The 70,050-nt window shown below is 51.2% G+C and overlaps 2 protein-coding genes across 4 annotated transcripts; one reads left to right on the forward strand and one right to left on the reverse strand.

The window, feature by feature from the left end:
- Nucleotides 1-12,579: 12,579 nt before the first annotated feature.
- RILPL1 (Rab interacting lysosomal protein like 1) lies at nucleotides 12,580-55,736 on the forward strand. Of its 3 annotated transcripts, none has more exons than XM_039239117.1 (7): nucleotides 12,580-12,994; nucleotides 20,007-20,157; nucleotides 35,843-35,961; nucleotides 36,579-36,800; nucleotides 45,067-45,239; nucleotides 46,926-47,018; nucleotides 55,277-55,736. In XM_039239117.1, exons 1-7 carry the CDS (start codon nucleotides 12,686-12,688, stop codon nucleotides 55,419-55,421), a joined length of 1,212 nt encoding a protein of 403 aa, XP_039095048.1. In that variant the 5' UTR covers nucleotides 12,580-12,685; the 3' UTR covers nucleotides 55,422-55,736. The 3 variants fall into 3 exon arrangements, with proteins under 3 accessions (XP_039095048.1, XP_039095112.1, XP_039095185.1); XM_039239181.1 differs by having other exon boundaries at nucleotides 45,157-45,239; XM_039239254.1 differs by lacking the exon at nucleotides 55,277-55,736 and adding an exon at nucleotides 53,059-53,999 and having other exon boundaries at nucleotides 12,581-12,994.
- Nucleotides 55,737-58,819: 3,083 nt separating this feature from the next.
- SNRNP35 (small nuclear ribonucleoprotein U11/U12 subunit 35) lies at nucleotides 58,820-64,984 on the reverse strand. Its single transcript, XM_039239362.1, has 2 exons — nucleotides 64,208-64,984; nucleotides 58,820-59,570 (listed from the first exon to the last, which is right to left on the reverse strand). The coding sequence occupies exon 2, from the start codon at nucleotides 59,565-59,567 to the stop codon at nucleotides 58,830-58,832; it is 738 nt and encodes a 245-aa protein (XP_039095293.1). The 5' UTR covers nucleotides 59,568-59,570; nucleotides 64,208-64,984; the 3' UTR covers nucleotides 58,820-58,829.
- Between the last annotated feature and the right edge of the window lie 5,066 nt (nucleotides 64,985-70,050).

Raw genomic sequence — 70,050 nt, forward strand, 5'->3', positions numbered from 1 at the left:
GATACAGGTTGCTCTGAAGTGATTCAGGTTTCAGAGGAAAGTAATGTTTTCACCACCGCACAACAAGAAGGAGGAAATAACTCGAAAGTTCCTCGATTAATGAATGGATAAGCAAAAGGTGGTCTGTCCATACAATGGAATATGGTCCAGTCACAAAAAGGAAGAAGCAGTGATCCACACACCATAATGCACTTGGACCTGGAAGACATTTTGCTTCGTGAAGGAAGTCGGTCACAGGAGACCAGATATGATGTGATTCCAGTTACGTAATGCTCGCAGTAGGTAAATCCTTAGAGACAGAGAGGAGATCAGAGGTTTCCTCGGGCTGTGATGCCGAGTAGGGAGGAAACGGGGAGTCACTGCTAATAGGCTTTCTGTTAGAACAGTGAAAACGTTCTGGAACTAGACAGGATGATGGTAGCATGTATCTGTGAATATACTGAAAATCACTGAATTGTACCTTTAAATGTGTGGATTTTATGATATGTGAACTATATTTCAATAAAGTTATTTAAAACAGGGGCACCTGGGTGGCTCAGTCAATTGAGCGTCCGATTTTGACTCAGGTCATGATCTCATGGTTCGTGGGTTCGAGCCCCACGTCGGGCTCTGTGCTGACAGCTCGGAGCCTGGAGCCTGTTTAAGATTCTGTGTCTCCCTCTCTCTCTCTGCCTCCCCACCCCCACCCCCCGCTCATGCTCTGTCTCTGTTTCTCAAAAATAAATAAACATTTTTAAAAATTTTTAAAAATTAAATAAATAAAAGAAAACAGGGGCACCTGGGTGGCTCATTTGGTGAACCATCTGGCTCTTGACTTTGGCTCAGGTCATGATCTCACCATTCTTGGGATCAAGCCCCACATCGGGCTCTGCACTGACATCTCAGAGCCTGCCTGGGATTCTCTCTCTTCCTCTCTCTTTGCCCCTACTGGCTTGTGCTGTCTCTCTCACACACACTCTCTCTCAAAATAAACAAATAAACTTAAAAAAAAATAAAACAAGCACGCAGGGGAAGTTTTCAGCCCTCCGAGATATGGTCGAGAAACAGCTGGGCCAGCACAGCTGAATGAGATGGCGAAAAGGGCAGCCAGAAGCTGTGTCTTCATGATAGGATCATGTCCCAAAGCTAGTTTTTCCCTAGACCGGATTTCCACCATGAGTGTCAAACACCTGTCGAGGCTTTGAGGGAGAGGAGAGCAGCGCCTAATGTCCAGGAGCTGGCCCGGTACTGGCAGCTGGGCCCTGTGTTCTCCCGCTGAAAATAACAATTTCACAGAACATCAACATCAGACAAGTCCACCTTAGAACCACAATAAAACAAGACAGGCCACGGACACGATCCAGGCCACGAAATACCAAACATCTCCCCTTCTTAGTTAACAGAAGCAATGGCTGCTTCTTTACCAATTACAGCCTCAGCCTGGCTCTAGCCCGTCCTCTGTCTGGGTAAGATTTGAGAGCCCCAGGGCGCATGCGTGGCTCAGGGGGTTGAGTGTCCAGCTCTTGGTTTGGGCTCAGGTCATGATCCCAGGGTCGTGGAGTCGAATTGATTGTCTCTCTCCCTCTACCCCTCTCACCTGCTTGTGCGCACTCTCTCTCTCTCTTATAAATAAATAAATAAGATTTAAGAGCCCAGTCCTAGAATTATCCCTGCTTCCTACCAGCACCACTCCAGAGCAAAACTCCGACATTCTTAAACTCTACCCAGAATCACCCAACCCAAGCCCGAGTCCTATAATCAGTTCCTTCTAACAGCCTGACTTCCTTTACTGAGATGCCCCCACAGCTCTGCACGGTGGACGGTCTCCTGCGCTGCAATGAGTAATAAATCCAACTGGCTCAACTACTAGTGTGTCCCGGTGGTCGTTGGCAGACAGCTTCCACTTCCAAACATCTGCTGTTTATGTATTTACTTGATACCAAAGACAGCTCAAAGGAACACAGAGGTCAATAACACGTGCTCTGGCTGTGGACAGACCAGGCTTGAATCTCAGCTCAGCCACTTCCTGTGTGACCCGATGGCAAGTTCATTCACCTTTCTGAGCTTCAGTTTCCTAAGCTACAAAATCATGTCATGCTTCTGCTCAAAAACCCGACAGTGGCTCCCAGCATCATCCAGAATTGAGTCCACACAGCGTATGCTTCCCTGGGGACCCCACCCTCCGCTCTGGCCATCTGTTATGGTATTTCCTCTTGCAGAGCCAGTCAAGTGCACAGACCCACTTGCGCTGGATTGGACCCCAATCCATCGTTCTTTAAGCCAGTGGTTCTGAACTTGGGTGAGCTGCAGAATCCCCCAGGGACATTCGTAACAGAGGCTCAGCCTGTTCTGTTTCATCACTGCCCAGTGGGAACGTAAAACGGCACGACCATTTGGGAAAAGGGTGATGAGTTCTCTTTTTTTTAATGTTTATTTACTTTTGAGACGGAGAGAAACAGAGCAAGAGTAGGGGAGGGGCAGAGAGAGAGGGAGACAGAGAATCTGAAGCAGCTCCAGGCTCCGAGCTGTCAGCACAGAGCCTGATGTGAGATCATGATCTGAGCCGAAGTTAGATGCTTAACCAACTCAGCCACCCACGCGCCCCAAGCACGTTTCTTGAAAAGTTAAACGTACACTTATCGCAGCCCAGATAGCACACTTCTAGATGTTTACCCCAAAGAAAGGAACACACAGGTCCAGAAAGACTTGCACATGAACAGACATAGTATTTGAATGAGGCAAAAACTGGAAATGACTGAAAGGCCCACCAACAGGTGAATGGATAAACAAATGTAGTGTGGCCGTACGGTGGGCTACTGGCCAGTAATAAAAAGGAGCTACTGGGGCGCCTGCGTGGCTCAGTCGGTTGGGCGTCCGACTTCAGCTCAGGTCATGATCTCACAGTCCGTGGGTTCAATCCCAACCTTGGGCTTTGTGGGGATTCTTGGAGCCTTCTTTGGATTCTATGTCTCCCTCTCTCTCTGCCCCTCCCCCACTCATGCTCTGTTTCTCTCTGTCTCAATAAGAAAAAACATAAAAATTAAAAAAAAAAAATAAAGTAAATGCACGTTGGGAAGAAAAACTAATAAAAGTAAATGTGTGTTTAGAAAAATATAATGTGCGTCTTCTCGGGGAGAAAAAATCCGGAAGAGCATGGAGCAAGGCGTCAACTGTAGTTACCTGGAATAGAATGGAATGGGGGGAAGTTTACTAGGTACATAATTTTGTCAGTGGCGGAACCACGGGGGTGGCAGACCCAGAAGCTGTTCGTCCCACCCGGGATATTCGCCTGTTTCCCAGCACCAACAGCATCAGCCCCTGCTCACGCTGTGCCCGTGGTTGCAAAGCCATCCACAGTGCCCACAGTGCCCACAGTGCCACAGTCCCTGAGCTCCCAGCATTCAGATGGCCTCAGATGCCCACAGCGGCAGAGGCTGCGGTCGCCTCAGCACCCAGGACCCACCTGATTATAGGGGGTCAGCTTGGCAATAGGGGCAGGTTAATGCCCCAAGGGAAGAACTCAAGAGAGACGGGCAGGTGAATGGCTCACTTCCCCCATGTACCCCCAACCCCACTCGCCTAGTCCCACGCTCTGTGATGGACGGAAGCTGAGATTCAGCCTCTGCCCAGGGACATCCCAGAAGACAGAGCAAGCAGTCAAGTGTTCTTGTGATGCTGGGCCAACCTCGGTATTATTCGACCTTGAATCTGCTCTCTCTCCTTTTCTGCCTTTCTTCTCTTCCCTCACTCTTGAATTCCTGGTACCGCACCCTCCAATAAAGCATTAGCTCATAAACTTTGCCTCAAGCCCCATTTCTAAGGAACCCATACAAAGGCAAGGAGGTGCTTTTCTGCTTTGCTAATATTTTTTCATTCAACATTTTCTTTAATTAAGAGCCCAGGCACTTGGGGCGCCTGGGTGGCTTAGTCGGTTAAGCGTCCGACTTTCGCTTAGGTCATGATCTTGCGGTTCGTGGGTTCGAGCCCCGCGTCGGGCTCTGTGCTGACTGCCAGCTCAGAGCCTAGAGCCTGNGTCGGGCTCTGTGCTGACTGCCAGCTCAGAGCCTAGAGCCTGTTTCAGTCTGTGACTCCCTCTCTCTCTGACCCTCCCCTGCTCACGCTGTCTCGCTCTCCTAGAAATAAATAAAACATTTAAAAAAAAAAGAGCCCAAGCACTGAAGTGGATGGGACTCTCAAACCAGACAAGCTTTTACCAGATCATTGCAACATGAGAGAAAATCGACACAGACTAGCATTTCCGGGCAACCTCCCTTCAGGTGGAAACAGGCATTGACATTCAGAGAGCGTGTGCTCAATGCACTGTAAAGAATCTCGTTGCTAGGGTTTGATCATCCTGTTTTCCGAGATGGATTTGGGGAGCCTGAGTGGAATCTCCTGCACAGTGTCCTTGAAGGGAGGTCGACTACCAAGCAGAATCAATGCAGAACAGGCCATGAGTCTCACGTGACGTTGTCAGTGCTTAGATGCGATGGCGACATCAGAATTGTCCATGATCATCTCAAGTCTGTCAAAGGAGGAGGAGGAGGAGGAGAGGGGCGGCTGAGAAACCAGAACAGCAACCGTAGGAAGTCGGGGGGTGGGGAGGTGGAAAGGGGCTGTGAGGCTATTTCGGGTTGTCAGTCCTTTGGGATGGAGCTCAAGGCACAGGGCAAAGGCAGAGCTGTGTGGGAGACCCCTTGGACTCCCGAAAAATAAGAATGCTCAGAAAATAGTAGCCTGTCTTAGTCAGCTTGGGTTGTTATGACAAAAATACCACAGACTGGGTTCTTTACAAACAACAGAAATGTATTTCTCACAGTTCTGAAGTCTGGAAGTCCAAGATTAAGACACTGCATACGTGGTGTGAGGCAAGAACCAGGTTCCCTGGCACATAGATGCCACCTTCTTGCTGAGTCCTCACAAGGCAAGAGAGCGCGGAGGCCCTTTTATTTTATTTTATTTTTAATTTTTTAATGTTTTATTTATTTCTGAGAGAGAGAGAGAGAAGGAGACAGCATGAGCAGGGTTGTGTCAGAGAGAAAGGGAGACACAGAATCTGAAACAGGCCCCAGGCTCTGAGCTGTCAGCACAGAGCCTGATGTGGGGCTCGAACCCACAAACCGTGAGATCATGACCTGAGCCAAAGTCAGACGCTTAACCAACTGAGCCACCCAGGCGCCCCTGGAGGGCTCTTTTATAAGGGCACTAATAATATCTCCTGATACCATCACCTTGGGGTGTAGGATTTCTTCTTTTTTTTTTTTTAAGTTTATTTATTTATTTTTGAGAGACAGAGAGAGAGCGTGCCAGCAAGGGAGGTTGCAGAGAAGGGGGAAGAGAGAAAATCCCAGGCAGGCTCTGAGCTGTCAGTGCAGAGCCTGCCCGGGGGGCTCAGACTCACAAACCGTGAGATCATGAGCTGAGCTGAAATCAAGTCAGACGCTCAATGGACTGAGCCACCCAGGCGCCCAACATTCTATCACTTTATTCACAGATTGTACAACAAGCCCATCATTTTTACTACATTCCGAGTTATTGAGAGGGGAGTTGGGTCCTGAACAGGTGGTCAGAGGAAAGGGCCCTAGAGTGACCTGAAACCGTTCCCCCACCCCCACCCCGTTTCCCAGCCATTCAGCTCGGGCAGGGCCGTCCATCTCCGTGTGACTCCAGGTGAAAGCGGAATTCTGTTCCTCCTACGGTAGCTGAAAAAGCTAAATTCTTGCTCTCTCCCTGATCGCAGGCACGAGCTGTCACACCAGGTCCTTCGTGTGGATGCTCTCACCAGGGATTTGAGTTTGGAGGGGCACCGCGGCACACGGAAGACCCAAAAAATAGCAGGTGGCTGGTGCTTAGGTGTGAGACGAAGCCAGAGAAGGAGACACAGACCAGACTATGCAAGTCTGTGTCGGCCACAGTAAGGGCTCTGCGTTTTATTGTAACCTGGCATCGACCCGGGAGAGATAAAACGCATGTGCTTATCAAAACCACTGGCTGTGCAAAATTTCTGCTGCACAGAAAACAGATTAGTAGGAAGAAGAGATGAAGGACAAATCAGTGAGAAGCCCACGGTGGGCTTCTTCCAGAAGGGGAAGGGACAGTATGCGGGGCCAGGGTGGTAGCAGGGAGGTGGGGCAGAGTGGACCAGTTTGGGAGAGATTTTGGAGGTAGAATTGAGGGGCTGCCCTAATCCCTAATTCTTCTAATAGCCCCTCATGTCACAGTCAGAAGTCAGCGTTCGTTTCATGATGTCATCGCTCCAAACGGGATGCTTCCATGGCAACAACAACAGCACATGTAATAGTAACCCCACTCACACGACAAGAACAGCAACAGCTAACATTCATGTAGCTCCTACTGTGTGCCACCCTCTGTTCTAAACATTTTACACATTTTAACGCATTTAATCTCCACTGAGATTATTCCCATTTTACAGATGAAAAACGTAAGACAAAGATTCAGTGACTTGTCAGATGCCACATACCATCCTCCCTCCTACGTCATATACGAACTTGACCCCACAGTCAATCTCTGCCCCCGTCTTCAACTTCACTTCACACGGTTCCCCATCTCGCCCCAAGCAGTGCCCTGTCAGTGTGCTGACTCACACACAAACGCAGCGCTTCCTTCCCCTGGGCCTCACACACACGGCTCGCGGCTCTCTCCTCTTCCCTCGCAGAGCGTGTAATTCCGCTCATCTGAAATGTACAGAATAAGTAAGTCCGTGGACAGAAAGCAGGCTGGGGCTCACGGGGACTGCCTGCCTCACCTGCACAAGTAAGTACCAACGGCTGTGAGCTTCTGGCTGGATAAAGCCCCCTCCCCTTTTCCTTCCTCTTCTGGAGCCTCTTCTGGAGCCTGGAAACAAGGAGTTCTGTGAGGAGGAAACATGTCTACCAAGCGATCTGAGCTTCCAGAAGGAAATTAGTGCCTCAGCCCTGGAAAAACTGCAGGGAAGCTAGAAACAATCCAAAAGTCTGTGGATGGATGGATAAACAGAATGTAGTCCATCCATACAATGGGAGATTATTAGGCAATGAAGAGGAATTACGTGGTGCCACCGCATGGATAAACCTTAAAAACATTATGCTGAGTGGAAGAAGCCCGGCACAAAAGGCCACCCGGTATATGAAATGCTCAGATAGACACATCCAGGGACCCAGAAAGCAGAAGAGTGTTTGCCAGGGGCTGGGGGCAGGAGAGGATGGAGAGAGACTGCTAATGGGTACAAGGTTTTGGGGAGAGGTTGTTGAAAATGTTCTGGGGGCACCTGGGTAGCTCAGTCAGTAGGGCTCAGGTCATGATCTCGCAGTAGGTGGGTTCGAGCCCCACGTCGGGCTCTGTGCTGACCGCTCGGAGCCTGGAGCCTGCTTCCAATTCCGTGTCTCCTCTCTCTGTCCCTCCCCTGCTTGCTCTCTGTCTCTGTCTCTCAAAATAAAATAAAGACATGAAAAAAAATTTTGTCTTAAAGAAAAAAAGAAAATGTTCTGAAATTAGAGGGTGGGGATGGGTGATGGCTACAAGCCTCGTAAATATACTAAGAACCACTGAATCAAAAAGGTGAACATTACCGCATGTGATTTATATCTTAAAAAACATGTAAAAATGAATCTTGCCCCTTCCACGAAAAAGCAAAAAGAAATGCGCAACACACCACTAGTGAATAAATTGAACCCAAATCAGATCAAACCTGTTGATCCAACTACCAGTCTAAAGAATCAGGAACACGGGGCGCCTGGGTGGCTTAGTCGGTTAAGCGTCCGACTTTCGCTTCGGTCATGATCTCACGGTTTGTGGGTTCGAGCCCCGCGTCGGGCTCTGTGCTGACTGCCAGCTCAGAGCCTGGAGCCTGTTTCAGTCTGTGACTCCCTCTCTCTCTGACCCTCCCCTGCTCACGTTGTCTCTCTCTCTCTCCTAGAAATAAATAAAACATTAAAAAAAAAAATTTTAAAGAATCAGGAACACACATGTTAAAGGATTTTATGGTGGTGAAAGTAGCAAAATCCACACAGCATGTCTATTTGGATGACAGACAATCCTGTTTCATCAAGAAATAAATTTCAGGGGCGCCTGGGTGGCTTAGTCGGTTAAGCGTCCGACTTTCGCTCAGGTCATGATCTCGCGGTTTGTGGGTTCGAGCCCCGCGTCGGGCTCTGTGCTGACTGCCAGCTCAGAGCCTGGAGCCTGTTTCACAGTCTGTGTCTCCCTCTCTCTCTGACCCTCCCCTGCTCACGCTGTCTCTCTCTCTCCTAGAAATAAATAAAAATATTAAAAAATAAAATAAAATATTCATAGTTGAGGGGCGCCTGCATGGCTCAACTGTTTAAGTGTCCAACTCTTGGTTTCACCTCAGGTCATGATCCCACGGTTGGTGAGATCGAGCCCCACACTGGGCTCTGCATTGATGGCTCAGAGAAGCTTGGGAGTCTCTCTACCCCTCGTATGCCCCTCCCCCACTCTCTCTTTCTCTCTCAAAAATAAATAAATAGGCATTAAAGAAAAGCTATTATGGGGCGCCTGGGTGGCTCAGTTGGTTAAGTGTCTGACTTCAGCTCTCGTCATGATCTCGCAGTTCATGAGTTCGAGCCCTGCAACAGGCTCTGTGCTGACATCTCGGAGTATCGAGCCTGCTCTGGATTCTGTGTGTGTGTGTCTCTCTCTGCCCCTCCTCCGCTCACACACTGGCTCTCCCTCTCTCAAAAAATAAACACTAAAATTTTAAAAAGAGAGTTGTTATAAAATATTCATAGCTGAAAAATACAGTGTGTGGGGCTCTTTTTCGAATCAAATTGTGCTAACACACCTAGTTTCTGGGACACACTGATTTCTTGATTCTCCTCCCCTTTTTCAACCGTCTCTTGCTCCATCTGAAATTAGTTTATTTTTGGTTTCACATGTTTCCTATCTGTTTCCTACAAGAGCAGCAATCCTGTCTCTCTCATATCATCACATCTCACAGAGTTAGCATAGTCCCTGGCATACATTAAGAGCTAAATACCTATTGAATAAATGAATGTCAATATAGCTCTTATCACCGCTCTGGTCCTGAGTTTCAGGTCTCCATTTCCAGCTGTCAGCTAGACATCTCTATCTACACTCAGACTAGACATCTCCTCCAGATACCTTTAATGATGATGGTGATGATGCTAGAAGCTTAGAGGCACTGGGGGAGGCCAGCACATATGTTGATTTGTTTAACGATCATAATTACCCTCCGTAATCCCATTTCACAGAGTGGGAAGCTGAGGCCCCAGAAGCCAGACACCTGGTCAGCACCTACACCAGGATTAAAATGCAGAGAGGCTCTGGAAGCTTAACCACCAGGCTTGACTGCCTCTCCTTGCTTAAAACTGTAGCCATTCTACTAAGCACTCAGGCTCATCATTTGGGGTCATCTCTGACTTCTGCTTCCCCTCCTCCCTCCCCACTCCTTTCCTGCTTCGATCTTAAGTTCAGGCTGCAGGCTGGCCCTCCCGTTCTTCTTCTTTTTTTATTTTTTTTAACGTTTATTTATTTTTGAGAGAGACAGACTGCAAGTGGGGGAGGGGCAGAGAGAGAGGGAGACACAGAATCCCAAGCAGGCTCCAGGCTCCGAGCTGTCAGCACAGGGCCCGGCCCGAGGCTTGAGCCCACGAACCACAAGATCATGACCTGAGCCGAAGTCAGTCACTTAACCGACCGAGCCCCCCCAGGCTTTCCCCCCAGTTCTTCGATCCTGGTTCCCTCCCAGTTGACTCTCAGTACATCTTTGCTTCCTTGAGGGGAAAACTGCCGCAATCTGGGCATTCATTATTTATTCCTTCCTTCAACATGGGCACCCACTGGGTTTGGCTCCATCCCTCCCAGCTGTGGGACCTTAAGGAAGTGGGTTGAATGCTGCCATCCTGCCCCAGAAGACACTTCCATGTCCCGATCCTGAAAGTGGAGACCTTATTTTGAATAAAGAATCTTGAGATTAGCTCATCCTGGACTGTGCCGCTGGGCTCTAAATCCAATGACAGGTATTCTTTTAAGAAACACAGAAGAGAAGAGAGACACGCATGGACCCACCACGTGAAGACAGAGGCAGAGTCCGGAGGGACGTGGCTACAAACTAAGGATCCCAGAGGCTGGAGAGACAAGAGAGGGTCCTCCGGAGAGCCTTCAGAGTGAGCATGATGCTGCCAACACCTTGACTTCAGACATCTGGCCTCCAGAACTATCAGAGAATAAGTTTCTATTGTTTTAAGCTACCAAGTTTGTGGCAATTTGTTACATCAGCTACAAGAAGCTAATGCCACTCCCTGTTTCTCACTGTCCTTGATTTCGGATGGGGATAATCACATGTCCACCTCACTGGCTTGCTGCGCACAGATCTGACCTCTGGTTTGAGCACCTACCAGCTGCTGGGCCTTGGGCAAATTATTGGACTTCTCTGTGCCCCCGTTTCCTCATTTGTAAAAATAAGGATAATGAATACTTCCTAGGATGCTGTGAGGAAGCAGTTCTCAAACTTTCTGGTCTCAGAGACCCTTTTCCAAGGGCACTCTTAAAAACTACTGAAGACCCTAAAGAGATTTCATTACATGGGTTATATCTGTGCACAGCTACTGTAATTGGAAATTTAAACTGATGTTTTTACAAATATTGATGAATTCAAAAGCAGATGCATTATATTTTAACATGCATACATTCTTTTCAACGTCTATTTATTTTTGAAAGAGACAGAGAGAGTGCAAACGGGGGAGGGGCAGAGAGAGAAGGAGACACAGAATCCAAAGCAGGCTCCTGGCTCTGAGCTGTCAGCACAGAGCCCGACGCGGGGCCTGAACCTACAAACCGTGAGATCACGTCCTGAGTCCAGGTGGGACACTTAACCCACTGAGCCACCCGGGATCCCCTTAACATATATATTTTTAATAAAAAAGAACTATGCTCCAAAACAAAAAAATACTGAGAGCAGTGACACTGCTTTGTATTTTTGTAAATCTCCTTAATATCTAGCTGATTATAAGAGAGCCAGATCCTCACATCTGCTTCTGCATGTTCAATCAATTGTGATGCGCTGTTTTGTGTTAAATATACCAAGAAACATCGTGCCTCACAGTGATAGAAAACTGGCAAAAGGGACAACCTCCCGGAGACCCGCTGGCTACTGGAGAGCCCCGGTGGTCATCAGGCCGCACTCTGAGAACCCCATGGAGTATGGATTAAATGGGGTGATAGAATATTTATTCCTAAAGCCCTTAAAATTTAAAGCTGGTGTCCAGTGCACTTTCAACTTAAAAAAGATTTTTAATAAATAATGTGCCAGTTTGGTGGTTTGGTGTGGGTTTTAGACTTTAAGGGCTATAAGGGTGTTAAAATGGTTTGCTTTTTTTTTTTTTTTTTTTAATGTAAATGCCTCCTAGGAGCTCACAGTCTCCTGAGGGAGGCGTATGTGTAACCACACGGTTAAAACTCAGCATGTGCGGAGCAATCGTACAGAAGGCAGCGGGCTGTGGGCATGCAGAGGAGGGTCCCTAAGCCACGCGGGGCGGACGGGAAGAATGCGAGGGCCGGGGGCGGGGTGTCCGAGGGACCAGGGGATTTAGCCAGGTCAAAAAGGACAGGGGGCTTGGACAAGAAAACCCCGCGGTGCTGAGATCCAAACCCCGGCGTCACCTCCTCTGTGAAGCGGTGTTGAGGTCACGAGGAACGGCTAATGGACCTGGCTCTGCGGGCGGGGCAGCCGGGCGGCTTCGGGGGCAGGGGACCCCTCCACCCTTCCTTCGCCCCCCCCCCCTCGGGCGCCTGTGCGGGAGCGCAGGGCCCGGCGCCGCCAGGTCCGCCTGTAACCGGGTCTGCGGGGGTGGGGATGGTCCCCGCTCCCTCCCCACGATGCGCCCCATCCCGGAATCCGCCTCGCGACCCCTCCGTTCCCCGCCCGGCGCGGCGACTCGTCCCCAGACAGGCGTCCCCGCCGCCCCCGCCCCCTCTCCTCCGGGCGAGCCTCGACCCCTCCCCGGCGGCACTGGGAGAGGAGGAGCCAGGCCCGGGCCGGAGGAGGGGGCGGCGCGCCCGGACGCTCGGGGGGCGCGGGGGAGGAAGGTCCCGCGGGGGCGGGGGCGCTGCCTAGTCGGGGGGTCGCGGAACCGGGCCCGCGGACACCCGGGCGCCCTCGGGCGGCGGAAGCCGGGCGCGCCCCTCGCCAGGCCGGGATCGGGGCGGGGCGCGCGGCATCCCCGCGGGGGGGGGGGGCGGGGAGCCGGTCACCGGGTCTCGCCGCCACCAAAGTTTCCCGGAGGAGCCGCCGCCGCCCTCCCTTCCCCGGCCCCGGGCGTGGGGGCGACCCTCGGGCGGGAACTGTTTCCGAGGGCGACCGGGCCCCCGCTCCAGCTAGACCCCGCGCCTCCATTGCGCCCAACTCGGATTCCCAACTTGGGAGGCGCCGCGGGCCTGCGCACGCGCGCCTTCCCCGCCGCCGCCGCCGCCTCCCGCCGGGGCGCAGGCTCCGGGCCGAGCCGCGCGCCGAGACTCGCCCCCCGCGCGCCGCCCTCGGGCTCGCGGTCCGCCGCCCCCGCCCGCGCGAGCGCCCGCCGGCCGCCCGGTGCGCCCTCGCCCGAGGGCCCGCTGAGCGCGCACCGCCCGCGGCGGCGCGAGGGGGGCCCGGCCCGGCGCTGCCCTCGACAGCGGCAAGTTTGGGAGTTGCACTAGTTTGCGGGGTGGGGGCGAGGCCGGGCGGGGGGCCATGGAGGAGGAGCGGGGGTCGGCGCTGGCGGCCGAGTCGGCGCTGGAGAAGAACGTGGCGGAGCTGACCGTCATGGACGTGTACGACATCGCGTCGCTCGTGGGCCACGAGTTCGAGCGGGTCATCGACCAGCACGGCTGCGAGGCCATCGCGCGCCTCATGCCCAAGGTCGTGCGTGTCCTGGAGATCCTGGAGGTGCTGGTCAGCCGGCACCACGTCGCGCCGGAGCTGGACGAGCTGCGCCTGGAGCTGGACCGTCTGCGCCTGGAGAGGATGGACCGCATCGAGAAGGAGCGCAAGCACCAGAAGGTGGGCAGCGGCCCCAGTCTGCCCATCCGGGGAATGGGGCCGCTGGGACAGCATCCCGCAGCTGTAGGCGCGCACGTTTGTGTATTCAGGGACCAGACTAGGAGAGACTCTCCCTGGATGAGAGAGGGAGGGAGGGAGGGAGGCCCCTGGCTCTTTTTTGTCCAGCCAGCGCCACCTGGCCTATACCAGCCTCAGAGATTAAGAGCAGCCCTTTGGAGCCAGCCCTGAGTTCCAGTCCCACCTTTACCATTTAATAGCTGTGTGACCTTGGGAAAGTTACTTAACCTCTCTGTGCTTTAGTTCCTCGCATGTCAAATGGGGATAGTAATAAGACCCAGCTTATAAGAATTAAGTGTGATATATCTAAAGTGCTTAGATAATATTATTTTCCAGAAATGAAATAAGCCCTCTGCCCTCAGTGTGACTCAAGAAGATATGTGGCCAGCCCCCTTCTTCTCACCCCAGAACCCCTCCAGAGCAAAGGGGATGTGACCTCCAGCCACTCAGCTCACCAACCCCCCAGACTATGGGTTTCTATTTGCAAATTGTTCCCAGGATTCCGTCTAATTTATTAAACGGAAGTGCTTTCCCCTCCTTGACTTTACCCTTAATCTTCACAGAACTCTCTGAGGCAGGGATTATCATCATTTTACAAATGAAGAAAATTGAGGCGGGGGGAGGAGTGGGGGAACTTGTCCCAAATTAGTGCTGAGACAGTCCCAGCCCCAGTGGAGGTAACTCTGCTGCCTCTTCCCCACCCTGTTTGATTTGGGGAAAGGACATGATTTAGGGCAGCTTTAAGCTAAGCCCTGTGACCAAGGATCCCTCCGTGCGGAGGGCGAGAATCAGGGCCTGCCTGCTGGGCTGGAAGTCTAGACAAGGTGCCTGGGGAAAAGGAAGTGGGAGATGTGTGGTTTCCTGCCCCAACCTCAACCCAGGGAAGCTTCTGTCAGACGCTCTGGATAGAGAATAGGAGGAAACGCCTTTCCTAGGAGCCATCTGGGTGCCTGAGGGGGCTCTGGCTTGCTGTGTGGCCTCAGGAAATGTACTTGGCGTCTCTGAACCTCCCTGGCAGGCCTTAACCTATTGTGTTTCAAGGAAAATAGCCCCGGCTGCGTCTGTAGTCTTAACCTGGGGGCAGAGCTGCCAGTGGCTCTGAGCACTGGTGTTTGGGAGGTTTGACAGTGTTTGTCCTAATAGCTCCCTATGCCCTGAGGTCAGGAAGGAAACTCAAGCTCTCAAGGGTTAGGCAACGTTTCCAAGATCACGCTGGGAGCTGGGAAATGCCCCAGTCCTGTAATTAACGTCAAGTTCCCAGGGACTTTGGAGCCAGTCAGCCTGGTTTCAAACCCTGCCACTGTGGGATCTTAGGCCAGTCACCTCGCCTCTCTGTGCCTCAGTTTCCTCAGCTGTACAATGGGGATAATAGCACTCGTCTCATAGGGTTGTGGTGAGAATTGAAGGGGTTGGTTAACTTACATAAAGTGTTTGGGACCGAGCCTGGCCCGCTGTGAGGGCCTTACAAGTGTTAACTGTTGTCTTGAGGCCTGGATAGGCTGTCAGTGAGGTGTTCGTGGGCTGATACTGGGGACCCCACCCCCCATCTCTTTTAGAGAGTCGGGTAGGATTTTGGAATCCTCTCATGTGGCTGCCTCTTATTAACAGGGGCCAGGGGCTTAGCCCGGGTCACACAGAAGTCCCGGGCCCTGCGTTCCCACCCTTGACGTTTGAATTCTGCAGCGGCTGGGCTGGGGGACACCCTTGGGAGCCATTGGCGGCCACTAGGCCTGGAGTCCGGTGGAATTCCCAGCCAGCTGCACTTGTTACTTCTGGAACGCAGTCAGCCAGGAAGTAAACCCCAGCGCGCTCAGAGCTGAGGCTTGTTTGTAAATACAGAGGATGATCGCTCCTAAATCAGAGGACACAATTCTTTCCCCATCTCCGCCCCTTGTCCCCTTTGCTTTGTATTCTTGGCATCAAGAGAGACTTCTCTGGCTTTTTGTTTTGTCTTCTTGAGTCTCAAAGGCTCTTCAAGGTGTTATTTCCACAAAAATCTCAGCATGTTCTTGGTCTTATCAGTATGTTCATTCCTCCCTCCCTTCTCTGCCTCCCCCTACTTCTCTCCCTCTCTCTCTCTCTCTCTCTCACAGGCTCCATAAAGCATGCACCTCATCTTCCACCAACTCTTCCCCTGAGCACCTGCCCCCCACCCCCGAATCCGTCAGTTCTGCTCATCACGCAGACTCAGGCCACAGTCTTAACGTGTCCTTTCTATCTGGTTACTCAGTCTGCAACCCCGTTGATGGACCACAGCGTGCAAAGTGCCCTCCTAGGTGACGTAAGCAGTGCAGAGACAAGGCAGGCTGGATCCTCATCTCAGGCGGCGGGTGGGTAACTGGGAAGACAGGAAAGATACAAACAGGCTTAGAAAGTGGTGGCTGTGCAGATACGGTTGTCTGTAATGTTAACAGCATATGTCATTCATTTACTCTTTCAACAAATACATTTATTGAATATAAACTGAGCCTGGGTGGCTCAGTTGGTTACGCGACTGATTCTTGATTTCGGCTCAGGTCATGATTTCATAGTTCTTGAGTTTGAGCCCCATATTGGACTCTGTGCTGACAGCAAGGAGCCTGCTTAGATTCTCTCTTCTTCTCTTTCTGACCCTCTCCTGTTCATTCTCTCTCTCTCTCTCAAAATAAATAAACACTTAAAAAAAAAAAAGGAAATATTATGTGGTGGGGCGCCTAAGTGGCTCAGTGCATTAAGTGACTAATTATTGCTTTCAGCTTAGGTCATGATCTCATGGTTCATGAAATCAAGCTCCACGTTGGCCTCTGTGCTGACAGTGTGGAGCCTGCTTGGGATTCTCTGTCTCCCTCTCTCTCTGCCCCTCCCCAACTCATGTGCACACACTCACTCTCTGTCTCAAAATAAATAAACTTAAAAAAAAAAAGGAATATTATATGACTTGTCACATTAATAAAAGACAGGGACGCCTGGGTGGCTCAGTCAGTTAAGCGTCCAACTTCAGCTCGGATCCTGATCTCATGGTTTGTGAGTTTGAGCTCCGTGTCAGGCTCTGTGCTGACAGCTCAGAGCCTGGAGCTGCTTCAGGTTCTGTGTCTCCCTCCCTCCTTCTCCCTGCTCACGCTCTGTCTCTTTCTGTCTCTCAAAAATGAATAAACGTTAAAAACATTTTTTTAAAAAGACACAAATGAAGTTAAAAATTTTAATAATATCTTGTCAAACCCAGTCTATGCAAAATATTATTTCCAAATGTAATCAACATAAAAATTATTTTTTTATTGGGATCTAGTTGACATATAACATGGTATTAGTATCAGGTTACAGCATAATTTTTTTAAATGTTTATTTTGAGAGAGAAAAGAGAGCAGGGACAGGGCCTAGAGAGAAGGAGAGAGAGAGAGAATCCAGAGCAGGCTCCTGAGTGCAGATGCAGAGCCTGATGCAGGGCTCGATCCCGCCAAATGCCAGATCACGACCTGAGCCGAAATCAAGAGTTGGACGCCCAACCAACGGAGCCCCCCAGGCACTCCCAGGTGTACAGCATCACGATTTGATATTTACGAATATTGTGAAATTTACCTTCCATCACCTCACATCATCCATCCTTTTGGGTAACCTCCAGTTACCCAAAAAAATTACTAAATGGATATTTTGCATTTTTCCCCCTATGTCTTTGAAGTGTGGCGTATGTTGAAGCCTACTGCATGTGCTAGTTCAGACCAGCCACAGATCAAGTGCTCCGCAGCTTCATGTGGCTTGTGGCTACGCTATTGGATGGTGCAATTCTAGAGTAAGGAGATAGATATTTTTTAAAGTTTAAAAAATTTCAGCTTATGATAAGTGCCATGAAGAAAATAAAACAGAGAGATATGAAAGAGACTGGCTAGGATGGGGCCGTCAGGAAGGCTTCCCTGAGGAGGTGGCCTCTGAGCTGAGATCTGAATAAAGTGTGGGTACCCTCCACAGAGAGAGCTGGGGGAGGGGCATTCTAGGCAGACACCACAAGTGCAAAGGCACTGTGGTAGGAATGGGCTTGGTGTGCTTACGGAACACAAAGAAGGCCAGTATGGTTAGAACAGAGTGAGTAAGGAATACGGGTGGGAGATGAGGTCAGGGATTATGCTGGGCTTCATAGGCCCACATAAGGAGTCTGAAGACTGTTAGTGCTGAGAAGGCAAAGAGGGTAATTAATCAGGGGTAACTCCCTGGAAGAGCCTTTTAGCTGGTATGGAGGCAAGATTAAATTTGCTGCGATCAGCTCAGCGGCAAGAACCACGTCCCACCCTACCCCCCCTTTGAGGGAAGGGAAAAAAAATCCCTGAAGCTTAAAGTCTGTATTCATCTCCTATTGCTGCTATAACAAATTACCACAAACTTACTGGCTCGAGGCACCACAGATCTGCTCCGGTCATATCAATGTGGATAATACTGGATAAAACTCTGGAGGTCAGAAATCAGACATGGGTTTCGCGGCGTTAACGTCACGGTGTCAGGAAATTCATTCCTTCTGGCAACTCTGAGGGAGAATCCACTTCTAGCTGGAGGCCACCCGTATTTCTTCGTTTTTGGCTCCTTCCTTCATCTTCACAGCCAACAGAGTACTATTTTCAAATCTCTAGCTCTGACTTCTGTCGCCACATCATCTCTGACTCTGACCCTCCCCTGTCTCCCTCTTTCGCTCATGAGGATGCTCTGATCGCATTGGGCCCACCGCGGTAACCCAGGAGAGTCCCCGTCACAGAGTCCTTAACTGAATAACACCTGCCCAAGTCCTTTGCTACCTGAGGACATCGTCTTAGGTTCCAGGGACTGGGATGCGCACGTCTTTGGGGACCACTGTTCTGCCCACCGCAGTCACTTACACTTGACCGTTGCCAACCGGGACCCTCTGTGCTCGCCGGGGCCAGATGGGAGCAGAGAAGAAACAGCCAGAAGCAGCTGCCTCTGTTTCCAGCCCACACCTGCGCGTGGGAAGGCCATGAGCGCTCCATCATCCCACCACTGCCTCCCCCCTCTGGCCCTGCCCTTCACCCCCCTGGCGACCTTGAACCAGCTGTGCGAATACTTAGTTATTACCTCTCGTTTCCCCAGTGCAGCGGGCTTCCTGACAAAGGAGACGGGGATTTAGGAATGTATTTAAAAGATGAACGGAGGCCGTGTTTATCCGGCCACCTGGGCCGGCTTGTGACAGGCTGTAGGAGGGACAGACACTGGCAAACACATCTTTAGCATTTTCTGGGACCTGGGCACCGTTCCAACCATTGACATCATCCTCAGGACAGCCCTCGGAGGTAGATACGACACTAGTTTCCGCATTTCCAAGGCACCCGAAGATGCAGTAACTTCTCGAGCATCCTGAGTCGGATGCTCAACTGACTGAGGCACCCAGGCGCCCCTAGTTCACCTATTTAAAGTGTATAATTCTGTGGTCTTGGGTCTATTCACAGAACTATGTGACTGGCACTGAGTCAATTTTAGAACATTTTCATTACTTTGAAAAGAAAACCCCAGGGCGCCTGGGTGGCTCAGTCGGTTAAGAGTCCGACTTCTGCTCAGGTCATGATCTCACGGTTCGTGGGTTCGAGGCCCGCGTCGGGCTCTGTGCTGACAGCTCAGAGCCTGGAGCCTGATTTGGATTCTGTGACTCCCTCTCTCTCTGACCCTCCCCTGCTCACGCTCTCTCTCTCTCTCTCTCTCTCAGAAATAAATAAAACATTTAAAATTTTTTAAAAAAAGAAGAAAACCCATACCCACGTGTGGTCAGTCACTCCTCGTTTCTGCACAGGCCCTGCAGCCAAGTGCCAGTCTGCTTTCCGTCTCTGTGGATTTACCTCTTCTGGGTGCTTCCCATCAGTGGAATTGTACCCTGTGGGACCTGACCCCCTTCACTTAGCGGCGTGTTTTCAAGGTCCTGCATGTTTTCTTCAACTGATGGACTTTTCGGTTGTTTCCGCCCATTGGCCCTTGTGGAGGATGCTGCTGTGAATATTCACATGCAGCTCTTTGTGTGGACACAGGTGTTCATTTCTCTCTCTCTTTTTAAATATTTGTTTATTTTCAAGAGAGAGAGAGAGACGGAGGGCAAGCAGGGGAGGAGCAGAGAGATGGAGACACAGGATCTGAAGCAGCTCCAGGCTCTGAGCTGTCAGCACAGAGCCCGACGTGGGGTTTGAACCCACGAACCACGAGATCATGACCTGAGCTGAAGTTTGATGTTCAACCGACTGAGCCCCTCAGGCGCCTCCTGGTTTTCATTTCTCTTGGGCAGATCCTTGGATTGGAGTTGCTGGTCACATGGTACCTGTGTCACTTCCTCGGGGCGGTTGGACGGTTTCCGACAGTGACCGCACCGTCTCCATGCTCACCAGCAAGGCCGAGGCCTCCAGCTTTCTCACATCCTTGTCAACGCTGATCATCTGTTTCTTTGATTACAGCCCCCCCCCAAAATAACGTTAATAGACTGATCGTAGTTATCCTCAAGTCAACCCTGCAAGTCTTTATATGGCTCCCCCAGTAAGGGAAACTGAGGCTCAGACCAAGTTTGGTGCCCAAGACAGCTTGAAGAGACGCCTGTATCAGATATACAAGGAGCGCTGGGGCCAGGGGGCGTCCCCAGGGGTCTTCGCAGCCTCTTTCTCCCTTGGAGAGAGGGGAGTCCTCACACAGGGTCCGCCCACAGGTCAGGGCCGTGCGCTCCCCAGGGAGGTTGAGGGTGATAGGCCCCCATGGCCCCGGGGCTGCTCATGTGCTCCCCGTCTGTCTAGATAGTTACGAAGTATAGTTGTGGCCGGCTGGGTCCTAACAGCACAAATGCGGGCCTTGCTGGGGGGAGGGCACCTTCTGTCTGTTGCGAAGTCGCCACGTGGACTAGTGGCCGCCTTCGTTCGTGGTGCGCCAGCCCTCACGGGGCCGGGGACGTGGGGTGAGGCCGCCGCCCCGGGCAGGCTGTGATCCAGCGCCGGGCCCGTCGCCTTTGCAGGAGCTGGAGCTGGTGGAGGACGTGTGGCGGGGGGAGGCGCAGGACCTGCTGTCTCAGATCGCCCAGCTGCAGGAGGAAAACAAGCAGCTGCTGACCAACCTCTCGCACAAAGACGCCGGCTTCTCAGAGGAGGAGTTCCAGAAGCACGAAGGTAGGAGGGGGCCCGGCGGGGGGGGGGGGGGGTCGGGAAGGCTGCTCCCACCGTGATCGCCGTCCTCCTCCTGAACACTCGCGGTGACCGTCCCTGAGCGAGGGCGGGCACGTGCTAGGTCCCGGGGCCTTTCGTCTCGTGTGGTTCCTGTCACTGCCTGGGAGAGGGCGCGTAGGCCTACTTTACAGAAGGTGAAACTGAGGCTCGTTCAGCGGAATGTCATGGGTTCCTCCCTCTGGGGGCTCCGTTCTCGGCATGGGGGACGCGCAGTGGACAAGACAAAGCCCTTGCCTTGTGAAGCTTGTGTTCTAGGGCAGAGACGCTGGATGATTTCTGTGGTTCCAGGTGGTGACCAGTCCTCTGGAAGAACCCAGGGGGTGTGATAGAGGTACCCTCGGTGGGGGGCTTCTTTATATGCAGTGGCCAAGGAAGGCCTCTGGCAAGGTGACACTGGAGCCGTAACGAAGGGATAGAGTGAGCAATGCAAATATCTTGGGAGAGAAGCAAGTTCAAAGGTCCTGGGGTATGAGTTCTATAAAACCCGGAGGGCCATTGTCAAGGGAGAAGATGATGGAGAACAAAGGTGGTTAAAGACGAGGTCAGAGGGGTCAGCAGGGGTCAGATCGCATAGCCCCTTAGAGACCAAGGTTTGGTGCCGGAGGCCGCGCCGGCTCCGACAGGTCCAGGGGTCCCTGAAGGATGGACGGTGTCGGCGAAAGAGAATGAGAGAGCCCCGAGATCCTTTCTGATCACCAGGCAGGCATCTCTGTCCTGTCGGTTTTGGTGTCTTTATTTACAGGTTAAATGATAACATGACATCAGAAAAAGGAATTTTTACAATGGATAAATCTTTGTGATAAGATGCTTTGGAAAGTGTACAGAAGCAGGTTTTACAGAAATATTCTTGCAGAACTATTGCAATTATAGTGAGGTTAAGTAAATCTTATAACTAGAGAATTAGGGTATTCTTAGTAAAAGACAGGATACATATTTGTTCTAAGTTAATAACGCTAAGGTTAGGTCATAGGTTAAGTGTATAGATGGGCTAAGAGTCATTCTGTCTGATTCTCAAATGTATGTTTTTGAGTTGGTTAATAAGTTGTTTGTGGAAACCTATTTGATGCTGAATGTGTGAACACCATGCAGGCCCTAAAAGTGTCAGCCTTTTGTTTGTGGGTAATGCTTTAGCTACTCTTATCCATCCTCATCCCAGCTACCTGTAAGGGAGGGTGTTTGCAGAAAGCAGGCCTTGGGGAAGGGACTGCCATCCATCACCAATTAGAAGGTGTATTAACTTAAGTTCTGCCCTTATCTGTACCTTAACTCTAAATTAGGCTCTTCGTCTCGGGGCCAGGCTCAGTTGTAACTCTTGTGTTCTTAACCCCCTAAGTCTTGGATCTGCAAGGCCCTTAGGAAGAGCCTTTTGACAATCATCCACAGAGCTTTCATCTAAAATCTCTCTTGTAAAGGCAGGAATATGCTTTTCCTTATGAGGTATCTGTGTTCAGAATATAGATCTGATATGGAATATTGTGAGGCCTGGTCAATACCAGCACAACAAGAGCCAGTAGTAGCAGGAGATACCAGTTTTCATTTCTCATGGCAGTAGCTGTGCAAACACTGCCATTTCCTTGCTGTGACTGCCATCCATAGAGGCCAGTGCGGCTCCCAGCAGTTTGGGTTTTAGAAAATTGTGCGGGGAAGAGATTGGACTCTTAACCACGGGCACACATTGAACAATGAGCAACTGAGGATGGTGAACCAGATCTGAATGGCACTGGAGCCCCTGAACTGTGTCACTCATCCTGCAAGCAGTGATCTAGAACCTTCACTCCAGGCCCCTGCTGCTTTCGGGGCCACAAAGACAGACATGGGATTTGGTCTGGGCCCCCGTGGGCTGCATGAGCTCGATTCTCCCCAGCATCCTCCTTCCTGATCAGAGGCTGTCTGTTGTCCCCAGAATCGCAGACTCTCTCTTCTGCTTGAAGAAAACTCCCTGGGGACCCACACAAGCCCCCTGCCTGCCCCTGCTGGTGGGGTGAGAGATGGGCTTGCATGGGGGCTGCAAGTTCAGAACCGTAGTCACACCTCTGTGAGATTACAGCCACAGCACCCTGATAAGGACCGCAGGGGGTGAGAAAAGAGGACGTTTTGGTCCACGTGCTGAAATTCTGTTTTCTTTGGGTTTCCCGTGTTGACATGCGTTTTGTGCAATGAAAGCAAAAGTCTTCATGGTTCTAAGGATTGGCTCCAGAGCCAGACTGTCCAGGTGTGAATCCTAACCCAATACTTACCTCCTGAGTGACTTTGATCAAGTCACTTCACCTTCGTGTGCCTAAGCTGCTCTCCATGTGAACTACTGTCTGTCACTCGTCAGGTTGTTGTGAGGATTCAATGAATTAATATCTGTAGTTTGTTTAGAATAGTATCTGGTACATAAACACGGCAAGTGTTAGCGGTTACTACTGAATCTGTCTTATCTAGTCCAACATCCTTAGTGAACAAATGAGAAAAATTGAGGCTGAGAGAGGGGCCGTGCAGCAGGTTAGTGGCAGAGTCAGGACTGGAGCCTGAGTCTGCTGAAATCAGTCCCCCCGGAAAGAAGGCTCGTACCTCCCTAGGACCCCTTGATCTCAGGCCACCAAATAGGGATCCTGCCCAGCCCCAGAGATTGGGCCACTGTGATATTCTAGTGCCGAGGCACTAACAGTTCCAGACAGAACACTGCTCATTCACTGACCCTTTGTAAACTCATGTATTCTACATACAACACTCTGACCCAGGTGTGTGGGGTGTTTTTCCCCACAGCCACCAATTTTCCAGGCACCAGTTGTGTGTCCTGTGATCTAATTTAGTTGTGGCACTAGGTACCCCGGAGTTAGCATCAGACTCCACAGAGTGGAGACAGAGACACACTATTACTGGTTTGTAAAGGATACAAAGGATATTATAAAGAACACAGATGAATAGCCAGATGAAGAAGGGTACCTAGGGTGAGGTGTGGAAGGGTTCCAGGCTCAGAGTTCTGTCCCAGTGGAGTTGGGGTGCATCACCGTTCGTGCACGTGGATATATTCATCAACCGGAAGCTTTCTCAGCACCAGCGACTGACGGAGGTGCCGTTAGGTAGGGATGCGTGATTAAATCATCGGCCATTGGTGATTCGCTTTGTGATTAGGTCTGTCACCAGCTCTTCTCCTTCCTAATCACTAATTACATAGTTGGTTCCTCTGGCAACCAGATTCCATCCTGAAACCATCTAGGGGGGGTCACCAAGAGTCACCTCTTGTCATAAACTCAGATATGGTGGAAAGGGCTTATGACAAGGAAAGACACTCCTCTCCCCTCTTTCAGGAATTCACAAGTTTTAGGAACTCTGTGCCAAGAACTAGGGTCAAAGACCAAATATATATATATCATGTATACATATATCATATATATGTGGCATATGTACATCATATGTATATATGTAGAGTGCTTAGCACTTATATTCATAAGTTATATAGAATATATAATGTTATAATTACATTACATATATTATATTATAATTACATTGTATGTGTAAATATATTTTTTCTTATCATATTACAATATCACAGTGGCACAATAGTACACACTCATTCCTTTGAATGAAAAACAAACTGAGCAAGTGTAACGCACAAAGCAGAAAAGGAGTAGATTATAGGATAGGAGATTTAAACCAGTTATACTGGAGGTTACATTAAATGTAAATGGACTAAAAGTTCTAGATAAAGACTCTCAAAAAGGATTTGAAAAGTTCAACTGTATGTTGTTTCTAAGAGACCTCTCTGGGAAAAGTCGAAAGTAAAAGGCTGAGAAACGATGTACTGTGCAAACACTAACCAAAGGAAAGCTGGTGTAGTTATACGAATGTAAGATAAAATAGACTTCAAGGCAGAGATCACTCCGTGATGATAAAAAGTTCAGTTCACCAAGAAAATGTGATTTTCAATTTGTGCATACCTAGTAACTTAGCCTCAAAGTATATAAAGCAAAAGGGAGGGGCGCCTGGGTAGCTCAGTGGGCTAAGTGCCTGACTTCAGTTCAGGTCATGATCTCATTGGGTTTGAGCCCCACCTTGGGCTCTGCACTGGTGGCGAGGAGCCTTCCTGGGATTCTCCATCTCCCTCTCTCTCTCTGCCCCTTCCACACTTGTGCACTCTCTCTCTCTCTCTCTCTCTGAAAATAAATACATAAATTAAAAAGAAACAAAACAAAAATGAACAGAAATATGTCCAGAAGAGGCAAATCTATAAGCACAATGTAGATTAGTGGTTGCCAGGGGCTGCAGGGAGGTCAGGAAAGGGTGAGTGGGGGGTGACTGCTAAGGCGAATGAGGTTTCTTTAGAGGAGGGATAAAAGCAGAGTGGTAATGATTGCACCACTTTGTGAACATATTAAAAACCACTAAATTGTACACTTTAAATATATAATAATTTGAAAGGTGAACAAATTTATTTAAAACATTTTAATGTTTATTTTTGAGCGAGAGAGAGAGAGACACAGAGTGTGAGTGGGGGAGGGGCAGAGAGAGGGAGACACAGAATCTGAAGCAGCTCCAGGCTCCAAGCTGTTAGCACAGAGCCCTACGGGGGGCTCGAACCCAGGAACTGTGAGATCATGACCTGAGTTGAAGTCGGATGCTTTACTGACTGAGCCACCCAGGTGCCCCAAAAGTGGACAGAAATTTTAAAAAATACATCCACAACCATAGTAGGAGATTTTAACATGCCTCTTTTAAGTGACAAAGTAAGCAGAAAAACAACCAAAACAGTAGGGACACCTGGGTGGCTCAATCAGTTGAGTGTCTGACTCTTGATTTCAGTTCGGGTCATGATCCCAGGGTCACAGGACTGGACCCCTGTGGGGGCAAAACTTCACTTTCTTCCCTCAAAAAATTGCATGCAGTCCAAGAGCTGAACAGCGGGAAATTTGCTTGGGCCTCTCGGTTCACATTTTCCATCAAAGGAGACCTGAGCCTGAGCGGTTCTACCGCTGAAGCCCTGTGTCCAACTCAAGACTTTGAGGACATTGGTGGAGTTTTTTCCAATGTTTTACTTTCACGGAAAAAAAGTACTGAAAAATGATTTATCCAAGTAAAAATAAAATGCATGCATGTTATTTTTTTTTTAAATCAAACAATGCAAAACTGTTTATGGTGAAAACTTGATCTCCCTTCCACTCCCAATTCCTGTTCCCAAGCAGTCTGCCTAGAGGAAGCCCTGGAAGCTCCTTACACTCTTTCTGCAGATTTTCTGTGCACGTTCAAATGTACACATTTACACAAATGCAGAAGGAAGATCTCCCCTTCCACCCCTCACGAATGGCAACATACTCTAGAATGTTCGGCACCTTGGTTGTTGGGTTTTTTGTTTTTATTTTACTTTTTAATTTTGGAATAATTTTAGATTTACAGAAAAGTTGGGCAAAGATGGTACAGAGAGTTCCCATGATACTGCTTACAGTACCCCCTGATAGTGACGTCCTGTGTTGCCACGGTCATTGGTGACAACTAAGAAACCCACGCTGGTGCGTTACTATTAAGTATCCCACAGACTTTATCTGGATTTCACCAGGTTTTAGATTAATGTCCTGTTGTGGCTCCAGCACCCAGTCCAGGATACCGCACTGGATATAGTCCTCCTTGATTTTTTCCCTTACTGTATCTTGCAGAATTTCCGTATCTGCACAGATCGCCTCCTTTCCTTTTTTTAAATTTTTAAATATATTTTTTAAGTGTTTCATTTAAGGGAGAGAGAGAGAGTGTGATCAGAGGAGGGTCAGAGAGAGAGGGAGATACAGGATCTGAAGCAGGCTCCAGGCTCTGAGCTAGCTGTCAGCAGAGACCCCGACGCGGGGCTCGAACTCACAAACCGTAAGACCATGACCTGAGCCGGAGTCAGATGCTTCACCGACTGAGCCACCCAGGCGCCCCTCCTCCTTTCTTTTTTAAGAACGGCAAAGCAGTAGAGCATAGGAGTTAAGACCATGAACTCAGAAGCCAAACTGCCTGAGTCTAAATCTGAGCTCCACCAGATTTTACCTGTGGCCAGATTATTTACCTTTACACAAATCAACTTCCTCATTTGTAAAGTGTGAATATTACTATAAGGATTAAATGAGTTGATGCACGTAAATTGCTTGGCACATAGTAAGCACCAGATCAACATTTGCTGTTGTTTGTTTTCTAACCGCATTCTTGAGATACCAATTCACCCATTTAGGATGTACAGGCCAGCGGCCCTGAGTATATTCAAAGTTGTGCAGCCATCACTACAATTTAGAACATTTTCATCACCTTAGAAACACCAGCCCCCTTATCTGCCATTACCCAATCCTTCCCACTGCCAGCCCACTCGCAGCCACAAGCAACCACTGGTCTGCCTTCTGCCTGTAGATTTGCCTTTTCTGAGCAGTTCGTATAAATGGAATTGATTAATGGCTGGTCTCTTGGGTCCGGCTTCTTTCACCCCACGAGGTTCATCCGCGGAGTAGCGGTGTCCGAGCCTCGCTCCTTTTTAGAGCTGAGTGATACCCCGGGGCCACGCTTTCTGCTTATCCATTCATCTGTCGATGGACACTTGGGCTGTTTCCAACTTGGGGCTGCTGTGAACATTCCAGACGTGTGTTTTGGGGGCTTTGGGGTGCACACCCTGGGCTGGGATAACCGCGTTGACGTTATTGAGGAACCCACGGCCACCTTTCTGTCTGAGACCCCTGCGGGGGTTGGGGGGGAGCTGGGAGCTCCCGGGCTTGTCCCTGTGATGCTACGGAGGCGCCTGGGGCCGCAGGCCATGGCCGTGAACACTGCGGCCGCCGCTCCTTCGCACATCTGGGCGCGTGCAGCTGCTCCGTGCTGGGGGCGGGGCTTTGCCCACGGGCACCGTCTGCCACACACACACTACACTGGCATCTAGTGTGGGCCCGGGCCCCGGAGGGTTAGCCCGGGGAGGTGTGCGCTTTCCGCTCAGACCAGCCCCCACCCAGTGGAGCGACCAGGTGGATGCCAGGCCTGCCTTTCACGGTTATTTTTATTGTGCATGGGAAACCATGGGAACACACGCGGACAGAAGCGTTTCTGCCACCTGTGAGAGGAGCAGACCTCAGGCGGGGGGCCGGGGGGGTCCCTGTGGGAGGTGGAGCCCGCCGAGTGACACTGTGTGCCCGGCACCTCCCTGAGCTGTGGGGCCAGGCCTCGGGGCTGGCTGAGGATTTCGGGGCGCCGGCGTGGGGCATGGGAGCCGTGCACAGGGGCTCGCCCAGCGCTTGCAGCAGTGTCTCCTAGTGCTGTCTGCTGCCTCCTGCTCCCTGGAAATCTCCAGATTAAAAAACACGTCCCTGCCCCTTGCTTTTGGAAATCCTTTTTGTTGGCAGGAGGGCAGCGAGAACCAGTTGTTGGAGGTGCCTGGTGGCTCAGTCGATTAAGCCTCCGACTTTAGTTCAGGTCATGATCTCATGGTCTGTGGGTTCAAGCCCCGCGTCGGGCTCTGTGCTGACAGCCAGCTCAGAGCCTGGAACCTGCTTCAGATTCTGTGTCTCCCTCTCTCTCTGCCCCTCACCTGCTCACACTCTTTCTCTCTCTCAAAAATAAATAAACATTAAAAAATATTTTTAAAAAGAAAAACTACGCGTTAACATATGCGGAGGTGAATTGCAGGTCTCAAAGCCAGTGGACTAGGGAGATGGAGGGGTAGGGATGTACATAACAGTCTGGAAAAAATGCTTGGGCTCTGGCCAAACAACTCCTTCAAGGGCGGCCTAGAACAGCAGTGCCCCCCAAAATATAAGGCATTGTGTTCTCAGAGACCGCCGGGTAGAGTTCAAAGTCCAGCCCCACCCCTACGACCCTGGTCGCCTGGGGAAGGGGACTGACGTTCCCACCCTCAGATTCCATACCTGTGAAATGGGAACAGCAACTTCCACTCCCAGGATCGTTGAGCACAAAGTGTGCGGAGCATCAGACTTGGAGCCGCCCGGTAGATGTCCCTGAAGGGGGCGCCTGGGTGGCTTAGTCGGTTAAGTTAAGCTTCCGACTTTCGCTTAGGTCATGATCTCGCGGTTCGTGGGTTCGAGCCCCGCGTCGGGCTCTGTGCTGACTGCCAGCTCGGAGCCTGGAGCCTGTTTCAGTCTGTGACTCCCTCTCTCTCTGACCCTTCCCTGCTCACGCTGTCTCTCTCTCTCTCTCTCTCCTAGAAATAAATAAAACATTAAAAAAAAAAATTAAAAAAAAAAAAAAAAGATGTCCCTGAGGGCAATTACGTTGATTTTGTCCTACCAGTCGAACCTTATATGTGGAAGCCGAGAGTGACTGGAGTGAATCTTGGCTCAGTAAACACTCAGCTATGCACCCTGTCTGTGCCTTCCCGCGGAAGCTTGCTGGGGTAGTTTTGTTTCCCAGAGGTACTATAACAAAGCACCGTAAACTGGGGGGCTTAGATCGACAGAAATGTGTCCTCTCACAGATATAGGCAAGGAGTCCAAAGTCAAGGTGTCAGCAGCCCTGTGGGAGCCTCGTTCAGCTGCTGGAGGCCGCCAGTGCTTCCGGGCTTGGGGCCTGGCCCCTCTAGCCTCTCCGTCACGTGGTCTTGTTTGTGTGTCTGTGTCTGCAGCCCCCTCTCCTTTCCCTTATAAGGATACCAGTGTTAGGATTTAGGGCCCACCCTCATGCGGCGTGACCCCATCTTCACCAATTGTGTTGCAGAGACTCTGTTTTCACGTGAGATCACGTTCTGAGGTTCCAGGTGGATGGAGGTTGCGGGGGGGGGGGGGTGCTGTTCTAGCCAGTACACTTGCAGTAACGTCAGGAGCCGGGCCACAGGAGGGGGCCAGGATGGCAAGAGTGTGGGCTTTGCAGCCAAGGTCGCCTGAGAGTGAGTCTACCAGGAGCCACTACCAGGAGCCACTACCAAGAGCCACTACCCAGCTGCGTGGCCTTGCATAAGTTAAGTAGCTATTGTATACTTCAGGTTTCTTCCGCTGTAACAATGGGGAGAACAGAACAGGAATTCTACTTCATAAGGTTTTCTGAGGATAAAATGAGTTCTAAGTACAGTTTCGATAAGTCTCCAGAAGGAGACTCTGAGGTGAGAATTCCTGTGCAGGTGATTTATTTATTTATTTTTTAAGTGTTTAGTTATTTTTGAGAGACAGAGAGAGACAGAGCACGAGCGAGGGAGGGGCACAGAGAGAGAGGGTGACGAAGAATCTGAAGCAGGCCCCAGGCTCTGAGCTGTGAGCACAGAGCCCAATGTGGGGTTCAGACTCATGGACCACGCAGGATCATGACCTGAGCCGAAGTGGGACTCCCAACTGACTGAGCCACCCAGGTGCCCCTGTCACTTGCCTTTTTGACTTAGCAGTGTATCTCAGCCTTTTGGCTGCCCACGGATGGTTTCCCATGGTGTGAAGGTCCTTGTCTCTTGACGCGCGTCTTTGCTTCTGTGACTGACCTTGGACTTGTTTCTTCCTGCACTTGCCTGAATGTACCTGTAAGTCTAGATCCAAGGGTCTCGAATTGCCAGGTGGCTAAATGGTTGCGCAGAACTCTTTCAGCTTTTAACAAGGCCTGTGAGTCTGTTAAAACATGCCACCTTCCTTTAACTTCTCCAAGCACTTCTCAAACTGCTCTTGGACTTGATCTTCGCAGCGACCTTTGGAACGAGGACTAGCATTTCCATTTTGTGGATGAAATGGCAGCTAACACGGAGAGACTCTATGTGGGCCAGGCCTGTTGTGAGCACTTCGCCGAGATTCACCCCTCTAACCTCACAAGAGTCCCCCATGCTGGGGGGGCGGGCAGTGTCCACATGATGCTCCTTTGCAAGTGAGAAACCAGGCCCAAGTTCAAGGACAGATAAGCAGCAATGTGGAGAAGTCCAGGAAATGCAGCCTCAGACCCCAGGCTCTTTACCACTTTGTTCTCCAGCCTGGTGTTAAAGCCTGGGGCCCCCAGAAGGTGAAGGTGAACAATGTCGCTGGGTTATGGATCCAGGTCTCCTTTGTCCACATTCACAGTCCCCCCCGCCCTCCACACTGTTCCTCCTGCCTGATTTCTCTGGGAGCAGAATCTGTACCCCCACCCCCACCACCAAGGATTAAATGGGCTCAGCTCCTGACGCCCTGGCCCAGAGCCTGTAGCAGGGCAGGTGCTCAGAGAGCAAACAGCACATTATGTGTGCCTTTTTCACACATCTCTCTTCCATCTGATTTCAGCCCCAGCATGCATGCGCACACACATCCACATGCGTGCACACGCAATGCACACACACACGCACACACACATATGCACACATGTGTGCGAGCACCATGTCTGAGGAACACCGTGTCGGGAGACGGTAGTGGTTCCTCTCGTCTCCCCACCTGAGCCCAGGCCCTGCCTTGCGGCGCTGGCTGAGCGATGTTCAGAGGGGGGCTCCCCGCACCCGGGACCTCCAGGCGGCCTTGTGATTCCCCCTCAGAGGTGTGGGTCCCCCTCAGTCTCCAGGTTGACCTGCACTGGGCCAGGAGGAGAGCCGGGATGTGTAGAGGAATCACGAGCTTTGTGAGTTCCAGGCGGAGCCTGTAGCTCGTTCTTCCCTGCGTGTAGTGTCGCGTGCCAGTGCGTGGTTCCTCTCTTTATTCTAGTATTTATAACAGTGTTTTTTAATGTTTGTTTATTATTATTTTTAATGATTGATTGATTTAATGCTTATTTATTTTTGCAAAAGAGAGACAGAGGCGATCTGGGGAGAGGCAGAGGGAAAGGGAGACACAGAATCTGAAGCAGGCTCCAGCCTCTGAGCTGTCAGCACAGAGCCGGACGCGGGGCTTGAACTTACGAACCTGAGCCAAAGTCGGATGCTTAACCGACTGAGCCACCCAGGCGCCCCGAGTACTTTGGTTTTGAGAGAGAGAGAAGGAGTGTGGGGGGGAGGGGCAGAGAGAGGGGAGCAGAGGGAAGCAAGCTCCATGCTGACAGCAGAGAGCGCCACGCAGGTCTCCAACCCATGAACTGTGAGATCGAGACGTGAGCTGAAGTCAGATGCTTAGCTGACTGAGCCACCCAGGCACCCCAACACTTTTATTTATCTATTTATTTATTTAGAGATAGAGTGCAAGTGGGGAAGGGGCAGAGAGAGAGAGAGAGAGAGAGAGAGAGAGAGAGAGAAACTCAAACAGGCTCTGTCCTGTGAGTGCAGAGCCCGATGCGGGGCTTGAATTCATGAACCGCGAGATCATGACCTGAACTGCAGTTGGACGCTTAACTGACTGAGCCACCCAGGCACCCCCGCCCCGCCCCCACTTTATTATTTTTTTAAATTTTAAGATTTTTTTTCGAGAGAGAGACAGAGGGACAGAGAGAGAGAGAGAGAGTGCGCGCGCGCGCATGAGTGGGGGAGGGGCAGAAGGAGCCGGAGACACAGAATCTGAGGCAGGCTCCAGGCTCCGAGCTGTCAGAACAGAGCCCGACACAGAGCCTGAACCCATGAACTGTCAGATCATGACCTGAGCCAAAGTTGGATGCTTAACCCACTAAGCCACCCAGGCGCCCCTATTCCATTATTTTTTAAAAAATGTTATTTATTCATTTTGAGAGGGGAGGGGCAGAGAGAGAGGGAAAGAGAGAGAAAACCAAGCAGGCTGCGTGCTGCCAGCACAGAGCCCAACATGAGGCTCGAACCCATGAAACCTGGGTCATGACCTGAGCCGAAACCAAGAGCCTAACCAACTGAGCCACCCAGGCGCCCAGAATGTTCTTGTATGTGTCTTGTTCCATACAGATTGTCACTTTCCTCATTCACTCACCAGTATGTCTGAGTCACCTTTATTTTAGTTTATTTATTTGAGGGAGAGAGAGCAGAGGAGGGCAGAGAGAGGGAGAGAGAGAATCGCAAGCAGGCTCTGTGCCTCCAGTGAGGAGCCCAGCTTGGGGCTCAAACTCACGAGCCACGAGATCATGACCTAAACCGAGATCAAGAGTGGGATGCTCAACCAACCGGGTCACCCAGGCGCCCCTCGTCTGAGCCTCTTAAACAGCCGGGTGGCATCAGGCTGTACCGCAGTTGGTTGAGCCACCCTCCTCCTGACCAGCCCGGGCGCACACACCTGTCGGGGATTTGGGGCTAGACCCGGGATGTGGCTGCAGGTGTGTAGAGTACGTGTCCGCATTGGTGGGTGACACCAGCTGCCCGGCGCAGCGCTCCGAGTGGCAGGCACGCGCGTTCCCGCAGCCCCGCCTTCTCCCCAGCACTTGGCATCCTCAGTCCGTTTCATTCTGGCCGTCCCAGTCAGGATGCACGCCCCTTCTCTCCCCGCCTCGCCCCCCAGGCTGGCATGTCTCGGCCTCGGCTCCTCAGACGCCCCAGCAGGTGCACGGAGGAAGCAGGAAGCGGATTGCTCTTTCCGCCCATAGGACAGGCTCGTTTCGTGGGCTTGTGTGATTTGCTCCTGAGCTTCGTGCGCCCAGCCTTGTTAGAGACGTAGGCTCGGAGAAGACACGCAGGTGAGCACGTGGGGGCTCCGAGAGGCCAACGTCGCTCCGCAAGCCCTAAGCTCTGGGCCGTGAAAGAACCTAGACAGTCAGGTTCATGTTTCTGTTCCTGTCTGGAGCCTCCCGCTCACTCGGCGGTCAGTTTCGTTCTAATTCCTTCCCCTCCGGCCTGTCTTGTTTGCATAGTGCGCACCTGCCCCCCTGCGAGCTTTCCTCCCCGGCTTCTCCTTCCTCGTCTCCTTGGCCTGACCCTCCTGCTCCACGCACGCCCTACATACAGACACCCTGACGCTCCTGTTGCCCCTTTAGAGGGAAACCCAGCCTCCCTCCTGGCCGTCGAGACCCCGCGTGGCCTAGGCTTGCTCGCAGCTCAAGCTCCTGCTGCCCCTTGGTCCCCGAGCTTTGGCCACCAGCGTTGCCCTTCAGCTCTGCAGACGTGTAGTCTCTTCCCCAGGGCCTTTGCACCTGCCGCTGCTTACCTGGAATGCGTGACCTCGTCACCTGGCTGCCTCTCCTCCTGCGGGTCCCGGCATACCTGGCTCTCGTAAGGGCTTTCTGCCCCCACAGTCTGCATCGGGTCCCCTTGGCATTCTGTCAGCCCCCAGGGCATCTGCTGCGGCACTGACTGTGGTGTGTAATGACCCCATCTCTGTCTCATGTCCGTAAGTCAGTGAGAGTAAAATTGTATTTCATTTATTGACCATCACGACCCTCGTGACTGCTGGCTCAGTGTCAGGTTCACAGCAGATGCTCGATAAACAGCCGGTGCGTGTGTGTGTGTGTGTGCATGTGTACGTGCAAGAAGATGTGAGGGTACTCCAAGTAGGTGGCCCTGTCAGAGCAGGTATGGACTAGTCTGCCCTGTGGTGCCGCTTTGTAGTGACCTTAACAGAGCCTCAGAGCTTGTCCTTCAGGAGGAAGGCAGCGCGGCGGCGTGGAGAGGACATGGGACTTGGGGTCAGAAAACTGGGGTTGGAGCCGTGGCTCTGCCAGTGCTTGGCTGTGCGACACCGAACATGTCTGTCTCTAGGCCTCAGTTTTCCGTATCTGTAAGATGGGAATGATGTTAAAAACAGTAATAATACTTCCAGTGGCTGGAAGTGACCCTGAAACGGGTCAAGGATATAAAGCAGCTTGTCCTCCATGGGTTTGGCGGGAGTGAGTTGTGCTTCATGGACGAGGGGGGCGGCGGGGGAGGGGCCCCTGTAGCATCAGCCTGGAGCGTCTGCCGCGTGGGAAGCCCTAGAAGACAGACGGTTGAGGCAGGATGGCTGCCCTCCAGGACGTCCGCGCTGTCACTGTTCCATTGAGCCTCAAGCTCTTCCATTGAGCCTCAAGCTCTTTGGGGGCAGGGCCCAGCTCCTATCTGGGTTCGTGGCCCCGGCAATGTCCCACCCAGTTCTAGACGCACACGTGCTTGTTCGCGGCGGCGACCGCCTGCTCGGGAATACGGAGGACAGGGGAAGGCGGGATTCTCAGCGGGAAAGACCAGACGGAATGGAGCGGGCTTGGGGGGGGGGGGCGGGGGACTCAGCAGGGAGAATGGCTGAGTCCCACACACAGCTGTTCCTCTCGGGCGCCACATGTGTCCCGGGCACGGGGGAGCCAACGGGGAGGGAGAGTGAGAATGTTTCTCTCTTGTTAGTCTGTGGTCGAGCCACTACTCCCAGGAAGCAAGGATTAGCTGTCAGCCTGGCGCTTGTAGGAGGCTGAGTGATGGGCCTCCAGAATATCAGGTGCTGATCCTTGGCCCCTGGATGTTACCTGGTATGGTAAAATCTTTACCGATGTGGGGTGCCGGGCTGGCTCAGTGGGGTAAGCGGCTGCCTTGGGCTCAGGTCATGATCTCATGGTTCGTGAGTTCGAGCCCCACATCAGTCTGTCTGCTGTCAGTGCAGGGCCCAGGTCAGATCCTCTGTCCCCCTCTCTCTCTGCCCCTGCTCCGCTCTCTCTCTAGAAAATAAATAATTTCCTTAAGACCTTGAGAGGGGAAGTTTCCTGACTTATTCGGGGGGCCCCTAAATGCGATCAGAGTATCCTTATTAGAAGAGCGAGGCAGAGAGAGGTCTGACACAGACAGAAGAGGAGGAAGCCCCGTGACCACGGAGGCAGAGGCCAGAGTGGTGTGGCCATAAGCTGAGGAGCGCTGGGAGCCCCCAGAAGCTAGAAGAAGGAAGGGACCCGTTCCCCCCCAGAGTCTCCGGAGGGAGCACAGCCCTGGCCACATCTTGACTTTGGACTGATTTTAAACTTCTGGCTTCTAGGGGCACCTGGGTGGCTCAGTCGGTTAAGTGTCCGACTTCGGCTCAGGTCATGATCTCACGGTTCGTGGGTTCAAGCCCCGCGTCGGGCTCTGTGCTGACAGCTCAGAGCCTGGAGCTGCTTCAGATTCTGTGTCTCCCTCTCTCTCTGCCCCTCCCCTGCTCGCACTGTCTCTCTCTCTCTCTCAGAAATAAATAAATATTTAAAAAATAAAACAACTTCTGGCTTCTAAACTAGGAGACAATTAATTTCTGACGTTTTAAGCTGTCAGATTTTGTCACTTGTGTTATAGCAGCCATCTGTCCCCACAGTTCATTAACGCACTTAGCGAGCACCTGCGGCGTGCCAGGCACTGCGCTGTGCTAGCCGAGGGAGTACATGGTAAACAGGTCAGGCGAGGCCCTGCCTCCTGGGACCTACAGTATACTTTGGGGGCCGGGGACGGGAGGAACGGACAATAAAGTAACAGACACCACGCCTTGGCTTTGTCTCCCATGCTTCCTGTGTATTAACTAAATCAGTCCTTAACAGGAGCCAAGGGGGTAGGGCTGTTATTCCCATTTTGTAGATGTGGAAACTGAGGCACAGAGAGGCTAGCTCGAAGCCACACAGATCATAAACGAGAGAGCAGGTGCTTGTGCTCCGAGACTTATGCTCTGAATCATCTTTTGTTAGACGAAAAGACCTAGGAAATGGTAAAAAAAAAAAAAAAAAAAAAAAAAGTGGGGGGGGCGGCATGAAGGTAAGAGACAGGGTCAGGGGTCACTTTCGGGGACCAGGGAAGGAAGGGCCTCTGTGAAGAGGTGACGGTTGAGCTGAGGCCTGAAAAACGAGGGGAACCAGCGCGGGGGACCGGAGGTCGGGATGAGCTCAGAGGGGACCCGGGGCAGGGGAGGAGGGGGCTCACCTGCTGCCCATGCTCACCCCCCCACAGGCATGTCGGAGCGCGAGCGGCAAGTGATGAAGAAGCTGAAGGAGGTGGTGGACAAGCAGCGAGACGAGATTCGTGCGAAGGACCGGGAGCTCGGCCTGAAGAACGAAGATGTGGAGGCTGTGAGTGACGGGCCCCGACCCCACGCCCACCCTCCCGGCAAGCGGTCCCCTTCTGTCCCTCCGTCTCCCCTCATGGGCTCTGGTGGTGGGGGGGGTCCCGGAAGCAGCAGCCTCGGGGAGGACCCTCAGCCAAGTGTGCACAGCAGCAGGAGAGGACATGGCCCTCTCTGCCCAGTGATCTGCTCCTTCCACACCCAGGGAGGTACTGAGGCTCCGTCAGCCTTTGTTCTGACCCAGACACTTCCGTCAGCCCACCTTCTTCGTGGCCTCTGTGAGCAGGCCAGCGTGGTCCAGGCTGCTCTAGAGACCCATACAGCATCTCCACCTGATATAGAAAAAGACACCCCATTCTCAAGGCGCATTACTTCTGTCTGTTGGGAAATCGTTATAATATACGGACAAAAAACACTTATCTTCCAACTGTTGTAAAAGTATCACAGTAAATATCCAAATTGCCCATTTCTGGCATCAACAGTTCTAAGAATGTGACCAAACTTCAAGCAAATCAATATATCTCCGGTGTGAATGGCACGCTTGTAGATGATTTGCCCTTGTGCAGTGTACAACATGAGCTACTACACATGGCAGCCCCATAAATGGCCTTCCTCTTTCTCCAGCTGCAGCAACAGCAGACCCGGCTGATGAAGATCAACCACGACCTCCGGCACCGCGTCACAGTGGTGGAGGCCCAGGGGAAGGCCCTGATCGAACAGAAGGTAGAACTAGAGGCCGATCTGCAAACCAAGGAACAGGAGATGGGCAGCCTGCGGGCGGAGCTTGGGAAGCTGCGGGAGAGGCTGCAGGGTGAACTCAGCCAGAACGGAGAGGAGGAGCCTGAGGTAAGTGGGAAGCTGGCCACTGAAGCCAAGTGGGAAGGCCGGTCCGTGAGCTGGCTCGAGGTGGGCAAGCTCAAGGTGGTGGCTTGTTTCTCCGGGTACACTTAGGGGAAGTGGGAGCAGCCTGAGGGAGGAGCGATAGTGTGTAACTCATGGACTCTGGAGCTGGTCGGCCTTGGTTCGTATCTAGCCTGTTACTACCTCCCTGACCTTGGATAAATCATTTAGACTTTCTGTGCCTCAGTTTCCTCTTGTCTAAAATGGGAATAATAACAGTCCTTAGCCCCAGATCATTATGAGAATTAAGTGAGTTAGTTCAATTACGGCGTTAGCTGTTGTTGTTATTACCATGATCGTCTGGAGGAGTCAAAAACGCTTTTTCTAAGGAGGTGATCAAGGGGCACCTAGGGGGCTCAGTCGGTGAGGCATCCGACTCTTGATTTCTGCTCAGGTCGTGATTTCATGGTTTGTGAGATCGAGCCCCGAGTTGGCCTCGGTGCTGACAGCTCAGAGCCTGCTTGGGATTCTCTTTCTCCCTCTCTCTCTACCCCTCCCCCAATCGTTCTCTCTTTCTCTCTCAAGATAAATAAGCATTTTTAAAAAAGAGGTTATCAAAAGAATGAGAGAGTAAACAACCCAAGGAGTGAATTCCAGGCAGGGGAGTGGCACACACAAAGGCCCTGTGGCAGGAAAAATGCCAGTGCAATCAAGGGAGCATCAGGAGACAAGGGTGCCTGGGATGCCTTGTGAGGGGGAGGAGGAAGGTCTGAGTGAGGTCAGAGAGAGGGGCACGGGCCAGGCAGGCCACAGAGCCGAGTTTCATCTTCTACCAGAGAGCACTGTGCTAAGTGCTACGGAGGTTCAAAGAGCTTACAGTCCAGTGCAGGAGACAGGCTCCGACACCCACAGCCACCTAAGGCGGGAGGGGATTATCTCAGTGGTAAGAGACTGTCTTCTGGGTTCCCTTAAGGAAAATGGGCATGAGGTTTACTTGGGAGGTGATCCCAGAGATCAGGGGCATGAGACAGGGGAGAAGGAAAAGTGAATTCGAGGGTGTTAATGCAGTGGGAGCTCAGTCCTGCTGGGACCTCTGAGAATCCTCCAGAAGTGTCTTTTGGAGGAGAAAGGCTTGGACCGTTTATCCACAGGCACCCACCCCCAGTTGGCTAATCATGGCCGGTGGGGGTGGGGGTGGGGGGGGGAGTGTTATCTCCCTGACATTCCTGGGCAGAACTCATGGAGCAGATCTCCGGGCAGAAATGAAAGATATGCGGTGTGTGCCTGGGGGCAGGAGGGGGGGAGCCGTCTACATGTCTGGAACTACACCACAGCTGCACCTAAAATCCAGATAGGCCCAGGGCTGTGACACAGGGCACCAGAGGGGTCTGCCCCATAGAAGTGCCCCCAGGAGGGGCGGTACCGGGAACACAGAGAGGAGGCAGTTCATCCTGATGGGGGTGGCGCGTGGTTTCAAGGAGGAAGTGTCCCTTCAGCTGGATGTCAGTGTTAGCAATGCTAAGATTCTTGGGGCTCCTGGGTGGCTCAGTCGGTTGAGCATCTGACTTCAGCTCAGGTCATGATCTCACCGCTCATGGGTTCAAGCCCTACGTCGGGCTCTGTGCTGACAGCTCAGAGCCTGGAACCTGCTTTGGATTCTGTGTCTCCTTCTCTCTCTGCTCCGTCCCTGTTCATGCTGTCTCTCTCTTCTTAAAAATAAATAAGACATTTTAAAAAATTAAAAAAAAAAAAAACCAATGCTAAGATTCTGATAGGTAGTTGTAGAGGGCGGATGTGCTGCTTCCGAAAAACACAGTGGGCTGTTCGGGAAGGGCTCGGGGCTTACTCTTTCTTCCAGCAAATACTTACTGACTGTTTTAGGTTTGCAGACACTATGCTAGGTTCCTGGGTTCCAGGTAGGGGAGGGAAGACAGATGCGCCCTCCATCAGGTTGGCTCAAATGCCGGCACGGTTCTTAGGTATCTTGTGAGTTCAGTCCAGACACTTCATGTTCTCTGAAGGACAGGTACCTGGGATACAGTTAGGGAGATAAGGGAAAGAAGTCTTAAAAGGGAGAGGTTCAGGCTTGCTTTTGGCTAAAAGTGACAGAAGCCTAAATTAAAATGGTTTAAGGAATAAAAAAAACAAAAAGAGGAATTTTTGGTTGTAAAGCTAAAAGCTTTGAGTTCATGATGGCTTCAGGCATAGCTGGTTTCAGGGGCCCAGAGGATGCTATCAGATCTCGCAGCTTTGCTTTCCTCTGTGTCGGTGTCGTTCTCAAGCTGGCTCTTGCCATATAGTGGCCCCTGGTTACTCTACCAGCATAGCAGCCCCGGTGAAAAGAAATGGCCTCTTTCCCAAATTCCCAGCAAGTCTCAGGGAACCCTCTCGGCCCATCGCTGAACCAATCGCTGTGGCCTGAGGTCTGGAGTATGCATGGGGTGTCCGATCCCGAGTCACATGGCTGCGCCGTGTGGTGCCCATCCATGCCGCATGCACCGGAAGTGGGCAGGGAGTTTCTCCAGGGGACGCTGCAAGGACACAGCCCGGACAAGTATGGAAATGGTTGCAGGACAGAGATGGCAGCTGTTGTCTGCAGCGCCAGGAAGTGGGGGCCCAGAATGCCACCCACAAGACTCTGAGCAGTGAGGACTGTGGGGTCCCCCACAGGGTTCAGCGGGGGAGGAGTGGGATGAGCTGGGAGGGCACTTGGGCGGGGAAGGAGCTGAAGGCAGATGTGGCTGTTGGGAGCCCTTTGCAGAAATCCAGGCAAGAAAGGCGAGCTCTGCGTCAGATCTATGGCGATGGGACGGAGGGGATGAGACAGAGGCCAAAACAACCCATAGGCGCAGCTGAGGGCAGTCACCCCCTCCTCCCCAGTGTCCCTCTTCCAGCCCCCTGTGCCCCTCGAGAACTCAGGCCTGTCCCCTCCTGGGAAGGCGGAGCTCGCTGCAAACCCAGGTCCCGAGGACACCACCCCAGCCACGAGACTCCGAGCCCTGCTCCAGATCTATTTAGCGGCAAGGACAGGGACACGCCACGTCCCCATGGCCCGACTGCCCCACCCATTTAACAGTTTCCCCTGCTGGCACCTAGTGGGTGGGGCAGAAATGGGGGAGTGAAACCAGGTAGCAGTTACGACTAACCCGCCGAACTGCTTTGCAGAGTCTCTTCCCAAACTCGGGGCGTCCTGGCTGAGTCTGACCCCCTCCCTCGGAGCTGGGTAGGGTTCAAGATGCTTGTCACTCGGACGGGGAGGCTGCGAGTGGTGGCTTTCCACCTGCTGCCGCGGGGCTGGGGCTCATCCATCCCGTCGGTGCTCAGTCTCCCATCTGACACGTGGGGGGAGTGAGCTTGAGTTGGTTCCGTAGGTCAGCTAGTTGGTGTGGCAGGGATGGAGGGCCGTGGCATCGGAGGCGGGCACGGTGTGGGGTGGCTGGGATGCCTGGGGAGGAGTGTGGGGCAGGCCACTCCGGGCAGGAGGGAGAGCGCGCGCCGGCCTGGAGAATGAGCGGGTGCAGCGGGGGGGGTGGGCTGGTCCTGGCACAGGATTGGCGAGAGGAGATGGGAGCTATGGAGGGATCCAGGGGTGGGGAGGAATCAGTTCTCATCAATGCCTTGGCTACCCTGGTTCTCCCCCTCGATTCGTGTGATCCTTTCTGAGCTCCATCACTGTCTTCCACTGTGGCCTCCAGTAAACAAGCCTCCTTATATATTTTACAGTATAGTTGCTGAGACATTCACATACAATTCAGCTACTTAAGGTATGCAAGTCAGCGGGGTTTAGTGTGTTCACTATGTTGTACATCCATCACCACGATCTAGAACATTCCCGTCACTCCCCAAAGAAACCCCGTACGCATTAGCAGCCACTCCCCTTCTCTCCGTCCCCCAGCCCCCGGCCACAGTGAAGCTGTTTTCCGTCCCTGCGGGTCTGGCTGTTTGCGGACATCTCAGGGACGCGGGTCACGTATGTAACATGTGGTCCTGACTGGCTCCTTCACTCGCCGTGTTTTCTAGCTCGTCCAGTTCCTCATGTTTTCACTGGAGGCTTTCCTCCCTTTCACGGGTGGACATAGAATCCCCTAGAAAATGATTTGGTGGGCTCCCTATCTAAAGGATTTCATCTAAAGTCAGTAAGAAAACCGTGAAGCTAATAGTTACCTACTTGATGTCTCTGCCTTGCAAATTCTGACGTCTTAAGAAACGTTGGTTTATTTAAGTGCTCAGGGAAAGCAGACAGGGGCCTGCTGGCCGGCGAGCGGAGCCAGGTTTGCCGGCTGAATGTATGCGAGGTGGGCCTCGTTACGAGGTGATGAGGTGACGAGGGCACAGTCGTCCCCACCCCCCATGGCTGGGCCAGGGTCTTGAAGGAGCATAGTGGCCTTGATGGAGGGGGGGAGGGGGAGAGGGAGAGGGCCCAGGGGGCGGCGCCTCAGGACGCGGTGGAGGATGTGGCCTCCCTTAGGCCAGCCTGGCCCCACTGCGTGTCAGCGGGCCTCCTGCGCCTCCCTGGGGAGCGGCCGGGGCCTCAGGGCATCTCCCTCGAGCTGCGCCCAGAGCACCTCCGGGGACTGGCGGACAGTCCCCGATAACCCCGGCCACCTCCGCGGTCCCTCGTGGAGTAAGCTTAGAAGCCCCATAGCCGATGGGCCTGATTCCCAGGCTGGGAAGAGCCTTTGCGGTGCCTCCCAGGACAGAGGGAGAGCCGGAGCCCCCCGCTTTCCCTCCTCTGCGCTCTGGCTTTTTTGCAAACCTGTCTGGGAGTCCCCCGAACTCTAGGACGCGAGGTTGCCACCCTGATGAAAGAGCTGCCCCTTCTCCAGAGAGAAAGAAGTCAGATCTGAGGAAGCCTTTCCGTTTCTTGGGTGCTTACAACCCACGGTGGGGGTGGGGGGGAGGAACACGCCAGGCCCGGAGGAACAGGGGGTGGGGGGGAGCAGACACAGAAGGAACATAAAAAAAGGCACTAGCTGCTATGTAGTGCCGGCCCAGTGTTGCCGTGTGGACCCAGGGTGACCCAGTCTTCCAATATTTTTTCCAAAAGGAAGCGCAAGACACAAACTTCAGTGTGAAATCTCCTAATAGACAACAGTTGGGAGGGGCGCCTGGGGGCTCAGTTGGTTGAGCATCCAACTTGGGCTCAGGTCATGATCTTGCTGTTTGTGGGTTCAAGCCCCACGTTCGGCTCTGTGCTGACAGCTCGGAACCTGCAACCTGCTTCAGATTCTGTGTCTCCCTCTCTCTCTGCCCCTCCCCCACTCACACTCTGTCCCTTTCTCTTAAAAAGAAATAAACATTAAAAACATTTTTTTTAATTAAGAAAAAACTGTTGGGAGCCAATTCCAAAGAGTTTTAGAGCACAGTGAAGGCCAAATACAATGTGTGTAGGGGCTGGGGTGGGCCCAGACTTCCTGGCAAACTCCTACACATTCGTCAAGACCCCATGCACAGAGGCTACATCTGCAATGTCTTCTGCTATCCTTCCCAGTTAGAGTTTGATGTCCTTGCACCTCTTATTATACGACCTTACAAGTTTCTATCTGTGTGTATCTTCCCTCCACCCCCAGATGATTCATCTCACTAGCTCAGTGCCCAGCAGGCACACAGGTGATGCTCAATAAATATTGAATGTTTATTGAGACATCCAGTATTTATCGAGATCACCAGTTATCTCTTGAATGTTTATTACAGACATCCAAGGATGCTCCGTGGTTAACCTGGGCAGGGGAGGAGAAAGGGACTGGCACTGGCGAGTGCCTGCTGTATACAAGGCACTTGCTATGCTTGGTCTTGTGTAGAGGACACCGTCCAACTGTGTGGCTCTATAGGAGGTGGACGCTGAAGATGTCCCCTGGGGACACAGCCCACTGGAAGGTGTGGCATCAGCAGATACCTAGAGTGCCTTCTTGGGAAGTCAGATCCTCCAACATTTCCCCCTACTTCCTGGGTGGGCAGAGGCCCCACTCCATTGCCCAGGTGGCTTGGGGACGGCATATGTCAGCTTTCCATTTTCTGCCGCAGCCAGGCGCCTCCCCTGCTCCGTGCTGACTCCTGGTCAGACCCACTTCCCCCGCCTGGGCCCGCTGGGTGACTCTGCTGTCACCTGATCTGCCCTCCTGAGTGGTGTCTCCTTTCAAGTGTCCTTTCCCAGAACAGCCTGTGCTGACGGCCCCGGGACAGAGGCATCTCGGCTCTGCCTCCCAGGGTCCTTCAACATCCTGGCCTCTGTTGCTGGCTGGCTCGGCGGGCATGTGTCCCTGTGCTGCTGTGGGGCTTGGGGGGGGGGGGTAGGTCTCTGTTTCAGTCCCACTCCCCGCTGTTGCAGAGTTTCCCCGTTGTCCTGAGCGTCCATCCACTCCTACTTGATGATGGGAGACTGGCGGTTCAGGGGTGCATGAAGCATCTGCAGGTTTGGCCAGACGACTCGCAGGCGGCTCACAAGACCTTCCTTGCTCTAGAAAACAGAAAACACGCGCGTGGCGGCGAGGCTGTGGGGCATGCGGAGCCTCCTACGCTGCTGGCCGAACGTCAAGTGGGGCAGCTACTGTAGGAAACAGTTAAACACAGAGAGACCCCGTGACCCAGCAGCTCCTCCCTGCGTGTACACCCAGAGGAATTGAAAACGGGCTCAGACAAACCCTTGTACACAGACGTTCGGGGCAGCCCTGTTCACATTAGCCCAAAGGTAGAAACAATCGAAATGCCCGTCGGTGGATAACAGGATAAATAAAACGTGGCATATCCATGCACGGAATAGTATGCAGCCATAAAAAGGAATGAAGCAGAGGAGCCCGGGGGGCTCAGTCGGTTAGGCATCCGACTTCGGCTCAGGTCATGATCTCACGGTTCATGAGCTCAAGCCCCGCGTCGGGCTCTGTGCTGACAGCTCAGAGCCTGGAGCTGCTTCAGATTCTGTGTCTCCCTCTCTCTCTGCCCCTCCTCTGCTTGTGCTCGCTCGCTCACTCTCTCAAAAAAAAATTAAAACATTAAAAAAAAAGGAATGAAGCACTGACTTTCTACAGCCTGGATGAACCTTGAAAACACGGTGCTAACTGAAAGAAGCCGGACACAAAAGGAAACATACTGTTTGATTCCATTTATTCGAAGTGTCCAGAAAAGGCAAGTCCATGGAGACAGAAAGCAGATGGTGGCTGCCAGGGGCTGGGGGAGGGGGCTGGGGAGCGACTGCTAGTGGGTATGGAGTTTCCTTTGGGGCGATGAAGATGTTGTGCAACTAGACAGGTGGCGATTGCACAACACCGCGACTGTACTGAATGCCACCGAATTGTGTAGGCCAATTTTACATTAAGTGTGTATTTCCACAGGTTTTTTGTTTTGTTTTAAAAACCCTCTTGCTGTGAGAAAGGGAGGGAGGCCGGGGTTAGGGTCTGGCCTGGAGCAGGTGACACTTAACATGTTCGGGTCCGTCTGAGTGGCCTGCGTGACAGAAATGCCCACGTGTGCACACCTGCCGTGATGTTACCTGCCCACCCCCGGGGGCCCCCACTCACCCCTCAGCCATGGGGAGGACAGGGCTCAACTGGAAGTCCAGTAACCGATGCGAAAACGTGTAGGACATAATGTTAAATGAAAAGGGAAGAGAAAATTGTTCACAAGCTCCGATTTTAACAACTTTGGCCAAATTAGCAATGGTCTTATTAGCAGTGGTCTTAGTGAGAATGTGAGGAGAGAAGGGGCACCTGGGTGGCTCAGTCGGTAAAGTGTCCGACTTCAGCTCAGGTCATGATCTCACGGTTCGTGGGTTCGAGCCCCGCGTCGGGCTCTGTGCTGACAGCTCAGAGCCTGGAGCCTGTTTCAGCTTCTGTGTCTCCATCTCTCTCTGACCCTCCCCTGCTCATGCTGCCTCTCTCTCTCTCTCTCAGAAATAAATAAAGCATTAAAAAAAATAAAGACTATGAGGAGAGAAGGTGGGAAAAGGAAAGCAGTTTATGAGGGCAGCAGCATTGGGGGTGTGCTGTTTCTTCCCCTTGGACACCTTTTAACGGTGTTCGTAATAAAACCCGGAGTCGGGCAGGCGGCGCCGGGCGGGCAGGTCTGGCTGTTGAGAAGGCGAACAGTGAACAGGTGGCCACGGCTTCCGTCCCCAGAGCGCTGCTCACTGCACGGAGCGTGAGAGAGGCCGCCTGCGGGTGCCTGAAATAGCGCCGTTGGCAGAGCTGCGAGGCCCGGGAGGGTGGGGATCCGGGCGCCGGCAGAGGGTGCGGAGTGGGCGCCCCGAATCCATTACCGGCATCTCTGCCTCCTCCAGGCGGAGCCGGGCGGAGAGGAGTGCGTCTCGGAGGCGGAGAAGATGGCCATGGACCTCAAGGACCCCAACCGCCCCCGGTTCACCTTGCAGGAGCTGCGGGACGTGCTGCACGAGCGGAACGAACTCAAGTCCAAGGTGTTTTTGTTGCAGGAGGAGCTGGCGTATTACAAGAGGTGAGCGCCCGGCCGGCCCCTTGCTGGGGCTGTGCGCAGCTTGGGCGACACACGGCTGGCATCTGTCTCCCTCCCGGGGTCCCTGTCTGGAAGCACGTGGGCGCGAGTTCACGATCCCTTTCTGAAACTCTCGGGTGGGGTGCGTTTCATACTTCAGCCCTTCCCAGCTGTTAGAAAGGAATACGTAGCGTCCCCACCCGGCAGCACCCCCGGCAGCGCCCCAGAACCAGCCCTGTTAATACTTCTGTGGCGAAACATGTGAATAGTCATACAACGTGGGATAAAGAATCACTGTGATCAGCCTCATGAGAGTTTTTCAGGGGTTGCCACCAAGTGAATGACCAGAAAAAAAGAATTTTCATTTTTAGAGCTTTTTGGATTTTAGAACTGCAGATAAGAGATGATACAGCCGCACAGCCTACATATTTGTTCATTCGGTCCTTGGCCAGTGAATTCTTTGCATATATTAGAGCTGCGCTGTCTCCGACGATAGCCACCAGCTGGGTGGCTATTTAAATGAGTTAAGTTAAAATAAAACTGAAAATCTTGTTCCTCAGTTGTACATACGAGTTCAGCTTTATACACACTACTCCTCTATTAGTTTCTCAAAGCATACCACATGTGTTTCTACCTCAGGACCTTTGCACATGCTGGCCCTGTAGCTGGGGAAACATTCTCTTTGGCTCTTCCCTTGGTTGACTCCTGGTCACCCAGGATTCAGGTCAAGGGTCACCTCCACAGAGAGGCCTTCCTTCCACAATACCACCCATTCAAAGAAGTGCCCTGTCCCAGTCACTATCCCTTTACTGGGTTCACGGTCCTTTACCATCTTATTTAAAACCCCATTTCTTAATGTGCTTAGTTTATTGTATGTTTCCATGCAGAAACATATTCCAGACTGTAACAACATGAGACCAGAACCATGTTTGTCCTACTCATTAAGTTCCCAAGACTTAGGATAGAGCTTAGCACAGAGTAGGTTTGCAGCAAATACTTCTTGAATGGAAAGCCAGAAGGAGGAACAGATGCACCAGATGTAGGGAAAATGAGAGGCACAGAAAATACGGTGCCATGTATTTTTATTGAAAACCCACTGTAGGCCCGGCACATAAGAACGTTTTACTGATGCTGTGTGTGCACTGGCTGTTCAAAGGGAGCGATCACTTCTCAGGGATGGGGGAGAAACCAGGAAGGCTTCATGGAAGAGGTGGCATTTGAACTGCGCCCTTCCCTAAAGGATAGGGTACTTTTCACCTATGGGAGATGTTGAGGGGTGGGTGCCACATTCCAGATGGAAGAAACAACCACAGAGGTATGGAGACAGCATCTGGCAAGGACAGGTTCTGTGTGGCAAGACTCTTCAGAGGAAACTGAAGATTGCCTTTTTGAGATGTGGCTTCCTTTCCTGAAATTCTTCACATTTGACCAGTTGGGCCAAAAAGACCACAGGCACCCATGTCTACTGCCTCCAGGGCCGGCCTCCCTCCTAACTGGCTGTGCCCGCTGCTAAGAGGCCAGCCCCCCAGGCAAAGACACTGTTGGGGCACAGGGCACTAATGCCGTCTTCCTAGGTCCCCCTGTTCCCAGTAGAAGCCCTCCCAGACCATCAGACTCTACCCTTCTAGAATATTCCAGCTCTTACAGAAGTTTTGACTCTCTTATCTCACACCTCTCACCTCCTTCCAGTGAAGAAATAGAAGAGGAAAATCGAATACCCCAGCCTCCACCGGTCGCCCACCCGAGAATGTCCCCCCAGCCGGAGTCTGGGATCAAGCGACTGTAAGTGCCGTGCTTCTTGAGTGTGGGGCTGCTCGCTCTCGGCTGACCCGGTGGTTCACACAGCCTCTCACTTCTGGGCACCTGCTCCAAGGCCGGGCTTGTCACTAACCACCTCCTGCTGGGACGGGCCTAACCCCCGGGGCACGATGGGCCTGGCCCTCTGTACCTGAATGCTGAGCTCCTTCTCGGGGTCCCCGGGCAGAGGGGTTTGGGTGAGGCTGAGAGGGCGGAAAGTGGGTGGGGCCTGTGGCTAAGGCTCAGGGCCTGAGTGTGTCAGCGGGGGCCTGTCTCTGAGCAGCAGATAAGGCCAGTGGGACAGACTCATGCATCTGGAGGGATGGGCCTGGTTCACCCACCAGTGCGTTTCGTGCAGGCTCCCACACCCTCCCCCTCCCTCCATTAAGTGTTTATTGCCACGTTCTACATGCAGAGAGTCACGCCCTGTTTGCTGTGGGGGCGCACAGGGAAGACACAACTCAGCCTTGCCCCTCCACCAGACTTTTAACTACTTGAGTGGTTCTTTACATCAAAAGACTCCTTTGAGATTCTGAGAGTCTGTAGACCCTCTCCCTGGGGGCGGAGGAAGACTTCGCCTGCAGCCCTTTAGGTAAAGGGTTAAGGCTTCTGGTCTAGTTGGCTCACGTCCGCTAAGAGCCTGCTATGCACCAGGTACTTTCCTGCAGCCAGATGACCTCGTTGAGTCCCCACTGTACCCCTGGGAGGTAGAGACACTGTCATTCCCATTTTACAGTTAAAGAAACTAAGGCAGCTGCCTAAGGACATTCGGTTATTAAGGTGCAGAGCCAGGGTTCAGACCTAGGCAGCCAGAGCCCACGTTTCAAACTGTTTGCAGGGTGCGCGTGCTCACATGGTTGTCTTGTAGCCGTGGTTACCCGCCCCCAGCCCCCCCCCCCAGGGCCTTCCTCCCTCTAGGCCTTCTGGCTGTACCCTCCTCCTCTCTTTCTCTCAAACTCTGGCAGAAGCTCTGTGAAAGCAGGTGGCGCGGGTGTGTGGGGAGGGGCCCTGGGGGGGGCCTCGAGGGACCTCCACCTCCACAAGCAGTTACCGCGGGAGACTCTCCCTGCGAGGCGCCTGAAGGCTCAGCACTGGTGGCCGGGAAGGCGAAGCCAGGACACGTGCAGCCTTGTGACCGCTCCTGGGAAGGGCTGGCCGCCCTCGAGAGTGTGCGCGTGAACGCGGGGCTCCCTCCCAAGCCGCTCTTGCCAGCCCCGCGCTGCTTATTGCTTGGCCCTCAGTCCCTGTGCGGAGTCCCCACTTACTAGTTAGCAGTAAATACTTACTCAGGGGTGAAACTTGGAAGCAGAAAGGCTTCCTCTGAATCCCAACACCATTTGGCTGTGTATTGATTAGTAATAACATTGGCAGTTGAAACTCAACTCAGAGTAACTTAAGAAAGACTGGTGGCTCGGGGACCAAAAATTCTCAGGTCGTACTGGCTTCAGGCTCAGGTGGATCCAGGTCTTGTCGTCGGGGCTTTGCCTCATTCCCTCCACCTCTGGCTTAGTTTTCCTTTATGTCGGGCACACTGTCCCTGAGGGTGGCAGCATGGCAGACATCAGCTCAGCCTTCTTCTGCTCTTGTGTCTGAGACTCCAGCGGGAAGAGAATCTTCCACAGGAGTCACGCAGCCAAGTCCCATTGGCTCAGACTGGGTCATGTGGCCTCTAAGCCAATCACAGGACAGTGCAGCCATCAGCCAGGTCTGGGTCTCCTCCTCATGCCTGAGGCTGGGATGGCTCAGACACGTCTGGTTCGGATGGACTGGAAGAAGGGTAAGGGCGGGTGCCACGGAGGTCACAGGGCTAGGCGACAGACAGAAGGCATGGGTGTCCGTTGTAGCCTCATCAAGGGGGTGAGGGAGCCCTTCAGCATCAAGTCTGTGATCTACTCAGTACGCAGGGACACCTTCATCCTTGGTTAGGTTTTCTCATCCAGTGCTAAGAAATGGGATCGACTTTTCTTAAACCCCGAGCCACCTGCTAGCCCCACACATGTGTAAGAATGCGCATCATCAGTCTTGTGCTTTGACAGCTACGACTTTGGGTTACAACCTGGGGAAGCTGAGACAAAGTTCATGAGCGCACATAATCCGCCCCAGGGCAGAGGAGGGGCAGGTCCAAGTCACCAGTCCTGTGCCTCCTTCAGCGGTTCACTGCCAGGTCTTTAAAATCGGACCTTTCTAGAGGCGCCTGGGTGGCTCAGTTGGTTAAATGTCTGACTCTTGGTTTCAGCTCAGGTCATGATCTCACTGTTCATGAGTTTGAGCCCCGCATCAGGCTCCGCGCTGACAGTGCAGAGTCTGCTTTGGATTCTCTCTCTCTCCCTCTCTCTCTGTCCCGCCCTGACTCAACCTCTCTGTCTCTCTCTCAAAATAAACTAAAAAATTTTTTTTAATTTTTAAAAAATCAGATGTTTTTAGCATCTTCACGTACGTGGCACATATAGCATGCAAATACAGAAGGGGAGAGAGAAGCTAGAATGCCCCCGTGCCCCCGGTGCAGGTGGCCAGGCCCGTGGCCACGCCGGCCTTCTAGGGGACGACTGGCAGAGCAGGCTGGCACAAAAGGCTTTTGACCAGCCCTGCCAGGACACTGGTCGCCTTTGTCCACCTCGGCTGCTGACTGGGAGCTGTGTCAGTGCGGCCACGAGCCCAGAGCCAGGGGCGGGGACGAATCTTTCCTGGGCCTGGGCAGGGACTGGTGGTTCGTAAGACGGTGTCACACCTCTCTTCCCATCCCTCACACCTCTGGCGCCTATTGGGGTCCACTCGTCCCTTTGTCCTTGCTTTTGCGGAATACGAGTCACACAGCCTCGTTAGTACAGGTTCTGGCTGCTTCGTAGCTCAGCCTTGTGCCCTTGACCAGTTTCTTCCATCCACCAACGAGTGAGCAGTAACTACCATGGAGGTCTGCAGGGGCTTCATGGCCTTGCACCACCTGCACTCAGGTATCTTCCCCCCCGTCAGAGGCTCAGAGCTGGGAGACGTAGCGCCACTTCTCCGATGAGTATCAGGCCCAGAGAAGCCCACGGACTTCATTTAGGTCACACCGCTGGCCGGGACGCCTGGGTGGCCCAGTCGGTTGAACGTCTGACTCTTGATTTTGGCTCAGGTCATGATCCCAAGGTCATGGGATCGAGCCCTGTGTCGGGCTCTGCGCTGAGATGGAGCCTGCTTGGGATTAATTCTCTCTCTCCCTTTCTTTCCCCCCGCCCCCCAAATTTAGATCATACCGTGAGAAGGGTCAGAGTTGGGGGTTTGAACCATGCCTCCTGTGTACCTCCCGCCCCCCTGCCCTGTCTTCTTGCCCTACTCCTGAGTCACCAGCTGTGGGCAGACTGCCCAGTTCCCTTCTCTCTCAAGTGCGCCACAAGCCAGGGACATCCGTCTCTGTGTTTCTGGGCTGCGCCGACGAAGGGAACCAGAAACTCCTGCCACCACTTAAAACTGTGCCCAGAAGACAGTCCAAGAATAGCTTGTGACTGAGCAGCTGCCGGCCGGAGGGTCCAGGTTGGCACTGCCTGGGAAGGTCACGAGGGAGCACTGAGTGACTCCAGTTTTGTTCCCAGCAGCCGCCAGGCACCAGCGCCCCCTTTGTGTGGCCTCTGTCTCTCAGTTACAGTCCCACAGCCGTGTGCACGGCACGCAGCTGTCTGCTGAGCAGGGGTGGAGGGGACGGCCAGGGAGGCAGGGAACAGGCAACGGGTCTCATGCACCAGAAAGGCCGGCCTCAGAGGAGGCGGCCACCCAAGCATCAGACACTGGTTGCAACAGTGCATTCTGTCCCTGTCCTCCTACCCACCACCCTCCTCGCTTCAGCCCAGAAATAGCTTCCTCACAGCCGCCCATTGCACTGCCTGAAATGCCACTGTTAGAGCTGCATTTGGTTTACATCTTCCAGAAATAATCGGCGGGGAGGGAGAGGGCAAAACCAGCCTCACCATACCCAGGACGTAAACTTTTGACCGAAGAAAGCCAGTCTCTCTCTCTCTTTTTTTTAAATGCTTATTTATTTTTAAGAGAAGAGCACTAGCAGGGGAGGGGCAGAGAGAGGGGGAGACACAGAATCTGAAACAGGCTCCAAGCTCTGAACAGTCAGCACAGAGCCCGACACGGGGTTTGAACCCACAAACCGTGAGATCACGACCTGAGCCAAAATCAGATGCTTAACCTACTGAGCCCCCCAGGCGCCCAAGCCAGTCTTTTCGCAGGAAGTGACTGTCCCTCCAGAGGAGGTGGTTAATGCAGGGAAGCACCTGGGAAGGAAGGGGCCATCCATCCAGTGAAACATACAGTTACTCGACTGGAACCTTCCAGGCGTCCCAAGGCCCCCGTGCACCAGTCTGACCCTGGGCCCCAGTGAAGTCCAGCATTCCCAGGGGGGGCAAACGCCTCACCCCGCCTCTGGGGCCAATGACTGTGTCTTTGGGGGCTCCCTGTTATGCCGAGAGAGGTCCTGGCCGGGGTCGAGCCCCTGGAAAGCCGACAGTGCCACACAGCCTGGCCTCTGGGGACTGGGCACATCAGATGACAAACAGTATCCCCCTGTCTCATCACCGTGAGTGTACATCCACGTGGTACTGCCAAGATGCCAACCCCCAGCCACTGTTTGAAGGGTATCAGAGGTCAATGCAAACACAGATAATCCCAAGCCTCACCTGAGACTGTCATTTTCTCTCTCTGCCCCACCCAGCGTCTTAAAAAAAAAAAAAAAAAAGCAAAATTGTTCAGAATAAGCTCTGGTGACTTGAGTGGAATTACTTCTTCATTTTCCTTGCCAAGACAGGGGACGGACGAGGACTCACTGCCAGTTCGGACTTAGCAGGGGGGTGGCCCACGCAGGTTCTCTGCCTCCGTTCACTTGGCCGGCCCACCGTGGCCACCTCATCTTCTCTCCCGGACCCCTTCCCCCCCCCCCCCCCCGCTGCCTTCTTTGGGGCATGGAGCCTGGGGGGAATGGTAGTTGGGGGAGATGTGCTGGAAGACCCTGAGGGTGTCCCTGCTCACCCACAGCGGGTTTTGACTCCTTTCCCAAACCCAGGCCTGCTGTTGAGCCCCGAGGCCCGCCCCGTCTTCCCTCGGTGCTACGTTAGTTTGCCAGGGCTGCTGTGACAAGGTACCGCCCAACGGGGAGCCTTCGACGGCAGAAATGCTTTGTCTCACCCTCCTGGAGGCTAGGAGTCCCGAACAGGTGTGGCCAGGGCCAGTTCCTCCTGCGGGCTGAGAGAGAATGTTCCGTGCCACTCCTAGCTTCAAGGCTTTGCTGGCCTTAGAAGCATCGCGTGGATCGCTGCCTTCATCTTCACAGAACAGGCCCCACGTGTGTATGTCTGTGTCCAGATTTCCCCCTTTTATAAAGATCCACTCTTCTCTGGGCACCTGGGCAGCTCAGTCGGTTGAGCATCTGACTTCGGCTCAGGTCATGATCTCATGATTCGTGGGTTCCAGCCCCGCATCAGGCTCTGTGCTGACAGCTCAGAGCCTGGAGCCTCCTTCAGATTCTGTGTCTCCCCCTCTCTCTGCCCTTCCCTTGGTCATGCTGTCTCTCAAAAACAAACATTAAAAGGGGCGCCTCGGTGGCTTAGTCGGTTAAGCGTCCGACTTTCGCTTGGGTCATGATCTCGCGGTTCGTGGGTTCGAGCCCCGCGTCGGGCTCTGTGCTGACTGCCAGCTCAGAGCCTGGAGCCTGTTTCAGTCTGTGACTCCCTCTCTCTCTGACCCTCCCCTGCTCACGCTGTCTCTCTCTCTCTCTCTCCTAGAAATAAATAAAAATCTTTAAAAAAAAAAAAACACATTAAAAAAAAAAAGATCCACTCTTCTCTAGTGTAACTTTATCTTGTTACCTCCTCCAAATAAGGTCGCTTTCTGAGGTCCTGGGAGTTAGTTTTACAGGGAGACAGAGTTCCCTCCATAACACCTACGATAAGCGAACCCTTCAGCTGGTCTGTGCGTGGAATGTGTTTATTTTTCATGCCTCCTCTGTTTTTATCTTCTCTGTGTCTATCTGTACCTTTCTAACCAGGATCTTTACAGCCATAATGCCCATGGTAGCCGCGGGACTGATAATAGATGACCCCTCACTGCAGCCCATCGGACGACTTGTCTCCCCTGTAGGCACTGTGTGTGTTTCCGGTTGCGTTTTGAGCTGCGCCTTTGGAATGCGTGCTGCGGCTCTGCCGAGGCTGGCCTGGCTTCCTTGGCCACTCTAGCTGCATGGCCACCAGCTCCACCAGCTGCGTGTTCCCGTTTGAAGTGGGTGCCGAGTGTGAGTCTCGACCTGCACGAGTGAGACCGCGGAATTCTCGGCTCTGTCACCGATAATTCTTTTTGTCTTTTCTTGTTTCCGTTCTAAAAACCACCTTGTCCATGATCCAGTAAAGAAGGTGCTTTAAGTGACGGGTCAGTAATCAACGCCCACTGTGACCACCTCCCCCTTCCAGCCCCCGAGTGACACTAACGCTGTGTTTTTGACCTTCACGCCCTAGCTTTCTAAACCGCTTTGTTTTGCCGATCCCGTCGTCAGAAAGCCATTTGATCCTGTTCAAAAAAGGAAGAGCAGAGGAGGGGACCAATGCTTTGTGCCTGCGTCCCCTCGGACAGGAAGTGGCACCTGGCTTTCCTGCTTGAGTCAGGTAGAGGTGACATGTGGCAGTGGTGTGTTGCTGCTGTATTTTTGGCCAGCTAATTGCCCTGATTACACTATGGAAAGAGCTCGCAAATAACCCAGTATGAAAACTGTGCCTTCATTTGTCAGGACACATATCTGTTGTAGAGGAAAGAGACTTTAGCTGGTAGGGAGAATCTCTCCAGATATATTTGGCTTGCCCCAGCTTTACAATGAAAGACCACTTAATTCCCAGTAGGAGGTGATTGTAGGGTCCAGTAAGCACAGAATAGTAAAGTCATTTTCACCCAGATGTGATTAAAACTGAGCTTCACAGGCCACAGCACTTACAAGGGGGCGGTGGGGGGGGGGGGAGCTAATAGGTGAACAGACAGAGGGAACTAAAAATAGTCGATCTGAAGCTTCTGTTTCTCAGCGGTGCATTCCTATTCCTGCCCCCGGGAAGCATAACGTAGCTATTATCTCTCTTACCAAGTTCAGAATCCACAATTCAAGAGTAGCAGAACTTGGTGAGAAAAGAATGAAGCTCATTAGAAAGTAGGAGTATCGAATGACAGGGAGCAGCTTAGGAAAGGCTTTTGGGAGAAATTCGAGGTGGGCCACCTCAAGTCTCCTGGCCAGGGTCCTGGTCTTTGTGGAGGTGGAGCTAAGGCAGACCTTGTTTTAAATGGGCCAGTTCAGGGGTGTCTGGCTGGCTCAGTCGGTGGAGCGTGTGACTCTTGATCTCGGGGTCATGAGAAGGAGCCCCATGTTGAGTGTGGAGCCTACTTAAAATAAAAGTTAAAAAAATTCATGGGTGTGTTTATAAGCTTTTTGCCTGTAATTTCTACCTTCATCTTTTAGGCATCAGACGGTTCACTTTGATCAGTGATGAGCAGTCACATCTGTTTTGAAAAGATCCCTTGGTCTCCACAAGCCACCATCAGGCAGCAAGTCTCTGTGCTAATGTCTAACGGCTTTCACCCTTAAATCAGTTTTCAACACTGTAAACCGATGGTTTCCCCAATCTCATTCGCAGGCAGCGTTCACAGTGCTTAATCACAGAACCGTGAGCACTGCTACTTATTTTTTGGTCGTCTCATTTTTCTAAAATAACTACTTCCGACTCCTCCCTAGCAGTAACATCCAGGAAATCTGGGCTCTGATGTGCCACATAGGTAGTTTCCTGATTCCTGTTACGTAACTACCTAAAGGAAAAACACTCGTCTCTTTATGTCGGAATCATCTTAAATTCTAGGAGGCTTTCAGTCATTACTTTCTCTGCATCGTTAGGGTAAAGGAATTCCAGACCTATGTTTCTGGTCGATTTTTTTATGCCCACTGATAATGAGAAGAGTCCTTCCGCAGTGCTTAAGTAAGAGATGAGATACATCACACATCACGTACGTGCATGCCCCGTTCACACTGTGTCACCTCCAAGGTAGGGTGACAATGACATGCAGAATCCCCTGCTGCTTTCTGAAATAGCTTTGACCCGCACCCCTACCCTTCCTTTCACACCTCGGATTGATTTGCTTCCTTCCACATCTGCCGTTGTATGTCCCGGCATTGCAAAAACGCTGACGTGCACAGCAAAGACAGGCTCTCATTTCTTCCTTTCTTTCCCTTCCAAAAGGTTTAGCTTCTTCTCCCGAGATAAGAAGCGTCTGCCCAACACGCAGAGAAGCGTGCACATCCAGGAGTCCTTTGGCCAGTGGGTCAACTCACACCGTGACGACGGTTACACGGAGCAAGGACAGGAAGCGCTGCAGCACCTGTGACCGCAGCCCGCCTCTGCCCTTGGACCTGAACTGTCCACCGTCAGCAGCGGAACCTGGCAGCCGCAGGGGTCACTACCTGGCACCCTCAAGACTGATCCCTCAGACAAACTGTCTCCTTTGAGGAAGCACACTGAAAAACTGATGCCAAACTCTATAAAGAAATGTTTATTTATACCCAGGGCTATCACCGTTTATAATAGATGACTGATCCCTTAGAATATATATTTAATAATAACCATGAGCAGAGGCCAGACTTTTGCATTAACTTCAGTAACACAAGCTTCTTTAAGCCAAATACATCACATGCCACTCTAACTGCTGTTTGATTTGCTTTTTATGAATTCTGTGTGTAGCGGTTTTGTTCACCTGTGTGTCATACTTTGGTGGGAGGCAGGGAGGTGGTAGATTTTCATGAGCTCATTCATGGAATGGTCAACAGTGGTAGCATCACATATAGGATGCATCCATTAGATAAGCAGGTCCCCCAAAGTCACCGGACGGGCTGGCCTCACTTCGATGCAAAGCAACAGAAACTAAGGACAGTAGTCCTCCCACCCAGAAACCGGAGACGACTCTGCGAGAGCTGGTGGCTGTCCTTCACACCTTGTTGCTGATACTGCCCAGAGCATGTAGCGAGTGCCTTGGAATTGAGTTATGCAGCACTAACCGAAGTTGCTAAGGATGAGACATGGCAACCTTCCTCATTTCTCGTTCGTATTCCACCACCACCCCCCCGCAGCCCCACTTCTTTTTTCCTTTTAGCCTTCAATCTATCAAACGCTTAGTCTCCTATAAAGAAGACAAGTGTCCTAGAGCAGATTCGGAATGGGGTCGGGCAGCCTCAGATGTACAGGATGGGGCTGGGGTGTAGACTTGCCAGTACCAGGGTGAGGGCAGTGGGTGGAGGGGTGGCTCGGGGACTCCATGTCTGGCTGACTCACGGGGCTGTGGTGGCAGACGGAGAGCCAGAAGCCTGCACCTGCTGAGTTGGGGTTTTGCCCAAAAACCCCTGTCTTTCTGTCTACCCACGGGGGACCCAGGGCACAGACTGGATGCTGACAGATTGGGAGGCAGCATGTGCTAGCGGAGCACTCAAGTACATCGGACGGGCCCACTCTCTACACGTTCCACTCTGGTTTGCTAAGAAACCATCAGGTTGCTTTACACAGTCCACAGGGACTCTGTTTCCAGATTGCTGAAATAATGAGCAGACAAGATAATGTTGCTTTCGTGCACTGGCTCTCAAAACTGCCTGCCCGCTGGTTTAGTCTCAGCATATAAAAGCAGGTTTACTGAGGGACTCCCCTCCCGTCCCCTGGTCACCTGTGGTTGCCCCTTCCTCAGGACCAACCAGTGTTGCCAGTTTCTTGGGTGTCCTTCCTGAAAGAGTTTATAAATATACATGCAGTTACGTAACAAAATATATTTTTTTCCTTTTTTTTTTTTTAACATAAATGGCAGCATACTATCTATGTGCCATTCTGTACCTTCCTTTTCTTAGAATACCCTGGAAATGACTCCACGGCAGCACAAAAGACAGTATGGGTCTTAACGCCCCCCACAGCATTTGGCAACGTCTGGAGACATTTTTGGTGTTTTGGTTGTCACAACTACTACTGGCATCTGCTGGGGAGGCTCCAGGGACAGTGCTCCCCATCCCACAATGCCCAGGACAGCGCCCCACAGCACAGGCTCTTCCAGCGGCAGATGTCATACAATAGTGCAAGGTGGGGGACTCCTGGCCTGCAAAATAAACTAGAAAATTGCGAGGCGAGGCAACGTAGGCCTTCATCCTGTGGCTACTGCTAGGGTCTCTGCTGGGGGCGGGAGGGGGGCGGTTCTACCAATTTTCTGGTTTTCGTTTAGTTACCAGGGCCCGCCCATACAAGACGAAGCCAGAATATCAAGGATGGGGTCTGCGGAGTCTAATCCACAGTGCCTTTATCATCCATGTTCTGGGACCCGGAGTTGACAGCGCTGGCTCGGACGACATAAGCACCGGGACTGATTTTTTTCTTCCGATGCCGTCTAACGACACAGCCCTAGGGTGGAGGGCTTGCTTAGCTGAAGGACCCACCAGCTCAAACCCCTAACACCCTTTTGGTGCCGTGAGAGGAGCCCTTTGTGCACGCTGAGTGAAATCAGAAGGGTGCTCCTACACGGCTATTTTCTGAGACGTGGGACATGGTAAGATTCTGCGCTGGAAATTTACAAAGCAAAGAGCCTATTTTTCTAGAACTGTTCTAATAGCTGACAGCAGTTTTAATATAGGGCCAGTTTCCTACCTGACAAAGAGATTCATACTCGCAATGCAAAAACCTGGTCACGAATGTGTTGAGTCTTGGTACTAAATTGTTTGCTTTGCACGAAATGTCCTGAATTTTAAGACCCTGAACTTCCAAAGATACAGCCAGTGATAAAAATGTTAACTGTCACTTTTTTGAAAACCATGTGACCAGCCTGGTACTTATTCAACGCCCTAGGAAGAAGTTAGAGTCGATATGATCCATGCAGCCCTCCTATAAACGGGAGGCCAGATGTCTAAGAGGGAGAAGACAAATCAGTCCATCAGAACCAGACAGAAACCTTTGCATGGACTTTTCTTCATTTTCATTTCACTCTCTTTGGAGCTTCATCCTTTCAAAGGGCTGGAAGGCTGCCATAAACCAGAACCCCATAGCCCTACAACTTTGGTTCTTCGCTTTAAATACCAGCCTCCCTGCCAAAAACAGGGAGGAGGAAAAAAGGCAGTCAGCATTTGGCTCAGGAATGGATCTCCATTTGTTCAAGGGTAGCTGGCTGCTGACCTAGACCACTGCTCACACTGGCTTTGGTATGAAGTTCTGGACATGCTCCCTGAATTCACTTTTCTATCCCATTTTTCTTTCCATTTGGCAGGCCCCTTATGCTATAGATATACAGATGGGAAAGATACGACTTTCCCAACAACCTGGCCAGATTCGGGTTCCCAGGAGTCAGAGCAATGCAAATGACTGTTGGTCACCACTTCTTTTTTGCCAACCCCTCACAATGGTCAATCCCAATAGACGGGAGAAAATGAGAATCGCAAAACAAGTTCTCTACTGCCAATTAAAAGAGAGTGGTGGCTCCGTACACGCGCCCTCCTGTATGGCTGCTGGCGAGGACGTGACTATTTCTCGAGCTCCGTACATAATGGGTCCTTAGAACTACAAGACAAAGAGGAGAAACTGTAGTATCAGCGTGTTCAGCTTATATCTGGGTTCCAGACTGGAAAGAAAACTTAACTCCAGACCCCATCACCACCAGCAAGTTTTATTCAAGCACTGGACGTACACTTTGCATAAAAGCCACGCATCTCTCTGAGCCTCTGTGGTGTTTCTGTCTGGGCCCTGGGGGCGCTGGTGAGCTGGGGGCGCTGGTGGGCCTCTACTTACTTCGGTCCCTCTTCTCCCTCCCCTTGGCTCTGTCATCTCTGAAGTCCCTCTCTCTCTCCCAGTCACTTTCTGGCCACACCCTGGGCTCTCTCTCCTGCCATCTCTTCTCCCGGCCACGGTCGTGGTCTCGATCCCTTGTCCGAGAGTCCCAGTGTCTTTCTCGGGACCGAGATCGCTCCCGCTTTTCCCTTTTTAGCTCTCTGTACTGGTCGTTTTTAACAACCGGCAAATTAATGGGTTTTCGAAAAGGCCGATCACGCCCCCCAAATCTCAGTTGCCCGGATTCCTTTTTCCCCCCCAGGCCTCCCCCAAGGCGCCGAGGGATCCACCCTTTGAGGGTCCTTTCCAGTTCGTAGTCCACAAATATCTCGTGCTGGTCGATAACCAGGCCGTCTGCGTCTCGGTAAGCTTTGATCAGAGAACGCTCCTCTTTGTATTCGATGAAGGCATAGCCCTTCGAAAAGCCCGTGACCAAGTCCCTCACCAGCCGAAGCCGCCGGATGTCCCCGTAGCGGGAAAATACTTCCTTTAACTTCTCCTCTTTGGTCTGCAAGTTCAATCTTGCCACAAACAGGGTGAGGAGGGGGTCTCCCATGACCCCTTTGTTGGGGGTGTACCGTGCCAACATTGCCCTCCAGACGGCGCGGTCGTGTGGGTCCTCATCGGTGCCGTCAATGCTGCCAGCTTTGAGCGGGTCATACTCCTTGGCAATGGGCATCCAATCGTTCATGTTCTAGGAGGGATCACAGCAAGCCTTTAGGGAGCACCTACTGCGAGCCAGCCATTTAATCCTTACAACAACCCTGTGAAGCAGATACAACTATTCACCCCTTCCTTCAATAGGGAAGGAAGCAGGATTCCCAGGACCTGAGGCCTCCCGGCTAGAAAGTGGGTAGAATGGGGATCAAAGCCAGACAGTGGGACTCCAGGATGCTCTCACCCACTGCTCCTCCGTCCCTTCCGGGAAGAAGCAGAAGGCAGCGTGCTTGAGTGTGATCCACCTGCATTATCAACCAGTTTAGTCACCTCAGGACACCTACCAACTACATTATAACGTGGAAATGTGGATCAACATCCACGCTTGCCTTTCCGACTTTAAAATGGCCCTGAGAAGGGGCACCTGGGTGGCTCAGTCAGTTAAGCGTCCAACCTCGTCTAAGGTCATGATCTCACCTTTTGTTGAGTTCGAGCCCCACCTTGGGCTCTGTGCTGACAGCTCAGAGCCTGGAACCTGCTTCAGATTCTGTGTCTCCCTCTCTTTCTTTGCCCCTCTCCCCTCCCTCCCCTGCTGGTGCTCTGTCTCTCTCTGTCTCTCAACAATAAATAAATGTTAAAAATTTTTTTTTCTTTAAATGGCCCTAAGACGGGGCACCTGGGTGCCTGGGTGGCTCAGTGGGTTAAGCATCCAACTTCAGCTCAGGGCATGATCTCATGGTTCGGTTCATGAGTTTGAGCCCGGCATCAGGCCCTCTGCTGTCAACGCAGAGCTCACTTTGGGTCCTCTGTTCTCTTTCTCTCTCTCTGCCCCTCCCCACTCCCAACATAAACAAATATTTAAAAAAAAAAAAAATGGTCACAGGAAAACTAGCCTGGAAACTGCTATGGAAAATGGTGTTTTTAAAAACTTTTCTACCAAGAATTTCAAACATGTAGAGAGAATGGTATAACCCTCCACAAACTCATCACCTGACTCTGACCAACACGTGCCCAGTCTTGTTTCACCTGTGCGGCAACTCACATCCCCACGCCTAGATTACTCTGAAGGAAAGTCTAGATATTACATCGCTCATCTGTAAATGCTTTGGTATGCATCATTAAAAGAATAGAAAGATAAGGACTTAAAAAAAAAAACTACAAGGGAAAATGGTGCTTTTAATGTAGTATTTTGCAACAGGTAGCAAAGCCAAAAAGCTACAGTGACTCAGCAGCAACAGGCTCCTTGGTTCAAAAAGGAATATGGGATTTCTTCCCAATTCCTTGGCTGATAATCTGTTTATGTCTCTAAGCATGGGAACTAATTGCAATGATAATCTTAGCCAAAAGCATAGTGCAATTGTCTTTCTGATACATGATAATTTTTTTTGAAAGAGGGTGGAAAGTTTAAGTTCAGAGGAGAGGCTAATACATGGTAATTGATTCACATTCTGGTGAATCTGCTGGAATAATCCACACTTGCCAACATTTCAAACACTGCTACCACTCATGTGACCACCTCTGTAAAACTTTAGAGCCAATACTGAAATATGTTTCCTTAAAACCAGGACTCCAGGGGTGCCTGGGTGGCTCAGGTCATGATTTCACAGTCTGTGAATTCGGGCCCCGCTTTCGGTTCTGTGCCGACAGCTTAGACCCTGGAGCCTGCTTCAGATTCTGTGTCTGCCTCTTTCCCTGCCCCTCCCCCTGATCTCTCTCTGAGAAATAATAAATGAGTAAATTTATAAAAACAAAAACAAAAAACCAGGACGCCAGGCACCTGGCTGACTCAGTCAGTAGAGCACATGATTCTTGATCTACATGTTGTGAGTTCAAGCCCCAGTCTGGGTGTAGAGCTTGCTTTAATAATAAAAATTTGGGGTGGGGGGGAAATAAATTAATTACATAAATAAATACAAATTTAGGGGTCCCTGGGTGTCTCAGTCGGTTGAGTGTCCAACTTCAGCTCAGGTCACAATCTCACAGTTCGTCAGTTTGAGCCCCACATCAGGCTCTGTGCTGACAGCTCAGAGCCTGGAGCCTGCCTCAGATTCTGTGTCTCCCTGTGTCTCTGCCCCTCCCCTGCTCACACTCTGTTATTCTCTCAAAAATAAACATTTAAAAAAAATTTTTAATAATAAAAATTTAAACATTTTAAAACTGGGACTCTGTCAAATTCATATAGTAACCCTCATCCATAACAACATCCTTTCATGATATTACTCATTAAAACATGGGGCACCTGAGTGGCTCAGTCTGTTTTCCCCAACACACAGTAAACACTCTTCGGTCTAGTGTCTGCTTCACTTTCTCTCCAGATTCTAGGCCACTGCCTGATAAACACTGGGGAACTGAATTAACTCCAATCAAAATTCAGTGAAGTTTTTCTTTTGTCCAAATCAGACAAAAAGGATGACTTCACTGCGAACTGAGAAGCAAAACAACTTTATACTGTCTGCCACCAGACTGTGAAAGGAGGGTATACATGCCTGTCCTCGCTGACTGGCACCTGTGGACGAGGCTTTGCTAAAAGAATGATAAACAGCTGGAGCAATGAGACATGAGAGGATTTCAGGCCCCTCGGGGCGCTGCCTCTAAGTCTTGTGTCTCTTCTCTCTCGTGGCTGTAATTTCTCCATATTTATGAATGCCATTTCCAATGAAGAATGAGAAACACAAAAAAGGCTTTCTTTTGGGGGGCGCTTGGACGGCTCAGTCGGTTGAGCGTCTCACTTTGGCTCAGGTCATGATCTCACCCTTCTGTCCGCACAGAGCCGGCTTTGGATCCTCTGTCCAACCTCTTTCAGCCCCTACCCTGCTCAAGTGCACGCGGGTGCTCTCTCTCTCTCTGTCTCTCTCAAAAATAAACATTAAAGAAAGTGAAAAAAAAAAAAAAAAAGGCTTTCTTTTGCCCCAAATCACAAGGCTAAGAAGGACCCCCACCCCACCACCAGTGGGAAAGAATCCTTTTCCCAATCAAGAAAAGGTCATAAATATCCACCAAATGAAACTGATATTATTCTACACCAGAGTTCCTGTTCAAAGCCTTAAGAATTCTTCAAATTAGGGGCGCCTGGGTGGCTCAGTCGGTTAAGCATCCGACTTCAGCTCAGGTCCTGATCTCATGGTTTGTGGGTTCAAGCTTCACGTTGGGCTCTGTGCTGACAGCTCAGAGCCTAGAGCCTGTCTTTGGATTCTGTGTCTCCCCTCTCTCTCTGACCCTCCCCTGCTCACGCTGTCTCTATCTTTCAGGGGAAAAGAAAAAAAAAAAAAACATTAAAAAAGAAAAAAAATTCTTCAAGTTAAAATCTGAAGAGAATAACAAAGGGATAATCTGAATTTCCTGATACTCCCTCATCTGTGTACGTCTGTCAATACTACAAAAGGGCACCTGGATGGCTCAGTCGTTAAGCAGCTGCTCCTGGTTTCAGCTAGCTTCATGATCTTGTGGTTCCTGAGTTGGGACCCCACATCAGGCTCTGTGCTGACAGTGCGGAACCTGCTTGGGATTCCCTCTCTCTCTCTCTCTCTGCCCCACTCTTGTTTGTGAGCTCTCTCTAAATAAATAAATTTTTTTCTTTTCTTTTCTTTTTTTTTTTTTTAAGTACTAAATGCCTAGAAACCAGCAGGCTTCATGGCTACTCACTCGTCTACCTGGGAGTATTCGCTCCTTTGCAGCATTATGTTGAGATTTCCCACAATTTCTTTGCATTTTTATTAAAAAAAAAAAAAAAGAAATTTTTACGTTTTATTTATTTCTAAGCCAGAGAGAGAGAGAGAGAGAGCGTGAGCAGGGGAGGGTCAGAGAGAGAGGGAGATACAGAATCTGAAGCAGGCTCCAGGCTCTGAGCTGTCAGCACAGAGCCCGACGCGGGGCTCGAACCCACGAATCGAAAGATCATGACCTGAGCCAGAGTCAGCCGCTTAACCAACTGAGCCACCCGGGCGCCCCATGGATTTTTAGATTCAGTCATTATTTCATAAACAGGGATGAGCTGTGAAAGATGAGTGGTGGGGGATGGAGGGGGATGGGGACAATTAATCATTAAAGACCAAAGTGTGGAAAGTGAACGAGAACGTTGGATCGGAGACAAAACACCAGGTTTAAGACCAAGGCCCACCGTGGGGAAAATTTAATCATCTGTAAAAGGTGGCTACATGCCACTCGACTACGTTTTTGTGAAGATTAGATAGAACAGTGTCCGTGAAGGTGCCCTATAATTATACATTATAGGTCCGTTAAGTAAGAAAACACCGAACAAAGGGTGCCTCTCCTTACTGTGTCCGCAGAGTTCGAATATTCGCGCGCTTTGCATTCAGGTGGGAAATAAAACTCAAGCCAGACCCACGGAACCCTCCCGAGCATGCGCGGTGGCGCCGTGGACGCTAAGGCGGAAGTCTGGGTGGAAAAGCCCACACCCCCCAAAACCCGGAGTGCCTTCGCCTTGACAGCGGGCCCTCCCCGACCTCTCACGTTTTCAGTGGGCGAAGGGGACAAGGGGCCCTTCTTCCACCCAAGCTGTAGCTCTCGCTCTCCGCAACACAAGCCAAAAAGGGCTCCCCGTTTGCCAGGCTTCAACATGGCGGCCCTTACAGGAGCGGACGCACTGTCCGGGCCGAATTCCCTCGTCCTTCCCGCCGGAGTGGGCCCTGCTGCCACCAAGCCGCTCCCACTCACCTCAGAAAGGCGTGAGACTCCCTTCCCACCGAAGTTAGCACCAGACTCGAAGCGCCGGTAGATTCCTCTCGCCCGTCTGAGCGGAGCTTTATATTCGAAGAAGCAGATTCGCCACGGGCAGTGATTTTTTTTTTTTTTCCCCCAAAAAACTTAGTCCACGTGTATTGAGAGTCGACTGTACATCATCCCCGAAGAGAATGAGCTTTCCATTTTTCTGATTGTTTTGCACGAAGATAGAAACTACTAAATTGAACACTTAAGTTGAAAGAGTATCGAAAGTGCAGTTAGTTGTCTGGGCGTGGCCGAATCGCCCTCCGCCGCGAAGGGATCTGTCCGCGCAGCGGGAGTGTCAAGTCTCAGACGCACGTTAGGAATTGGCTTATATTGTAGTGTCTTCAAAAGATGCGTGTGCTGGTTCACGCCAAAGAAGAAAAGGGGTCACGGAAGGGTTGACAACCCTGACTCCATCTTGCGACAGCCACCATTTTGTGGAGTTCCTCGAGGAGCAGCCACCTCTTGGAATCATGATAAACATTCCGAGGTTTGAACACCGGAAAGTTACCCTCGTCTCACAATACTGAGCAAAAGAGTCAACCGATCACTGGGTAACCCATACCAACTGAAATTTCTCCCTTGCTGGGGTTTTAAGCTTTAAAAACACCTCTGCGGGGGCACCTGAGTCACTCGGTCGATTGAGCACCAGACTTCCTCTCTGGTCAGGATGTCGCGATAGACGAGTTCGAGCCCCGCGTCGGGCTCTGTGCCGACAGCTCAGAGCCTGGATCCTGCTTTGGATTCTGTGTTTCCCTCTCTCTGCCCCTCTCCCATTCATGCTCTGTCTCTCTCTGTCTCAAAAATAAACATTAAAAAAAAATTTTTTTTTAAAAAAAAACACCTCTGCAGACGGGCACACCGACTAACTTAGACGCCTTTCCCAGTTTGCAAACCCAAAGAAATATTTGACTCCTTTTTCATCGCTTATAGGCTCGCTCCTGAGGTTTTCGCTTAACAGCTTGGAGCCGAAGATGGAATATGAAGGGACCTTGGCACCTCCTGCAAATCTCTGGACCTGCCTAAACGAGGCCCACAGCCCAGTGTTGTATCTCTTCCGGTGGCTCCTATAATCCCGGACTGGGAGTGGGGGATGACAGGTACGTTCCATTCACATCCCCAACCACCCACTTTGGTAGAATTTGGGAGACTTTTCTGCTAGCAACTCAGGGAAAGATCCCTTCAATACAGAATAGGTACCAATCTTGCAGAAAGAGCTCGTGGGGATCAGCCATCTGGTTGTATATATAGAAACTAGGGCCCAGGGAGTTTCCTCCACCTGGGCACAAATCACTAAAGGTCATTTATTTAAAACTTCACCGGTCCCTTTGGGGGCACCTTTGATATCCCTAAATTCGTGTATTTAAGAGCACAGTTGGAAAGGTGAAACTATCATACTTTACAAAATCAATGGAAACCTGTTTCTATGGGTACTTTTGGAAGTAGTCCCCTAAAGAACAGACTCAGTATAGCCTCTGCAAAAGGGAAAAAAAAACAAAAACAAAAAAAAACCCTCAAAAATCAAAGAAAGATTAAAACGATGAGAACAACTCAATCCCAAATCAAAAATGACCCACTCATCTTCCATCCAGTTTGCTGCCCCCCACTGCATGCCTTCTATTTCCTCCGCTGTGTATGCAGGTCTTTCCAGACTGACTTATTCTCCTCTGAAATGTCTCCTTCCCCAGCCCTGCCTCCATCTACACTCCCAAAACTAACATCATAGCAAAGTCAAAGTTACTAGCCCTAATCCCAATAATCTGGTCCTTTCTTTCATCCTCTGATGAACTTCTAAATCTTGCAAGACTTTCCTGATCCAAAAGAAAATCCAGAAGAGTTCACGTCACAACTTATTTGGACTATCAGTGCCTATAATCCAGGCCCTTCTGACCTTTACCAACTAGTACGCATGCTTGTTGGACCTATACAGGCCCCAGAATGGACGAATAAGGCTGCACGGGAAGACCCCCTATAGGATTTTAAATTTCCACATAATGAGGCCCCAGGAAAAAAAAAAAAAAAAAACCTCTGATACAACTGCACATTTAGTCAAAATGATCCTCCATATCTGGAGAGCTCAAAATAAATTAGAAAGCAGTACAAATAGATAAATAAAACCTTGGACATTTCAAAAAGGTAACATATAAATGATGGCTCCAAAAGAACAAAAATCTCAAAAACAAATCCTTTATCAGATTAGAGATGTGCCAAGGACAAAAAGGGGAATTTTCCCTTTCTCTTAGCAAACACTTATAACACGTCAGAATGAAGATGGTTTTATTCTTACAGACACTAGAGCACCTTATTCAGGCCTCAATCCCAATCTGTTTTCCAGTCCCCTGCCTCAAGAATACATTTAACCATGATCAGGGTCATTAATCAGCCACCAACTATCCACATTATCTCAACCCCTAGAGTTTATTCTTGGCACTCAGCAAGGCAACCATTCCTTTTTATTGGTGCCCTCATCCTCAGCACTTCCTTTTTTTTTTTTTAAGTAGGTTCCATGTCCAATTTGGGGCTTGAACTCTGGACTCCGAGATCAAGAGTCACTTGCTCTACGGACTGAACCAGCTAGGCACACCACCACTTTTCTTAGGAAGAAATTTTTTGCAGGCTCACCAGACCCATATTTCCTTTGACCAAGAAAATAGAATGCTATTAGATCTGCCTTCTCAATCTTCAGAATTCCTAATTCTACCGATCTGCTCAGGACTGCCCTCCAGTCAGTCTGCTGCCCGCCCCATTCCTAAATGCACTCCCTGATCAATTGTGGGCCACCTCTTCCCCTGATATAGGACATATAACCTTGGTTCCCCAATAACTATTCAAATTGATCCATTAAAGGCCTTACCCAATATTAAGCAGTACCCGTTAAGCCTTATGGCCATTATAAGAATAACTCCTGCTATTCAAGACTTTATCAACAAAGGATTGATCATCTCCATTACTAGTCCTTGTACCCCCATTTTTCTAGTTAAAAAGCCCCATAATAGAAGAAGGTATCTTGTGCAAGACTTTAGGGCAATTATCAATACAGTCACACCCTGACACACATTGCTTCTGACTCCCACACCCTCCTCTCTATTACACCAGCTGCAGCCACTACTTTTTCTGTCGTTGCCCTTGTGCAGTGCCTTTTTCAGCATCCCTGTCGACCCCCAAAGTCAGTGTCTTTCTACTTTTACATGGAACAGTCAACAACCCACTTGGATAATCCTACCCCAGGGATATACTGAAAGCCCTACCTATTTCTCTCAGACCCTCTATGCTGACCTACAAGATCTTGATTTCCCTGGGATATCTACACTTTACAATATATAGACAATTTATTATTATGTTCTACCCTAAAGGCCTGTGGTACTGACCCTAAATGCCTTCTGAAACAATTAGCCAGCAAAGGACACAAAGTAGCTAAAGATAAATGGCAACTCTGTTCTGCCTCAGTCAAATTCCTAGGCCACCTTTCTGCCAGGTGGGCTAAAAATAGAACCAGACAGAATTACTACCTTCACCCAGTTCTCTCAACCCCAGACCAAAAGACAATTACACGGTTTCCTGGGTCTTGCTAGATACTGTTGCCCTTAGATTCCCTTTTATTCTCTCAGCTCAACCCTTATAATAAGGCTTTGATACTTCTACCACTCCAGACTCGATCCCATCTTCTTAAGAGGCCCCCCCATTTTTTTTAAGTTTGTTTATTTAAGTAATCTCTATACCCAATGTGGGTGCTTGAACTTGACCTGAGATCAAGAGTTGCATGCTCTTGGGGCACCTGGGTGGCTCAGGTCATGATCTTGCAGTTAGTGAGTTTGAGCCCTGTGTCAGGCTCTGTGCTGACAGCTCAGAGCCTGGAACCTGCTTTGGATTCTGTGTCTCCCTCTCTCTCTCTGCCCCTCCCCTGCTTGTGCTCTGTCTCTCTCTCAAAATAAATATAAAAAAAGAAAAAAAAAGTTGCATGCTCTTCCGACTGAGGCAACCAGACACCTGCCTTTATATCTTTAAAAAACAGGGACGCCTGGGTGGCTTAGTCAGTTAAGTGTCTGACTATGGCTCAGGTCATGATCTCACTGTTCATGGGTTCAAGCCACACATTGACTCTGCACTGTCAGTCCAGAGCCTGCTTGGGATTCTCTCTGTCTCTTCCTCGCTCACGCTTTGTCTCCCTCTCTTTCTTTTTCTTTTTTTTTTTTAATTTTTTAATGTTTTATTTATTTCTGAGAGAGAGAGAGACAGCGTGAGCAGGGGAGGGTCAGAGAGAGAGGGAGACACAGAATCTGAAGCAGGCTCCAGGCTCCAAGCTGGCTGTCAGCACAGAGCCCGATACGGGGCTCGAACCCACGAACCGTGAGATCATGACCTGAGCCGAAGTCGGACGCTCAACCGACGAAGCCACCCAGTTGCCCCTGTCTCCCTCTCTTTCTGAAAAACAAATACATAGACTTAAAACAGCAACAACAAAAAAAGCTCATCTCTTCTCCAACTCTAGGACACCCTGATTACCAAGTGCCTTTTTTCCTTTTTGTCCATATGAACATCCTTTCCCAAAAGCATGGAGGCCTACAATGCCCCCTTGGATATTATCGTCTTCAGTTAGACCCTGTGGCCAAAGGTTCACTTCCCTGCCTCTGTGCCTTAACAACCCCCCTCTATACTCATTACTGCCACCAAAAACTGAATACTAGATTCTCCCCCTACAGGTATTAGGCCCACATACAATTAAAACTCTCTTAGACCCGCACCACACACAACCCGTATCTGCCAGTTGACTTAGAAAATTTGAACCCTGGTTTCTTGCGTCTTCAAACGTTTTAGTTTCACTGTCCCCCTCTCAATCCTTCTATCTTATGTCCTTTACCCCTCAAAAACTCAACTGAACACAGCTGCATCCTTGTAACTGACTCATTACTTACCCCTTGATTAGAACTTCATGAAGTTCCCTTCCCAAATACAGATTTCGGGATTCTCTCTCTCCCTCTCTCTCTCCTCCCCTATTTGCTTGTGTCCGCACATGTAGCACTCTCTTCCCTCTCTTAATAATAAATAAAATCTTTTAAAAAATACGTATTAAAACTACTTGATACCATTCTCCTTCCCTCCAGCTTAGCTATTATAAAACTTCAAGCCCATTTCAAGCTAGATACCTCTGAAGCCAAGGGCGATCATGATGCTGACCCGGCCACCAAAGATGTGACACTTTAAACTTCTGACTCACAAATGTCCATCTGTATGACACATAGGACACAAATAAAATGGTCCTATGGGCACAATACTATTGACAGCCAACTCCAACTATTGCCCAACAGGTATTTCAAAATGTACAATTTAGCCCCTTGCACAATCCTAGGAAACCATATCACACTGCATTGGGTCAAGTTCCTCTTCTCAGTGGGCCTTTTGACATCTGGCAAATTGATTTCATCCAGTTTTCTCAATGGTAATGATCTGTATGTTTCTCACTGGACCGAGGCATTTCCTTGCAACCAAGCAATTGCAAAAACAGTGGCCAAAAACCCATTAGAAAAAAATCATTCCCAATTGGTGTATTCCTTGACAGCTACACGGTGATTAAGGAATACATTTTTTCTGGTCAAATTGTCTGAGAGATCTGTCAAATCTGGCCATCTTTCAACATTGTCATCGCTCCTACCATCCTCGATATTCAGAGGAGCAGTTGAACACTCTAAGCACAATCAAGACTCAGTTGGCCGAACCAACCTCTGCCTTTGATCTACCACAGCCTAAACGCTTGTCTCTTGTTCTTTTAAATCTAAGATCTACCCCTACTAGAA

This window comes from Hyaena hyaena, unplaced genomic scaffold (assembly GCF_003009895.1).
Source record: "Hyaena hyaena isolate Hyena2069 unplaced genomic scaffold, ASM300989v1 scaffold_0, whole genome shotgun sequence".
NCBI lineage: Eukaryota > Metazoa > Chordata > Mammalia > Carnivora > Hyaenidae > Hyaena > Hyaena hyaena.

Excerpts from the sequence above, each read along its gene's own strand:
- RILPL1 (XM_039239254.1), top strand. The coding sequence starts at position 12,686 with ATGGAGGAGGAGCGGGGGTCGGCGCTGGCGGCCGAGTCGGCGCTGGAG. Across the intron at positions 35,962-36,578 it reads AGAACGAAGATGTGGAGGCT|CTGCAGCAACAGCAGACCCG; the intron begins GTGAGTGACGGG and ends CTCTTTCTCCAG. Across the intron at positions 36,801-45,066 it reads ACGGAGAGGAGGAGCCTGAG|GCGGAGCCGGGCGGAGAGGA; the intron begins GTAAGTGGGAAG and ends TGCCTCCTCCAG.
- SNRNP35 (XM_039239362.1), bottom strand. The coding sequence starts at position 59,567 with ATGAACGATTGGATGCCCATTGCCAAGGAGTATGACCCGCTCAAAGCT.